We start from the raw sequence: 72,089 nt of genomic DNA, 5'->3' as shown, positions 1-72,089 counted from the left end.
TTGGCTTTTGTTTGCCTGGTTTTTTTGGAGACGTGGATGCTAATTGTGGGAGAAAAAGCAGTACCCTGCTCTCATTTTAGGAAATACAGCATTTCCCCTTTAAGTTGTTCAGGCCTCAGAAACTTTGTCTCTGTCTGGGACAGAGCAATAGGAAAGCCAGAAAGCATTAATGTAGGGTGTGTGTGTGCATGCTATTGCTGCTGTGAAGATAGGCCTTGTTTATGTAGCCAATGATAATGCTCAACAAAAGTACACTGACCTTGCCAGAGTCTGGGCCTACGCTGACAAAAGACAGACCAGCCTGAGTCGAGGCTGGCTGAGGAGATCCTGCTCCCAGGGATGATTTGTCTTTGTCCTTTCCTTTTTCATTTTGTTTTAAAAAGATTCAATGAGATTGAGTTAAGGATGTGGTGTCTATTTCAGCCTCAGCTTTGCAATTTCCTCATTTAGCCTGGATTATGTTACAGCCAACACCATGCTCGGGTGTTTTTCTATGTACAGTTTGGAGATAGAAGAGAGAAACAGGAAAGCCTCGCCTCCCCTCCGAGTTCCTTCATCGTGGACGCTGGGTTTGGAGTTGTGTGTTTGTGTGTGTTACATAAGAGGTGGTTTATGAGTTCATGTAAATGTAACGGGTAGAAGTAGGGTTGGATTTGGACATGACTGAAGTTAGGGACTCAGAAGTCCCCTGTCTTGGATCTAGCTCTGCTTTTTCTAAGTCTGACTTCATTCTCCGACTCCATATGGTAGCATGATGGTGGCATTACTCCCTTCCAATTTAATGTCTGGGTGCAAAGAGAATCTGTTTTCTCTTAGTAGCCCACCAGAGTGTCTCTTTGAGTCTGACTTAGGTTAATTGTCAGGTCTACACAATCCAATACTGTGACCAGGAGAATGAAATTCTCTGGCCAAGACTCAAGCCAACCTATTCCTAATGTTGGAATAGAAGTCATTCTGGTGTCCGTGGACTAATATTTGGGAGAATTTTTTTTCCTAAAATAATAATATGAATCCTATTATGAAAAGAAGATAGCATAGAGGCTTCCTATCCAAATAATAACCCAAAAATTATCCATTGAGAGTCTTACACATTAAAAAAAAAAAACAAAAAAAAAAAAACAAGGGATAAATTGCTCAACCAACTCCATAAAGTGGAAGTGTGTGTGAATTGTGTGTGTGTGTGTGTGTGTGTGTGTGTGTGTGTGTGTGTGTGTGAAGGACACTGGTCAAACTGCTTTTGGAATCAAATGTCAGCTCAAATCTTAATTCTAGCAGTTACTAGTTATTTGACTTTTTAACAAGTTATTTAAAATTTTGTATTGATTTAGATCTATGCCATAAAGTTTTAGGGCTGGGCTACACCATTATAATTTCTAAGCAAATAAATAATCACTTTATTAATGACCTCATTTTTTTTCTGGCCTTGTTTACTCTTGCCATAAATAAAAACATGTTTCATGACATTTAAATAATTGCTTAAAAAATTGACGTACCCTCAGCCAGTGTCTTGAGACTCGTCCAAACTTCTACTTCCCCAAATTTCCTGTGTTTTAGAAGGAGAAACTACTCTTCCTCATCAGGTACATCTTACCCACTTTTGCAGACCCTTCTTGGAAGAATAAATTTTGCTGAAGTGTACTCATAATGAGTGTGTATGTATGAAGGATGAGATGATTTGTCTGTTCAGTGAAAACATCTCTGCTGCATTAAGTTTATGCCCTGCCACAGGAATCTATTAGTCCACAAAACTTTCACCTTCCCAAATGTTTCAACAGCTGGGATGCAAAGTCTCATTCAGAGACAAATGTGTGCACCATATTTACAGTCTGAAATTCAATCTTCAAGCATCACTTGATTAGGATGAACATTACAGTGCATGGTAATTCTTTTCATTTAAGCAGCAGCCAACAAATTAATAGCACAAACTATCCTCCAACCCAATAGCATATTCAAAAGGTTTCAGTTAATATCATCTTAAACCAGTTAATATCTAAATATTTATGAAACTTTTTAGGTGCCTCAGCCATGTAGAGTATCCCAATATTTACAAGGCTGGCACACACACACAAAGTCACGTACATATTTTGTGACCTGTAGAAACACCTTTCTGATTCTGTTCTTATAAAAAGTACTTCATAGGAAAGTCTCTATTGCAAGAGCATCTCCTCTAAGAAATCATCTGTTAAGCAGTTTCATAGTGCTTGGTATGTATTAAAAGGTCAATAAAGTTGAGCTATATTAATATTATTATCATCATTATTTCTTTAATTATCAAATGGTGTCATTGGTCATGTTAATTTATTGAGTATTTTATTTTTCTAAACAGAGAAGTAGTGGGTCCCATCCACATTTTGATCAACCTCGCAGAATATCTCATTGACCCAAAAGAATTGAAAGTACTATAATTCTTGCAAATGAATCTGAAATGAACTATATATTTTGTGGATGTTTACAAGTTTCTTTTCTCTGAAAATTTGTGAACTCTAGGTAATCTTCCTTCTAGAGAAGGGTGGATCTTGCTAAATGGGCTTGGGCCCCTTCTCACCCTGCTCAGGACACTCTGGTCTTCATAGTGAACCCTCTTTGCCTTTTTTTATGGAAGCTGTAACACTGTTGGACCTGCCATATCATTTACTTTCCTGATTGTCCTTATTGTTCTTTCTTGGCCTCTCCCTTCCATGAAGGAAGCTTCAGGAAGTTAGAGGTTCTTGTCTCCTTGCATTGATGAATATACGCCAGGCATCCTGGGCACCATTTCTTTCTATCTGGAGTGATGGATTTTTCCTAATAAAATGATACAGCTTTGTAGTGTTTTTGGGATAAGAGAACTCTACACAAGTAAGAGAAGGATTGAAATGTTGACATTGAATAACCTACAGAAGCCTCCAGAGAATATTTTCTGTGCTGCATTTGGGAAAGGGCCACTGTTCTGACTTGGTACTTGGAGTGTTGGGACTATGGAATTAGAAGATTGACTGAAAAAATTCCCAAGATTCCAAATTCCCTGAGGTGTTTGTTGGGGGATGGGAACTATATACATGGAAGAAAAAAATGACATAATGACTTTAATCATCCAGGTTCGAACCTTTTTTTATTTTTTATATAATCTCCATCTCTTATATCTGAGCCTACACCAAATCTTCGATGCAGGCTTTCCTGTATTTTTCTTACATCAATTATGAAGTATCAGCAGAGTTAAATGTGACAAAAATTTCAAAATAATGATAGCTTTATCAAGATAATAGTTTACCTTTTCTGACAGAAAAATGATGCAAAGTTCAGAGGAATGGTATGATGGTCGCATGGGGTCACTGGGGAAGCAGGCATCTTCCAGCTCTGAAGTCTCTAATGCATCGTCCTTCTCCTCATGATCCGAGGTGGTGGTTGAGTATACGGCCCAATGTCCTCGCTCCAGGCTAGAAGTAGCCTGAAAGAACAAGGGAAGGAGGGGCAAAGACAGCCCCTGTGTAACACTTCTGTAATTTTAAGCCCTGAACTTTGTCTTGTGGTCATAACTATCTACAAAGTAGGTCTGTAAATCTAGCTTTCATTCTGGATGGCCATGTGGTCAGAAAATGTGTGGGTTTTTATTACTATGAGCAAAGGAAAGAATGGATATTAGGCAGGCCACCAACATTCTCGGGCCACACTACTCTTCTAGTACTAACTAGAGCCTGGAATATTACAATCATTAAGCACGGCAACTTTCTTCTCTACAAGTTTAGAATGCTAACTTAATTGTTTAAAATAGTTTTCCTTCCATTCCCCAGCTCAAATACTTTAGATAGCTTCCAATTAATAACTGGAAAAATTCCAACCCCATTATCCTGGCATTTCAGGAAGTTGCATGCTAGAAGGAATTGGGATGAGAAATCCCTGAAAACAAGAGTTACTACTTTTGATTTCTGTGTTGGCTGGATGTTTCCTGCCAGTAAGGCCTGCCTGGTCTTATTCATGTAGCTACAACCAAAGAAGGGATGGCTAGACTAGAGAGTCCCAGATGGCCTCATTCATATCTGGCAGTATCTGGTGGCAGTTGGCCATGGTGCCTCGGTTCTCTTCTTGTTCTCCAAGAGGCTAGTCCAGCTGCCTTTTCTATTGTGTTCTTAGGGAAGTGTTTCAAGTTGAAAAAACTGAACTCGCAAGGACTTGCTGGTCTCCTAGGCTTGGAAGTCAAATTATGTCACTTCTGCCACATTTTAGTCAGAAGGCCACAAGGCCAGTCCTGAATCAAGGGTTGGAGAATTAGCCTATACTTCATTTTTGGAGGAGAGGCAAAGGTATATTGAAAGGGGAAATGCTTTCACATTGGTTTAATGATCCCCTCAAAACTGACCTTAAGAGTTGCATGGTGGTGCATGCCTGTTTTCCAAGCTCCTCAAGAAGCTGAGCAGGAGGACTGAGAGTTCAGGGCCACCCTGGGCATCACAGAGAGACCCTCCAAAACAATGAATAAGAAACCTCTGGGCTGGGGATATAGCTCAGTTGGTAGAGTATGTGCCTCGAAAACACAAGGTCCTGGGTTCAATCCCCAGCACTGCAAAAAATCAAGTTTAAAAATAATTATTAAAGAAAGAAAGAAAGAAAGAAACCTCCAAACCAAACACAAAAACTCAGGTTGAAATTTAATCCCCACTATGAAGTGGGACCGGGAGGGACCTTTAAAGGGTGATTAGGCCATATAGTGCTCTGCCCTTGCTAATGGATTAATCCATTCATGGATCAACTATTTAATGAATTATCTCCAGGATGGGTCTGTTACAAAAGCCAGTTTAATGCAGTCTCTTGTATGTGCCCTTTTCATGTGATATCCTGTCCCACACAGGGACTCTGTAGAGCAAGAAGAACCTTATCAGATGTGGCCCTGACCTTGGACCTCTCAGCCTCCAGAACCATAAGCTGAATAAATCTTCACTCTTCACAAGTTACCCAGTCTGTGGTATTCAGTTATAGCTGCAGAAAATAGACTAAGGCCGCTTCCTAGGACAGAAGGAATTTGTGCCCATTTTTGCAATTCACTGTAGTAGTTTGTGGTCTTGAACAAACCACTTTCTACTGCTGGAATTTCAGTTTCCTTTTCTGGAAAACAGGGATAGTAACTGCTCTAAGGTACTTTGATAAATAAATATTATCAGACTATTAAGTGTCTACAGCAAAAAGATTTGGATGATATTAATTCTATCTCACTTTAAGGTTTTCCCAGATCGATCCTGCCACCGATCCCACTGTGTGTGAACTTTGTACTCCTGATAATCTTTTCATGGCTTTTGAATCCACCACTGGGATTCCCACTGTGTTTCTGTCATTTGCTTTACCTAAAATAGTTTTCCTTCACTTCTTAGTCTTAAAAAACCTTATCCATATTTTTAGGGTACCAAGTCCCACATCCATAATCAACACAGGAGTCATCTGATCATCCCAATTTGTCAGTTATCTATATTCTAGCAACACTTGTGATTTACACCACTCTTTAACTCCTTGATTATATATAGATTTGTGTGAGTTTTGCATTGTCCTGTGGAGTTACTTATAATAATAGTCTTTGCCTATCTCACAGCCTCTAACTTGCTATACTAGAAACTCTTAAAGGATGGAGAAAGTAGGGTAGATGGTCAAATACAGTCTTGAAAGTTTAATCACCCGAACCTAGTTTTAGTCTTTAACGTTTAATAGCTGTGTAAACATTATTCAGTCACTTAACTTTTTTGAACCTTAGTTTTAGAGTCATTAAAATGATAAAATTCTGAGCTTGCTTAGTGGAGTTGTTGTAAGGATCAGAAAAATTCTAGATAAGGTGCTTTAAGTATTATAAAGTATCACCTAAATATTTGGCCTTTTGTGATATGTTGAATGAATAATCATTGAACAAATGCTAAACACATATGCAATATAAGAAAAGAGATCTACTGAATTTATTTGTGCAAGAACATGGATGTTCTTTTAATTTATCCTAAAAAAGGAAACCAGAATAGTGTGGTTTTGGCAACAGCATCTTTTTGGGTTCAAGCTGAATGACTCTACCATATCCAGTTGAAATTCTAGTTTCCCATATAGTTTAGCAAGACAGAAGACCGGAGAGACCCAAAATTATTCTAAAAATTATTCTAAAATTATTGTTTTTGTCACAAAGTTTCTTTTAGAGAAACTGTTTTGTCTGAGCCTACATTTTGCTCAATTGTTTCACAAGTTGGATGTTAAGTATGGATACAATTGTGGGAGTGCTCTCTCTCTTTCTCTCTCTCTCTCTCAAAAAGAAAACTTTAAGAGGAAGGAAGATTTCTTATCCAAAATTAAGCTTTTAAAGGAAGGAATTTTTTAAAAAATTTATTTACTGTTTCTTTTGTTCTAAATAGTTATACATGACAGTAGATTGCACTTTGATATATCATACATAAATGGAGTATAATTTCTCATTCTTCTGGTTGTACATGATATAGAATCCCACATGTCACATAGTTATACATATACTTAGGGTAATAATGTCTGATTCATTCTGTCCTTCCTACCTCATATCCCCTCCCCTTTCTACACTCCCCTTTACCTAATCTAAAGTAACTCTCTTCTTCCCTAGCCACCCCCCCATTGTGAATTAGCATCTGCATATCAGAGGAAATATTTGGCCTTTGGTTTTGGGGGATTGACTTCTTTTGCTTAGCATGATATTCTCCAGCTCCATCCATTTACCTGCAAATGCCATAATTTCACTCTTCTTTAAGGCTGAGTGATATTCCATTGTGTATATATATCACATTTTCTTTATCTATTCATCTGTTGAAGGGCACCTAGGTTGGCTCCATGGTTGAGCTATTGTAAGTTGAGCTTAAAAAAAAATATATAACCCAATCAATAAATGGGCTAAGGAACTGAAGAGCTTGCAGAAGAAATACAGTAAATGTATGAAAAAATGCTCAACATCTCTAGCAATTAGAGAAATGCAAATCAAAACTACTCTAAGATTCCATCTCACTTCAGTCAGAATGGCAATTATCGAGAATATAGGCAACAGTAAATGTTGGTGAGGATGTGGGGAAAAAGGGACACTCATACATTGCTGGTGGGACTGCAAATTGGTGCAGCCATTATGGAAAGTAGTATGGAGATTCCTCAGAAAACCTGGAATGAAATCACCATTTGACCCAGCTCTCCCACTTCTAGGTTTATACCCAAAGGACTTAAAATCAGCATCCTGCAGTGACACAACCACATCGGTGTGTGAGCTCTCTGACATACAGCTCTAGAGGTCTTTCTTCCCAGCTCTAATTCATTAAATCGACTGGATTAGACTGAAGTTTAACTTGCAAAAATGGAACTTGTCTAGGCACCTTACAGAGCTGCACCTACAGACCTCAGTGGCCTGTTTTTATTAGTTTTAAATATTGCCAGGGATAGAGAGCTATGAGCTTTCAGTGTCTACCACTCTTATTTTAAGGAAGGTTGTCTTACTCTTGAACACCAAACTCACTGTAATGTGTGGCATTTTTTTTTTTTCTTTTTTCTTTTGGTATTGTTCTAGGTAGGGTTGGCTTACAGCTGGTTGGTGTCATTTTGATGATAATTCTTACATTTGGATTCAGCTAAGTTGTTCTTCTTTATTTCATTCCTGCTTTCTTAAAAATGATATCTGGAAAGAAAACCAGGACCTCTCTTAGACCTCTTGCTTCCAAAAGAGGTTCTGTTTTTCTTTCCAAACATCATTTTTATTATACTTTTCAAAGTTAAGAGAATTTAGGCCTCAAACTGAGCAGAAATCTCAAATAACCACTTGCCAGTGTACATAATGATATCACTTCTTGTGTTTCTTTTGTGATGCTGATTATAATAATCCTGGCATTATATATTTTATTGTTGATTGAAATTCTTGTCCTGGACTGTAGCATATTTCTGTCTCTAAATAATGGCTCTTTAATGTCTTCCTTATTTTAGAAACAACAATGTCCATTATTTGGTTTTTAGAATATATGAATAAGCACACAAGAAAAAAAAAAATAAATGAAACCGCACAGAGGTCCTCTATTCAGGGATAGCCCACGTTAGAATGGTCACGCATCATTCAGGGCCAAGCAGGTTGGCTTTGTTCTTCCTCTCTGGCAGGGGAACCTTCTGTTGACCGTGGTCCTTTCTCTCACCATCGGAGATGTTTTATGATCTGGGAGGCCACGGCTCTTGGAAGAGTGGACTGACAAGAATCAGAATGACTAAGAACAAGAAGATACTAAATCCTGTAAATATTGGAAACTTTGTTATCTCTACTGATAACATACTAAGGGATTTTATGAGTATAAAATGGGAATTTGTATGTGTGGTCATATAGCATGATTCTTAGCAACGTGTCTGGAATACAGGAAGAGCTGAACAAAGGTTAGCTGCTATCGTTCAATTGCTCTAGTATCATCATCATCATCCTTATTTTTGTTACCCTTCTCCTCATGGTTAAATTTGTCCTGTCTAGGCCTGGATCTAGATCTGGGACTATGTAATGGATCCCCATTCTCCCAGACTTCTTTATTTGAAAAAAGTGACAGACTTGTGCTTGTATAATTGCAATCGCCTGTAGATTTAAACAAAAACCCAAGAAAACAACCTTAAGTGTTCCTTATCTTCCCCAAGACACCTACCTCAGGCTCAGTTAATTAGAATATACCAAGGTGTTTTTTGTTTTGTTTTGTTTTTAACTGCACTTTGGTCATTCTTTCCCTCCTATAATAATGTATTACCTCACTCATTATCTTACTCATCTCCTCACCATTGAATATTTTCATAAACAGGAAGGAAGAGAGGCTATTTTTAATACTGTTAATAATAATAATAATGATAATAATACTATCTCATTTCCTTCCTTCCTTCCTTCCTTCCTTCCTTCCTTCCTTCCTTCCTTCCTTCCTTCCTTCCTTCCTTCCTTCCTTCCTTCCTTCTTTCCTTCCTTCCTTCCTTCCACAAATTGAACCCAGGGCATCACTCATGATAAACACACATTCTGCCACTTATTTACATTTCCAGCCCCAAGAAATTTCTTTAAGCATGTTGATTCTTACAGACATCTGAGACTTAACATAGATGGATAGAAATGTGGCATGGTCTACTCTCCTTCCTCCAATTCAATCACAGCATGGATTAGGAGATTTCATTAGTGGAGGAAGGGTCTTGACTCTCTAGGAAGCAGTTAAAAAACTAAAACAAAATCCATATCCTCTCCATCATCAACTCTTCCCTCTCTGGCTTCCACTCTCACTCTATTTCTTTGGTGTCTGTGTATGAAGATAAGGAGGCTCCTGACAAGGTGTTGGGGTTGGGAATGGTAGGATGTCACAGAGAATTAAATGCATCTGGTTCCCTTTTTATCTATTGTTCATTGTGTATAACGCACACATTTATTGTCCTTTTGGGTACCCACCAATTTATAGCAGAGAATATCTGGCCTTTATTTTGTAAATGAGAAAACTCCTGTGGAAGAGGATGGTTAAGTTGTTAAAGTTGCACAGCTACTGAGAAAAGACCACAAGTCAAAACCACCCTTGTCTCTACCCTACCCTAAGCAGTGCCCTCCCACCCACACACAGAAGCCCACTTCTCCAGAAAGCTAAGCCCAGATCTTACAGAAGGTCCTATCTCCTGGTTTTCCTAGTGTGGCTTGTTCATAGAAGTTGTTAAGAAAATGTGTGTGGAAATAGCTTTGAAGAAAGAATAGGGAAGAAATAGTTTAAAAGATATCTGTTGATGAAGAGTCCTGGGAATTGAGAAAACCAATACCACGGGTGGGGAAGTCCAAAGCAATTACATCTGCAAGTGTTAAAAATGTGTTGTGTGCTTTCTTTCTCTGCAGAAGGAGACGATTGTTTACATTATGGGAGATTGTTCCGGTCTGTACCAAAGAGCTTGTTAAGGGTGACAGACAGGTTTGTTGCATGAATGTGCACTCCAAATTAGATGAATGGTGAAATTATGAAGCAATCAAACAGCAAAGCTTTTAGAGGACTACAGTACATTGCCCTTTTTCGCTACTCCTAGGCCTGTTAGCATAAAAGAGGCTATAAAGATAAAGTGCACAATATTATTCAAGTCTCAGAGTTCAACAAACACGGGCAGCCAGCATTTTATGGCAAGTATAGTCAGGATTGCTTAAAGCCACTTGCCTGCCCCCACCCCATGCTGAGTTAGGCCCACTTCTTTTTCTTTTTACCAGAACATTAAGCAAAAAAGAAAAAAAAATTCTTTTTACCAGTCAGATAGAGGAGCTTGGGTCCTTCTGAATGTCCCTTCTTCACAGCCCTCAGGGGAGGGAAAGAGGTGGCAGAACAACTTCATCCTGACGTGGAGGAATGAGCGGCAGGGAAAGGTTTCCCAAGGCAATCAGATTGGCGAGGCTTGTTATCCTAAGAGAAGCTAGAGCATTGAATAAGGGAAGAGGTGGGGTAGTTTATGTTCAGGGTTAGTGGGTTCTCCAGGAAGGAGGAGGTTTTTCTTCCCTGGGGAGGGGGAGAAAACACATCGTCTCATTATCCTGAGAGCCCTGGGGGTGGGGGGTTACCCCTGAAGGGGAAGAGCTGAGACTGTTAGCACCAAAAGGAGACCTGAGGGGTTGTGGATCCAAAACTCTCATTTTAGACATGAGGTACTCAAGGTTCAGAGATGGTAAGTGACTTGCTTGAGGCTGCACGGCTACTTCAATTTCAGTTTTGTGTTGTTCTCATCACCCACATTTTGAATTTTGAAGGGGTGGGAGGATAACTGATGTGCACCCAGACACATCCAATCCTCAATGGCATGTAACTCAGGATTCCAATATATAAAATACAAAGCTGCAAAGCTGCTGTGCTAAATGGTGTGAGCTGGTGTGGGGGGGGGGGGGGATGGAAGGCAAGCAAGTACTAGAATTCCCACCCCTTACCCCAACCCCACTGCTCCCAGTCTCTACACTATGGATCCTAGAAGCTCCAGGAATCTGGACAAAATGTCAGCACCAGAATATTTGGTGTTTGAATTTTTTTTTCTTTTAGTGCCAATCCTCTAAAAGTTATTTTTTCCAAAATTCTTTCATCTTACCTTATTCAAAAACTTGTCATGAATGCCGCTATGCAAGGCTAGTGCCACACGTGAGGAGAGCAGCCTTTGATGACCAGAGCTTGTTCTGACCCTGCGGGCACAGACACTGAGGCCCAGGGAGAAAGCAGCAGCCAGGAAGAGGCAGCTGAATGCAGAACCTGTTTGCTGGGGAGCCCATGCTTGTCCCTTAACCCTGCCACTCAACTTCCTGAACAAAGGGGTAAGCTGCAGTGTTGCCAAGTGGCCACTCTCTGGCTTTGGACATTTTTTCTCCTAAAGGGAAATTAGGATGCTAGTTAGTGGAGATGGGTCTGAGGCTCTTCCTCGTGAATATTCTGTAGTTCTGTGTAGTTTCTGATTCAAGCTAACAATTCACTTAAAAGGAAGGGAGATTATTCTCTCCAAACTATGCATGGATGGCTTAGATGATGTGATTCTGGAGGCCATGGACCATTACTGGGAATTTATTTCTATTCTTTTTCTTTTTTTTTTGTCATGATTCTTCATTTTTTTGGCATGATTCTTATAATCCAAAACCACGCGAAGGATCTTTTGTTCTTTCATGATCTGTATCCCACTATCTCCCCCACCCCCATCCATCTTATAAATCAGGTCTGTGGTTGCTGGGGGTCTATTTTACAGGGCTTATTAGAAATAGAGTCAGACACCTCTCCATGGCGCCAAGTCTTGGTCGCACAGAAGGCCTGCCAATTTGCAGTAGCACATGGCATATTTAGCAATCAGTGTTCTCCCACTGCCCCATCTGGACAACAGGGGTGGGTGGTTCCTGACACCAGACTATCCCGGGACAAAGTAAAAATTTAGCCCATCATGCAGATGTTGGTCCATATAACAGCTAACTCCAAAATAGTTAGCAACATCTGTTATTTTATAAAGTCTCCTCCCCCCATCCCATTGTCTCTATTTTATAAATTTGCTTGTCAAATGTGCTTTGGAATTTGATAAGCCCCATGGAAGAGTGGGAGACTATCTCTGAGATGCTAGAGTTTTAGGCCTAGTTACCTCCCCACCTACTCTGGATGCAGGATAGGAACACTGATTACAGTTGAACTTAGCTGTTTGTTCTCATGAAACAGTGATTCGTATAAAACTGTGATTTCTCCTGCAAGGAAAAAAAAAAAAAAAAAAAATCCAAACCAAACCCAGCTGCTATTTTTAGGGAAATTTTTTAAATGAAAGGGCTATGAAAGTAAACCTACCCAGCCAGGAATACTATACGTGAGCTTTCCAAATCTGTCCACTAAAGTAGGAATTTGAAGGCTCCACCACAAATTGCTTTTCACTTCAACCAGGATGCTTATTATGATCCCCTGGCTCCACTCTGCTCTCCTATTACTTACACATGAATTTAGTTTCCCTGTATTTTAATTACATGTGTAGAGCAAGTTTTATGTTCTCTTCTCTGACTACTCATAAACTTCACAGAGATCACCAAAAAACCATATTGTTCTTAAAATAGCCTTTGCCTCCTATCCTTGTAGCGATACCAAATGACATTCTCTTGACCCAGCCCTGGCTTGTATTAAGTACATTTGGATGCTGGCGGGCATATTCCTCCAAACCTCAGCTTAGTTTGAGTTAAGCCTGTCCTGGGTCATGGAGCTCCATGTCTAAAACACACCATTAGAGACACATGATCAGCAATGGGCCAAAGCTGGATTTCAATGGTGTCCTTTGAACTCACCGCATTTCCAGTATTTGAGTCAAAACTCTCAGTGCTGGGGTGGTACTTGTTCTTCTTGTTAAGAAGATTAAAAAAAAAAAAAAAAAAAGGAAGGATTTTATATGCTTCCATCTCTAGGTACAATTCCTCCTCTGTTCTTTGCCATCGTTTTGTGGTCTGAGAGCCACAGGATATACCTTTTGCAATTATGTGAGAATTGTGATTTCAGCTGACTTGAAAGGCCTGTCACAATATTAAATGCCACACAAAAAGTTCATATTGAGAAACCATGTAAAGAGGATGCTCTAGTTTTACAGTGAGGCTGTACTATTACAATTACCCTTGTACCCCTTTTTACTTAAGAGTATTTGACTGCAACAGGAAGCAACATAAATCAGTCACTGGCCACATAATAACTGCTTGAGTCTTCCTTCTGCTCTCTTAAAAATACAGAAAAAGAATATCATCCCTCTTGCAGACTGTTGTTAAATCAGACACTAACCATAATATTTCAGGTGACACAGCCATAAAATATGAGTCCTGCATGCTTTCCTTCCTGAAATTTCACTAATTGTAACATAATTCACCAATATAATGTTTTTTTAAAAAATTCACATAAACAGACCAGCTCAAAATGCTGTTTGAATAAAGGAGTAATATCACATCCCTGTATTTTTTTAGAAAGCAAGTATTATTGACCCAGCTGAGTATCATGGGTGGGTAAGGGGCTGTTGTTCTGGATTCCAGGGTTCTGATGTGTTGCTCTAATTCTCTGTGGCTCTCTGGGGGATGATCATAATAGTTTATCCTGCAGTCAACCTGGAAGTCATGATGAAGTAATTTTAAACTGGTGGTGAATCTTGGAATTTTTTCTTATGTCAGTGTACAATGAAATAGAGAAAAACCCAATGGTTCTTTCCTCCTTTGGTGTTCTTAAGGTCAGATTACCAGTATGACTGGTTAGCAACTTCCTCTCCTTCACTCCCAAATCCACAACTTTGACAACTTGTTTGATTTTTGTATATGAGTTTGAAGTTTTCAAATTCCTGTGTCTTCTATGATAATTCTTACTGATGAAATGTCTTCGGGAAAAAGGAATTCAGAATGAAAACAGATGTTATAAAATTCATGTGTTTGACAATAATTTTTCTTTAAAATAACAATAAAATCCATAGCTCAAAGTCAGGGAGGCTCCTATCAGCGGTTCTGATGAAAAACACTTGTGCATTTCTCTGATGGAGCATCATGGCAGCAGAACTGTTGACGACACCCTACGAGGAGTTGAGTTACGGTCCTTAGTGAAGTCACCGGTTATCCAATTTTCTTTTCCTCTAACATTTGTTGAAAAGTCTCAGTTAAATGAGCATGAAGTCTTCCAGGTATGCATGTGCTGTATGAGAGATGCCCACTGTGCGGAGTAGCAGGCTAGAGACCAAATGTGTGGCAAAGCACAGGCTCCTACAGTGCCCTTGGCTGGAATTCTGGGTCAGGGCCTAGAGTTGTTCCAGAGCCACTTCCTCTTGTGGTCGCTTGGTTTCTACTTTTGGTTTCTAATTGTATCGGCCATGTTCCCACAAGAACACAGCTGTAAAGCAGCACTGGGAAGAAAGGAAATAAGCCTGTCAAGTCCCGCCCCTTCCTGTCAGAAGAATTGAATGACTACCTCATTTGTTAATCATAGATTTTTAACTTGGAAAGAAATTTATAGATCCTGTATCTAATTTCCTCTGAATGTCCTCTTTACTGCCCATCAACCCAAACATCTAAATCTTATATGGGAGAAAATGATTTGAAGAATCAAAATTACCTGCCTAAGTTAAAGTGAGTATAAAGTGAGTATGTATTTTCTTTTATCTTTTTAAATATTTTGTCATAAAGAAGACAGAGGGTCAGGCTCAGTTTGTATGAAAAAGACTGGGAGCTAGAAAATATAGTTCATGTAACTTTTCAGGGCCTTGCTTTCTTTATCTGTATAAGAAACAGCAAAAAAATATGTGAACTCTCTAGTTCTGAGATTCTGTGCTCTTTGGTAGGGACCTGAGAAAACTTCACTGGATTTGGAAAGGGGAGGGTGGGGGAAGGAAAAGAAAAAAGAAAAGAAAAAGTTAGAAAGCAAGAAGAGGAATGGCTGCATTGAAGGAAGAAATCTTAACAGATGGGAATGAAAAGAAACAGATAATTCCTGATTCAAGCTCTTTATAAAGACCCTATAGTTGGGAGAAGAGACTTGCTTCTTTTCTTCAGAAATAGTGGGGAAGTTATAGAGATATTTAAGGAAACAACTCAGGACATGGAAAAAATGAAACTGAATTATAAACTTGACCAATGGAGATTTAGAAAATATTTTATAGATGCTAAGTTGAAGTATAAATAGAACTCTGCTAAGGCAAATTTTTCTTTTGGTAGTTTTATAAATTTCTATTTTAAAAAATACTCAATGTGTAAGGCATATGGCTTAATTCAAATGTATTAGATGACTAGAGGGGCATATTTTGGAGTTACAATTTAAAAGATGATGAAGTATTTGAGTGATAGGAAAAGACTGCTAATGTTACTTATAAAATGTATAAAATGAGTTATATTTGCAGTATTTTTTCATCTGACCAGCAAATCACTAACTTGTCCTTGAAGGCACTTTTTAGGAAGTTATTTATAGATGGGACTGGAGAAGCAGTTTTTCTTCTAGGAAAATCATTTCTTCAGTGGCACCGTATCAACAAAACCATATAAATGAATATGATCCTGTTTCCCAGACTGGTGCTCCATAATGCTTTGAATATGCTGAACTATGATATATAAAGCTATACAAATGTTAAGAATAATAAGCAATTAAAAGTCATAACAGTTACTTTCTTAATCTCTGGTTAAATGGCAACATCAACACCATAGCAAAAACCTTTTAAACCCTGGTTAGCATAACCAGAGGAATGGTTTCAAATTTGTGTATACTCTTTTTGTTTTAAGTAAAGAAAAAAATGTATTAAAAGTGCAATGCACATAGATTGCACCTTATGCCTGAGGTTCTATACCCCAAAGCTGGCAAGGAGAAAACTGAGGAAATAATACATTGGTAGGTGCTGAAATGTGACTGATCTTCAAAGGGATTCTCTTGCATGTTAGGAGGCCAAGCTTTTGCTGAGATAGCTCTTCTAGTTGCTGAAAAACTCAGGAAACAGGAAGAAACACACGTACTCTCTATCTGGCTTCACAGCGTGACTTAGAACCATAAGCAGCTTGAGCTAGAAGGAATTCTCCCAGCCAACTCCTTCATTTTGGAGATAAGGCCTGGAGAGGTAAAGAAACTTTTCCAAAGCAATACAGTTAGTTAATGGAAGATCTGGGAGTAGAAGCCAGAACTAATGAAGCCTCAATACTGTGTTCATTTGGATTAACATGGGGGTAGGAATCCAAGAAAGAGGAAGCTTGGAGAAGGAATGAGAGCGGCCTGTGATTTGAGGGCCAATCTAAAACAGATGAAACTGAACTAACAAATTTATAACAAGTTTCAGTGCAGCTAAATTAGAAAGGGCTAAGTCATTAACCTTGCAAAGAGAAATTTATAAGTGTTGACTAAACTTGACCTTCAGCCAATCATGTCTTTCCATTTTCCAGCATCCTAAGAACATGCTCACAGATGCACGCACACATGCACACCCAGCACCACTTCAGACTTCTCTCTGTGAAAATGTGAGTTAGAGACACACTGCAGGAAGTATAGATGACAAAATGTCCTAATAAGTCCTGTGTTTTTTGAAAAGCAAAAATGACTTAGTGAAATTATTCATTGCATAAAAAACTTAAATGATTCATAAATAAGAGGGCATGCCTATAATTTACAACTCTGTCACAGGTTAACTGGCTCCTGTAGCTTGGAAATAACAATCATCCATTTTCTTAGAAGGCAGTCTGGAGAACTGCTTCCGGACACTCACAGAGCTTCTTCCTTCCTGAGCATAAGGAGGATTGTGCTTCTTTTCTCCTCTGAAGTTCTTGAACTCCTGGCTTACTTGGACAATGATGTGAAAAAGAGAGTGATATATGCCACTCTGGGTCACAGAAGAGCCAGTATATGAGTTTCAATATTTGCCGCTTTCTGCTGCATGAACCAGTGGTTGCTCCTAATGAATGTTGGTCAGAACCTAATGTCAAATTGAGATGACACAGAGCAGAGCTTCAGTTCCTGGGAAGGACACATATAGGGAGAGAGGAACAATGCTTTGTTGTTTTAAGCCACTAAGATTTGGGCATTATTTGCTTCTATAGCATACTTCAGCCAATCTTTACAGGTACAACATTCTTGGTAAACTCACACTTTTCAATAGCATCTTTTCTCTAAATGTCGAACCATGAATAGAAGTTTGCACATCTATTGAAAAACAGGGAGAGGCCAAGATGTTTATTGTCAAAGAAAACTTGCATAATCATAATTTCTTCTTCCATTTGGATAGTCCTGCAATTTTTAAAGGCCTTTTCTCAGAAATAGCTCTTCATCCTCATTATACATCTGTGTGGTAGATAGGTTAGGAGATATCCCCATTGTTTTTAGACAGGAAAACTACTAGGATTTAAACAACAAACCTATGACTGGGAAGGTAGCAAGAGAACCAAGAAGAAAAGCAACTGTATTACTCACAAGTGACAGTAAGGGACAACAGATGCCAGGATTCATGACAAGCTGGCTGAGGAAAGCTACCAGGGCAGAAGAAGTTTTACTGTGTGTGCTTCGTGTCACACCATAGCCGAGGGACACCAAAAACATTCTACCCTGGGTTTTTACACTAGAGTTGCTGGCTGAAGTGTTACAAGATATCCTGTTCAAGGAAGGATGGGAATGGCCTACCTGTTCCAAGCAGTTGCCCCATATCTCAGGAATATGTCCTGTACTTGTCTCCTGGATGCTCACCATAGTGATCAACATACAGAAGGACTCAATAAGTTGGGCTCTGATTTCACTTTTAGTGTGATCCATATCTTTGTTTCCCTATTCTGCTATATTCCCTTAACTTATATTCACTTAACTTCACTTATATTCACTATATTCATTTAACTTCTATCCCCCATTAAAGGTACTTGAAATTCCTCATAGAGTGGGTGGACTGATATCTCACAATTAATTAAACATGCCCTGATTAGTCACAATGTCTGAAGTTTATATAGGTGTATGAGTCATAGTAGTGGGTAGACAGTCTTTAATATGACCCCCCAATATGTCCCTGCTTCTTGGTTTTTCCAGTGTAATCCCTTTCTCCTGAGCGTTTGCTGGGTTTGTTAACTCAATTCTTATAAACAGGATTTGGCAGAAATGAAGGAACAACATTTTGGAGATTACTTACCAACTGACTGTAGCTTCCATGTTGGGCAGTCTCTGGCTCTTTTCTCTCAGACCACCAGTTGCTATGTCAGGAGGACATTCAGGCAGTCTACAGCAAGGTTTGCATATGCATAGCAAGAAACAGACCTGGCAACTACCACATGAGTGAGTTTGGATTCACCAGCTGTAGCTGAACCTTGGCATGACTGCCACACTGGTGATAGCTTACTTGACAACTTCAAGAGAGTCCCTGAATCAAAGGCACCCAGATAAATTGTGCTCACGTTGTCCATCCACAGAAACTGTAAGGCTATGAGCATTTATTGTTTTAAGCTAAGTTTTGGAATAATTTGTTGAATAGCAATTGATAACCACATAAAAGCAACCCAGTTTGAGAGTAGATTTTGGTGGGTAAGTACCTCAGACAGGGCAAGTTCTAGAAGAGAAGAAGCCCATAAAGGGGTGGAGGTGCACACAGAACAATGCTTCCTACCATTCCCTTTCCTCAAAGATTTTTATCCTAATATTTCAATGTATACATATATAAAAGTTATAACATTTTGAAATGTGAGGTCAATGAGAACTGAATTAGCCTAATTCAACTCTTGGACTTTACAAAATAGAAAACTAAAACCTTAATGTCTTAATATATTCTAAATGTCTTAATGTCTTAATATGTTATAAAACAGCCAATCATGGGCCTTGAAACTTAGGCTTTCCAACACCAAGTCCATTGCCCCTTGAGTTTTCCCATGTTTCTTCTTTCCTCACAGTGAAAGGAAGAAAGAATAAGTTTAAGATTAACCACCACAATTCCACAAGGATTCTTAAAAGCTCACCATGATTCTCATTTTAATAGATGTCATTAGCTGACTTTCAAAGACGTTTTCAGTTTTATATAGAATATACTGATTCATTTATTCAACATTTATTTATTGAGCAGCAACCATGTGCCAAGCACTGTGCAAGACCCTGGGGTTACTATGATGATTAGAACATTTGCTGGAGATACCAAAAGTTACAGTTCAAGGGTCTTGTTTGTTTTTATTACTGGTGTTTTCTTTTGTTACCAATACATGCATTTGTTCCCAAAGACAGAAATCATTTAAAGCCTCATGATTTGATCTTGATTTTGATTCAAATATTTAAAAAAAAAAATGAGACACTGACACATTTTGTGAGCCTTAGTATACTGGAAGTAAAAGAGCATGGGTTTCTGCAGTCAAAAATCATGGAAATAGTATTGGTTTGATGCACTTTTGTTCAATCACATTGGGTAAGGCACTTAATGTTGTGCCTCCCATTATTCATAAGTAAAAGATGGGGATCATAATGATACCACTCACCTGAGAGAAGTGCTTTGTGAACTAATAAGCAGTTTTCAGTTCTCCTATTCCCAAATTATAAGATCCCTGAAAGCAAAAAAGAGGTGGTGATCATTTTTGATCTGTCATAGTCTCTAGGCTGTGTGTACTACTGAGTAGGTAGCTAATAATTGTCTGTTGAAAAGTTATTGCTTAATAATAATGATAATCTCTGAATACCTGCCATGTGCTTATTAAGATCTTAAATACTTCTCTTGTATTTGCTTTTGATTCCACTATATGACTCCATAAGGTAAATACTATTTTTATTCCTATAATAAAGATGAGGAAACTGAGGCACACTGAAACATTGACTAATTGGCAGTTACATAAGCAGAGCTAAAATTAAACCCACACAATCTGGCTAGCTGCCAAGATTTACTGCCTTTCTATAAGAATTGTGTATTGATTTGCTGTTTCTCATTAGGAAAAGTATAGGCAGAAAGAAAACAGTTTCCTTTTGTTAAATTAATAGGTACCTCTTTTAAATGAATTTTTATCCAATAGTCAAAAACAAACAACCCCCCAAAATGAAACACAACAAAAACACTTCCAAAGATGTCAGATCAGTTAAAATCATATTGTGCTATCATCAGTTGAATCTTCTCTCCAGGTGGATGAGCCCTGGACAATGGCTCACTGGCGAAGCTTAGGACCTTTCATCTGGGAAACTCTCTGGAGGCATGCAGTCTGCAGGTTGTTACCTGTGTATGAAAATTATTCATGCAAACTGGTGGGTTTGGTTTGAATATTTGAACTGTGCCTGTCTATAGCCTGTCACAGTGAGTATATCATGACAGGAGATGACTTAAATGGAAACACTAGCACAGACTAATCTAATATGCAAATGGCAGAAAAATTTGGAAAAATCTAGAAGAGAAGAAAAAGAGAGGTGAAGAAGATATGTCCCGAATGCAACCTATGCTGGTTATCCACAGTCTTATTTAATCTCATCCTAGGGAGATGATAAAGCTAATCATATCTTATAGATAAGAAAGCTGAGTGAGGCTCAAGAAAGTCAAGCAATGCTACCACAAAGCACCCTTAGCAGGGACTCAAAACCAGCCTCTTATTTACCCAGAGCCTGTGGACTTTCCACTGTGCTGCTAGAATATTTTACCTCTACTAATGGTACACTTGACTTACTGTTCTCACCAAACTGCAGAGTGAATTATAAGTAGCCACCAAGAGCCAGTCAACTACTCAAAAATGGCCAGGCATGATGCGGGGAGAAGAGAGGAACTGAAAGAATCAGGGAAAAGGTGAATATAAATCACAGATGGAGTCAGAGAAAAGCCTTTAAGCTTTCAATAAAGTATAGAAAGAAGAAAACAGTTCTCCTGAGGTGTGAATTTTCCAGAGCATGGGTTTCTGATTCGAATAATCCTATTGAAAAGTGGAGGAAAGCTCCAGGAAGCCTCAGATACACTTTTTCCTTTGTCATTCTTTCTCAACTCCTTTGCTACTGGTCACTGACTTTGGATCATTCTGTTTTACCCTGAACCTTAAATTAGACTTTGACAGCCCCCCATGTTCTTTAAAAAATTGTCTGGTCAAGATAGAATTGCCTAAGATGTTTAGGTGAGTGGTCACTTAATGCTGAGCCACAGACTAGATGTGGCCTATGACGAAGCCATCAGCTCTCTGTTGTTGCATGGGAAAAACTGAAATAACCAAGTGAGCTTTATACAGCACTAAATGCCTTCAATGTTGACTGCTTTTTATTCTGAGAGTGTCATCTTCTGGCTTGTTTGATGGTTCAGTATTTCTTGTTTTATGAAATGACTGTGAGAGTAAATGACTCCCCTTAAATGTTTTAAAAAGAATTTAAATGGTGTGTGAAATCACCAGTTTGAGAGACATGCCTAATCCATTCAAAAGAGTCTGGTGATGGAAACTGATTAAGACTCAGAAACATGTCTCAGGGAGGGAGTTCTTGATATTTTTGATGGAAGAAGTTCATCCATTGTTTTAAAGATTAGACTATGTATGTGAAGACTCAACTGCAGCATCTGCTGTACTTTGGCACTTAAGCAATGATACATTTGTTTTCTCCCTGGTCTGCTTGTGGGACAGGTCTGTGCATCACATTAACCTTTTTGGTTCTGGCCTATTTAATGCCAGTAGTAATCCCTTGGTTCAGTTTTGATGGACAAATCTCCCCCACACTTTTATCAAGTTTCCCCGTGGGTGGTATCAACTTCTAAGTGAGAAAGACTGAATGCCAACTGGGATTCCCTAGAGTGTCCTATGACCCATTTCTATCCTCTTCTCCACAGTGGATACACAGAAATGCAGGGGCAAATGATAATATTCAGTTTTGGTCGTCAAATGTTCACTGCAGTATTATACTGTAATACTTTAGAGAGTCCTAAAATGAATAATATGTAAATTGGGCAATGTTAATTTTTCTCATAAAACGTATAGCAACTAATCCAAGTTTTGTCACCTTTTGATGTTGTAACTGGTTAGCAGTCTTTATTCTAGGACTTACTTCTGCTTTGAGTACTACCTTGATGGAGTCAACTATCTCTTCTACACCATATGTATACTGGTGCCCTACTACACCATATGTATACTGGTATGGGCCAAAGTGTATAAACCATGTGCCCTACTACACCACATGTATACTGGTATGGGCCAAAGTGTATAAACCATGATGTAGAATGTCTTACACATAGTAGTTGCTCCATGTATGTTCTTGAATGACAAGATGAATGGCCACTGCTCAACGAGCAGCAAATATATTCTATTGCGGAATGACTAGAGTAAGCCCAAATAGATACAATAGAAGAGTTCAGATTCATGCATTTGCTATTCATTCATAAATCCCCACCTCTATCTCTAACACCAGGAGGTAGATTTGCTTCTCCACATAGTTCTCTGGTGGGATGTTTATTTTTCTGCATATTTAATTTTCCCTTTGAAGAGTTACCTGATTCACATTTGGAGCCCATTTGCCTATGTCTGTGATTTTAGTGGAACAAGAAAGTGCACATGCATTTCCTTTTCCTTGAGCACCCTAAGAGCTGATCCTTCCCATTCCTGAGCCAGAACCCTCCCATCTGCTTTCTTTCCTGGGTACGGTTATGAGCATGAGTGTGAGCATCAGGGAGGAATGGTTTGTGGGGACTTGCAACTTTTCCCTTCCTCTGCCCCAAATGTGTGTACATGTACGTGCACGCACACATGCTGAATGAGCTTGATTCAAAGATCTTGGACCATGTAGGGACACACACACACAAAGACATGGCTTTTCAGAGAGTTTGGGGACTGTCGCAAGTTCAGCTTCACAGTTGCTCAGCAACCTGGGTCAGGAAAAAGGGATTTCTGTTTCTTATGCTGGATCCTGTGCTAGGTACTTTTAGGTATAGTATCTCACTCTTTCTCCTTAAAATTCTGAAGTAGTCCTTTGGCAGTGTAGAGGAGAAAGAAGCTGAAGAAGAGCCCTGTTGAATACAACACAATCAGCCCTTGTTGTCAAGCCTCTTTCTAGATCTTTTATGGAACTTCACAACTCTCTGAGACAGTAATAGGGTTCTCACTTTACAGATGTGGAAACTGAAGCTCAGATTCAGGATGCCCCAGTGAGAAGTGGAGGAGGCTGGATTCTGACCCATTTACTAGCTTGTACACTTTTATGATGTGTCACATTTGTTTACGTTGTTCATTTGCAAGGACATTGATTCTTGATGTGCTACTGTTTATTTTTCTTAATGTCATTAATATTCATTTTGTGATGTTTTATATATTCATGTGTTTTCCTCTAGCCTCCATTTAGACTGTTTTGCCATTAACAGTTTTTGTGGTTTGCAATATGTTTATATCTGATTTATTAAAGGCTCAACTTCAATAAAACTGAAAGTACTTTTTTCTACTTTCCAGTTCTCCAATGGTGTTGTGGTGGAACTCTCCTCTTCTCATGCGCAGCAGTCCCTTCAATGCCCCCTTCAACAGATCACATCGATTTAGTCACTTCTGTCATCAGGCAATCTCACCCCAACACTTGCGCCGGTTGGTTTTGTTTTTCAAATTCAGTCTCAAATTTGGAACTCTTCCTCTCCTCTTTTCCTACCACAGATGAGGCCTAGTGATGGCCACATGGATGAGGCTGTAGTGGGACAGTGGGGAATGGAGAAAATTCAGAGCAGCTCCTTGTATGTCCCCTGAAAGTGATCATACAACTTACTTTTCTGGGGATACTTCTGGTTTATGCCTATTGTCCTGGCAGGTCATCCTATCTGAGTTCCTCTTGTTCTCATGTTTGTCTGGCTTGTATACCACATTATAAAATCCTCTGGCCTCCTCTCTTCTCTCTTATTCCCATGTGTTGCCCAAGTGGGAGGGGAAAAGAAAAGAAGGCCACCTGTCCTTGGGTGAGGTTGGTTGATCATGCATCCACTGATGGCCTCTGTGTGGCAGAAACCTAACGTTCCTTCTTCTGTGGGTTGAGTCTGTGGTTCCTCAGAACTCTCTGTATGAACTTCCCACTCCATCCTTCCCTGACTTGGAAACTCTGTTTCAGCTTATTCTCCTTCATACTATGTCTGCTCTTGCTCCCAGCAACCACTGCCTAACAGCTTCCAAACGGACGCCCTCTCCCCTAGGCAGAAGCACTGTACAAACCCTTGGTAATAAAGAAGGGAGGAATTAACTGGGTTCAGCAATGCTGCACTCCCACAGAATTCAAAATCCTCTCACTTCTCAGTCTTCTTTTCATAGGTACTGGAGTAGGAGACAAGGGAGGTGGCTATCACAGGGCTGGCTCTGCCCTGATGCCTCTTGGTAAGTCTTAGGGAAGTGGCTGGTCCACAACCTCTGGAAACTAGAATGTGAGGAGATTTACTGTCTGTTTCTCAGACTGTATCTTAGGTAAACCCCAGGACAAGAAGATAAGTTTTTGGCATTGTATTACATATGGATAAAAAATACTGACTTCCATGGCAGCATCATCCATACAAATAGTATAAGCCATTCGATCATAGTTGTGTTAGTCAGATTCCTGTTGCTATGATAAAATGCCCAAGAAAAGAAACATTTAGGTGGAAAGATTTATTTTATCTCATATTTTTCAGAGGTTTCAGTCCACATTCAGCTGCTCCATTGCTTAAACCTAAGGTGAGGCAGAACGTTATGGCAAAGGACTGGGTTGAGGAACGTTGCTTAGCTCATGGCAGCCAGGAGAGAGGGGGGAGATATGCCCCAAAGATCCACTTCTTCCAATAGGTCCCACCTCCTACAGTTCTACTACCTCCCAATTCCTCATTCAGTTATGAATCCATCAATGTATTAATCATTTAAGAGCTCAGAACCCTCATGACCCCATCATTTCTCAAAAGCTCCACCTTGGTCCACAATACTGCATTAGGGACCAAGCCTTCACACAGGAGCATTTTGGGGAAATTTTATATCTAAAACATAACAATGAAGTTCAGTGTATTTGGTTTTGGTTTTGACTCACCTTTATACATTTATTTTCCTTCATTTAAAGATTTTAGTTACAATTTGGAAATAGGGTAACTTCTTCCTTCTTCATTATCTTATCAACTAAAAGATACTTTCTTTTCTTGATAAAGACATTTCAGCAATATCTCAACATTGACAACAATATTGCTCAAGAAAACAGGAAAAGTATATAGTAGATCAAACAACTTCTCCATATTTCTAAATACCATAAATCAACAAGGCCAGTTTTCCTTTTCCTATTACTCTAAAACTAAATTAAAAATTTCTCCAAGGGCTGGAGCCATGTGTTACTTGTCTTTGTATTTCTGGCAACTAACACAATGCCTGACACCTTGTAGTTATTAAAAAATGATTTGTTCAATGGCTGTATTTCTCTTTGCACCATGCTCAGTGCCTAGCATGATGTTGTGTATATGTTAAGAGAATAAATGCTTTTATTCTTACACTGTATAGTTCCTTTGCTTCATTTTTCAGGTTGCTTTATGTCAGAAAAGGCTCATTTAGAAAATGTGCCATTTAGTTTGTGCACATTTTCAAAACTGCTTTCTTTGCAATAATTGCCAGGACAAGTTATCACGGGAAGAGTCTTGAATAGGGCTCAGAAAATGATCTGCACACCTCAGGCCCTTTTAGAGATCCCTAGGATGCCTAGGTTTCTGCAAAGGCGGTCACCGGAACGCTTATGAACTTTTCTGCGCATGCTCTCTCCTTTGTTCGCTTGCTTTCTCTGCTCTGCTTTGCAACACTCCCAGGTAGGGGACAGCCTGGTCAGGAGTCACAGCAGGGCTTCAGCTCGGCTCATAAATGTGGAAATAACAAAATGTGTTCCCTGAAGCTTTGCAGCATTGTCAGGAAATGGTCTGCTTGCATGCTGCACTTCCACGGATCTGGAAATTCTGCCGAGTTTGGGTTGACTCCAGAAAAAAAGTTTAAAAGTGTTCAGGGAAGAGAGGCATTAAAGCGGGTCATTAGTTGGAGACACCAGTGCTCCTGCTGAGTCTGAGTCCTGGCTGGCCACTTGGCAGTGAGCGTTGCTGGAGCGTTGCTGGAGCCGTGTGTTGTGTACCATGACCATGTGAAGTTCCCGGATCTAAGGATCAGGGCTTTGCTGAAACTTTCCTTTCCAAATCTTAGAAATCTGAGCGGCATCCTTGGAAAGGGGTAGGGGTAGTTATCCTTTCCTGCAGGAAGAAAATAAGGCTCAGAGTAGTCTAAACTCAGAACTCCCAAAGACAAGTGCTGTACTTTAAACGATTAGTACCAGGCCTTGCCTAGTCCCTCCATAAATATGTCCAGAATAAATGAATGAGTAAAAGTGACTTCTATTCATATGACCCTAAACTCAGGACCTGAGCTCAACATAAGGCCCCTTTGGATGCCTTGAGTTATGCACGTGATCTCAGGGGATATGAATAATGGAATTCAGTGCCTGTTGTACTTAGTGGTGTTGCTGAAACAACATTTTTCCTCATGATTCTAAACTAAGGAATAAATTTTCTGCTTTGGGAAAAGATCTAAAATGAGTTTTCAAGTTATAAAATTGAGCTATCATACTAGGATGATAGAGTTTGGACTGAAGGAACATCAAGTTCAAAGCTACTTCCTCCTTGGTGGTTTTCTCTCTTCATTCCTGGACTACCAGAGCTGAGATCCAGAAGGCAGAAGTGTGAGGGCAGCAACTGGGGGCCAGGTGGCTTCTTGTTCCTCCTCTAATTTAGACATTAAAAAGACAGGGCGAAAAGCAATCTGGTCACTGGAAAAAGCAGAGGGGAGTGTGAGTGGTTGGTGGTAGTTGTGTCATGGTGGTATTTGTGTTAGGAATCTCCCCAGGAGACTGGAAAGAATTTAATCATTAATCAAGTAAAGAGAAGTAACTAGGGCTTTAGATTTGATTTCAATATATTTGATTTTTTTCTCCATGATGCAATGGGGAAAGATTTGGGGGGTCCTCTTTTTCCTAGAGCTCTAAGCAGCTTCCATAATGCGGGTCTCTTGACTCTCATTATGCTTATTTTCCTATCTATCCTGTCTCAGCCACTAACACACTTTGTGACCTTAGGCAAATTACTTAACCTCCCTGAACTTCAGCTTCCTTAACTGCAGAGTGGGGATAATAACAGTACTTAAGTTGCAGATTTGCATGAGGTCTCTATGAATTAATACTTATAAAACTCTAAAAATAAAGCATTTGTGTTATGATTATCATTTTGCTTAAGCACCTCCAATCATACAATTTAACACAGAGCCAAAATAGATATTTTAAAAAACTGACCAAGTCCTGACTGGAGACTGGAAAATGGAATAGTTGAACTCTAAGCCTTTCTTACAAACCATAGGCTCCTGTGAAAATTATGATTTCCATCTTTGTTACTTGCAAAACTGCTTTTGAATTGTTCTGTGCTCTAATTCCCCAGGTTCTTTTTAGAGCACAGTGTATTAGTTCTCCATATGAATTTGAACGGAATTTGAGCATGTTGGTTAATGTTTTTGAAATCTCAAAATGAAAAGCTATAAATGTCTTTTCAAGTGCACACCTCTGTGTGCCTCTTCTGTTTTGAGCTCCAGTTATGAAATTGAAGCTGGGATTAAACTGTAAAATGTCAGCGAATGGTTTAGAGTTTTCTGGAGCAAATTCTTGCACTGTAAGCACTTCGTTACTTGTCTTCAAATTATAGAAAGGGGGGAGGTAGTTGAGGGAACTGGCTCTGATCACCTAGGCAAAGCAATTTTCCATGAACACTGCTCTCCCAAGGCACAACAGGAACTTATTGAAAACCTGGCGGGTTGGAGAAAAACAATAGCTAGCTCAACAAAGAGTGTCAAGAGAAGATAGGGAAAGAATGAAGAGGGCCCCAAATTCCCCTAAGAATACTGAACTCAGCCCTCTGTAAGGTAAGGTAAAGTTTCCGTAAAGTCATGCTTGGGAGAGCCTGCAACTCTTGGTGAGGAAGTTCACGCACATGTGTGGGAGTGCACACATACACATGTGCACACACACATCTGGCACTGGAATTGCAGATAACCTAACCCGACACTGACCTTGGCATCACTACAGAAGTAATATTTTTACCGGGATGAACTGCGTTCAACAATTTCTCCAATGCATTTGTCGTGCCTCGACTTTAGAGGCGCCGGTTTTCCTCCTTTTAACCCATTTTAATGCACACAGCTTTCTGATTTGATCAAGAAAAAGAGAATATTATTACTTTTGAATGCCAGAGTTACTCATGCATTTATATAATATAAAATCAATCAAATATCATCTGTATCAACGTGCTATATTTAGCGGATAGGTAGACCTATTCTTCGTGGATTCCATTGAATTACCAGAATTGGGAAATCACAGAATTATCTATAGAAACAGAAAATAATAGTGAAGTCACTATATTGCTTTGGACAGGTATAAATTTTTTTTCTGTCAAATGTATAGATTATTGAATAAAATAGGGATTAAAGTGCATCTGGTATTGCTATTTCATCCTTACTTTTATTAGAATTCTTTTTGAAGACCTCTAAGTTATTTTCTATTTGCTTATAGGATTGTAATAAATGAGGTGATAATTTTTTTGAGGTCTACTCTACTAGGCACTACTTAGTGACTGGCAACAATACTAATTAGGGTAGTACTTCTCAAACTGTGTGGGTGTATCAGCATCCCCTGGGAACTTGTTGGAAATCCAAGATCTCACGCCTCATCTCAGATCTGTGAATAAGAAACTGCAGAGGGGATATAGCCATCTTCATTTTAATAAGCTGTCACGGTGATGCCAATGTGTGCCTAAGTTTGAGAACTATTGAGTTAGTGGTGGGTAATACCAATTCTATTGTCTTAGGGTAAGGTGACTTTGGTATAACAAAGAGATTTAAAAAGATACTATCTTATTTAAGTCTTGCTGCAATTAATGAGGAGGGATCATCCATTTGATAACTGAGCATACTGAGACCTAAGAAGATGACATTCGCACAACTAGGACTCCTTTCCAAGTCATTCTGTCTTTGAAGACTATTTTCCCCCCATTGGTCTATAGGATCAATAACAAATCTCTCTATACAGACAAATTTGTTTTGTAAGGAATTTTAGGCCTGGAGAGAACCAGGATCTTCAGTCTAGAGAAACTGTTTCCTTCATTAATTTGTCATATGAACTCAGTCAATGACTTGGAATTTTGCTTTTCTTTCAATTGAGTAGGAGAAGAATAGAGTGGTTCAGCACAGATCTGGAGAGAATAAAAGGAGATGGTTCCCAGGGAACGTGGAGCTCTAGATGGTGTCATTCAGCTGTGTTTGAATAATTATGTAACGACTTTATGTAAAAATGAAATGTCTTCAATGAGGCCAACTTGGAATCTACAAGGGAAACTGTAAACTATCTAAACCCTTAACTGAAGTAAAAATAAGACTATTGTGATGTAAACCATGCCTTTCCATACAGTATATTTTGCCAAGGAGCAATAGAACTCTCTGGAAAGCATACATCATTGAACAATTCTTACAATGGTAAAAGAAGGGACTGGGGGTTATAAATTTCAGATGTACAAGGACAAAGTTATTACTATTTTTGGTCCAGGAATTCCAATAGTAAAGGTGTTTTATAACAAGTCTGTAACTATGAAACCTTAACATCACTGACTGAATCCAGCATTCCTTAAGTGGATTTTTCCTAAAAATAATATCCTTCATCTTCAAACATAGCCAGAACTATCATTAATACAGACCTAGTCATATATTTTTAGACTACTTCTTAACCTTTGTTACTTATCTATTTTTAATTAATGCCTTAACCTTTTACTACTTAAAAAACCTGAAACTCTTCAAACTAGATGCTTAGCTGTATGTGCAAGGGTTTTATTCTACCTCAATGTTAGTTTCTCAAAGAGACTTATTTTAGACAATATGGCTATCTTTTAAATCAACTGGATTAAAGTCAATTAGACTAGATGAAAACTTGCCTAAATATATTCATGACCAGAATCTGTATTGTATGATGCCACATGCCACGCATCTGTTTTAAGTCTTACTGCTATATAGAGGATACCTTTTTGAGGTTTTAGAAGCATAGAAAATAAAAATGGAGGTTCAGATATTTTGAGATTCTCTGATGGAAGCAGTTTGACTTTTAGGATATTCAAAGAGAAGGTCCTTCCAGAAGGCATAGATAAGGGAAACGTTAAAGGATAGAAATTGCAAACCCAGATGCCTCCTAGAAAGATAAATAGACTATGTGGGCTGAGTGAAAGTTAATGGGGTATGGTGGGAACTGTGGCAAAGCTGAAGGAACTCAGATCCCAACCAAGGGAACTCAGCATCATAGCCTCAGTGTGTGGGTCCTGTGGAATTCCAACTTAGTGTTGCCAGATTCTTCTTTTGAAAGAAACTAGAAATGTAAGTAGCTATGTAAAATCTCCTAATTCACAAATGTTAATGCAAAGTTACTTTTTTTTTTTTAATGACAGCATAATCTCTAACCATCAAACCATTAAAAGCTCATTTATGGACTGAGTTTGGCTTATGTACCGCCAATTTGATTTGAACCCTCTGAGAAAGCAAGGTGGTATGTGTGTGTGTAGGTAAGACTGAATAACAATGATAATAGAGTTATATTTCCTGAGTTAATTAAATATATCTCTGCATACCTTTAAGTAATTGGAAGCAACTATAACATGGCCTCGAGTACCATCATTATTTTAGGATGAATGCTCATCAAAATTCCAACTCAATGCTCTCATGAAAACATCTATGTTCTTGTGGAGTCATGAAAGAACAAATTAGGCCATTCTTCATTATTTTGGCTGACTAATTATGCTTACATCACTAGCTAATGTCTTACCGCAAATGACCTCTCAAAAGTGTCACTGAAGTTTCATATATTTTAATTGGTTTCAGGTTCTGTTGTAACATAAACAACTGTAGGTATAATCAGAACTTCATATGTACAATGGAATTGTCCAGTAGGCATCTTTAGGGTATGACTTCACCATAAAAAGTGAAAGTGGAGACAAAAATGCCCTTTTAATTTTCACTCTGCTAAGGAGACCAATATATTTCAGTCGTGGCAATGTTGTGCTACTTGAGGTTGATGTGGTTTTTTTGCTCATAAAAATAAAAACCATCTCACATCACCTTTCTTTGATTGTCTCATAAATGTAAATCAAATAGGGGAAAAGCTATAAACAAACACAAATACCCACTTAGATGGGCTAAGAATAATGGACTAGAATTATTCCTTAAGGTACTTAAGTACAGAAGTTTGCATAATAGACATACCTCTTTTTAGTCAATAGATGGATTCCTGAAAAAGTTACTTGTAAATCAATTTTGTAAAATAAATCATATTTTAAATGCATTAGAGGACTTTGTTATTTAAAGGAATGCTAGTATGACTCTTTTAGGAAAGCAAAAGAAAAAAATCATTTTCAAAAATGATATCTCAATTGTAGTAGACCTTAACTCCAAGTTTACAGTGCATTTGTCTCAATCGTGGTACTCATCTTGATTATTTCTCTAGCACACTACACCTGAAGACCTCAAAAGCCTTTGAGTAATGTGTTTGGAGTGTTTCTCTTAGATTTCACTGAAGTTTACAAATCTGCAATGACTTGAATCAAATACAGAAATGCTTAATAAGTTTGCAAACCAAATGAGTTTATAAGCAGAGGAGGTGCTGTGTCTGAGCCAAGGTTCACTTGTAATACAGAGTTACATAGGAAAAGAAAGACCTTTTGATGCATGGCCTATAACAAAGGAGAGATTTCCAAGACAATACCATACAGATTTATTCAATATAAATCTTAAGTGACATAGGTGCCTTCATCAGGGAATGAAGACCCAAAAAATCAGGGAAACCTGCTTACTTCTATGCTAAATTTGATGAAGTGGATAGTCATGACTGGATAAAAAAAGGTGTCATCTGCTGGTAGTAAATCAGGAGGAATTTAGCAAGGTTCAGACTCTTCTTTGTGTCCCTGTGTCTTCCAAGAAAAGGGCATTTTTTATCTCCTGATATAGAGTAGGCTCCTCTCAGGAAGATCTTATGAAGAACTTCAGGAGAAGGTCTGAGATTTCTTGCTAAGTTTCATGAACTACTTCCGGGAGCAGGTCAAAGAGAACTTCCTGCCTCCACAGTTTTCCCCAATGCCAAGGTGCCATATTTGGGGTAGGGTGTCCTAAACTCCACCAGCCCCTTGAGTTCTAAGAAGATGGTCATTCAACGTACCTGGCTATGTAAAAAATAAAAGGTCAGACAGGATCATTCTGACCTCCACATCTAGGCCTCTGCTCTCGTCCACTTGATCTTTTTTTTTTTTTTTTTTTTTTTTTTGCCTTTCTGAGGTCACTTGTCTCTTGTATCTTGTTCTGAATTCCCACTTGGTCATTTCCCTCAGTACTATAGGCTATCTTCTTTAGGTGAATGGCTGACTCACAACTTCGTAATTCACAGCAGTGATTTTTAGACACAAAGATTGTTCTTCCTAATTCTCTAAGAGAGAGAATCTGCTTGACAACCTTGGATCTGATGCCCATGAAGCATGTAGGGTAGTGTGTCACTCAGAAAATATGAAGGGTGCTGTGAACCTACTGCTGAAGGTAGATGAGGGACTGTTTTTAAAGAAGAGGATGAGCTGCAGCTTCATTCTCAAAATAGGAGTTAATTTCAGACTAAAGTCCAACATAATTACAATAAATTATTTTATCTCCAGGCATTATTCTAGGAAGGCATTGCTAGGAAGTATCCACTAAAAAACAGAGCATGACTGCATGATGGGGAATCCTGCAAGATGGGAGAAAAATAACCTTGATTTCTACTACTTTGCCATACAAGGTGAAGCATCATTAAAGGAAACAAATTGAGAATAGGCCAAGAGGAAAGAGTTTAGGGCAATACCGGAATTGGGTTGCAGACATAAATTAATTGTATTTTCACTATGAGGAACCAAGGGAATGACCTTCTCCTCCATGTACCACATGTACCAGGGGATCATGGTTCAAGGGGGAATTGTAGTGTCAAAAGAATGAAAATCCAAGGGCAAGGGGAGGCACAAGGCAGAAGTGGAAGGCTTTTGGAAGCTTTATGAGGATCTTGAGTTTTCTATCACCCCTGGGTATCACTAGAAAAGGAACCAATCACTGGTTGAGGGTAAGGAAAGATTTCTTTATAGTATTTAACAACTGAACAACTGAACTTAACAACCAAGTTGTGGCAATTCATCTTTTTAAAACCAGGAGACATTCTCCTTTTTTCTGAATCAGTGGAAGCCACAGAGGCTAAGGTTGAATCATGAGCACTTCACAAATCCCATCCCTTCTGTCCACCCATCTACCTGTCCACCCTATGAGAGTTGGCATTAAATGTCTCTTCACAAATGGAGTCATAAGTCTCAATTCTCAGATTTTGGAGGCAAAAACCTCATAAATGTCTCTCAGAGTTCTCCTTTGGTTGAATGCACTTTTTTTAGTAATGTCCCAAAGTTCCTAACAAAACACATTTAATTTTTACAGCAAATAAAGACCAGTGAACTCTAAGAAAATTAAGTAGTTCTCATTATACTCCATCAGGATTTCCTCCTGGACTGTTTGAGCTTGAATAGTCTCTGAACTCAGGTCACATGAAGACATTATCGTCACCTCATTGTTCAAAGCACCTGGCTATGGAACCTGGAGTGTGCACAATTGCTGAATGACAAACCCTGTAAGCATTGGCCTGTCTTGCCTAATTATACAGCTGTCACTATGCAGTGGGCAATTTTTCTTTCCAATGTCTCCTCCCCTCTGCGGGGTTTCAAACCACACAGTAAAGAGAAGAATCCACAGACCTCTGCATGAGGGCTTTTAATGCAACCACAGTGCAATCAAAGTATCGGGCTGCAGGAGTGGCAGAGACCGTTTCTAGAGTGTAGTTGACCCATGTGTTGCACTTCATCTCGGTGAGGCTGCTGCTCCTCAGGGCCACATGTGAAAATGGTGCCCACCCAGGCTCCATCTGTAGCTTGTTCTGAGGTCTCCATTCCTAGCTTTGCCCCCTGACTCTTTTAAGTTGGCAGAAAGAACACTGTGACCCTCTACGATGCATCATAGAGCTGGGCTGGGGTGGCGCTGTTCACATACAGAGCTCCATCCCTGAATCCTTGAGTAGGATGATGGGAAAGCCAGATGGTATGAGGAGAGTGCAAGGCAGTGTGAACCCTAGGAGGGAGTGATTTTTTAGCAGTAGAATTAACGTTGGCTGTGAGAATTCATCTTTGGGAAGCATGGTAAACCTCTTACAATGCTAGCTGCCTAACTGAAGTTAGCAGCAATCACCCCATGATGGGGCAGAGCCTTAAATAAGTCATTAACAGATATGCCATGAAGGTCAAGTTTATCAGAACCTATTCCTCTGGTCAAAAATGATCAGAAGTAATAAACTGACATGAGCTTTTCTGGTACCTTCTCCATTTCCACTGCATTATATAATGTACTCATTATAATCCATACATAAAACAGATTCCTGGCTGGCTCTTGGCATTCACCTGAGAGATGTGGTGGTAGAAGGTAAGGCTGGTGATAGTATCGGCTTCCTGGCAATGGTTTTAAAATACTCCACAAGATCCTGGATAGCATTATCCATGTATTCTATTTTCTACTATTTTGTCATTATTCATTACCACATTCTGCATACAAGAAAAGCTCCTTGAGCACTTGATGTTGAATGCAAGGCAATGTGTTTTATTAAAGTTATGATGTCAACAGAAATACTGTCCACCTATCCACTTTATATAAATTTATGAGTTTCTCTTTTGTACTAGGATTATTGTTCAGGCCTGGGAGCTATTAACTTGTAAGAAATTATTCCAATATTGGAAAATGAGTTAGCAATTATAACATATATAAGAATGTGTAGATGCTATGAAGAGATGGAGAATAAAAAGTTAAACATTTTTGTGGAAGCAACCCATTTTTTATGCTTTCTCTTTCTGTTTGTCTTTATATTAATTTTATTCTGTAGTTTAATCTCATGCTACATCAAAGTTTGTTAATTCCAGAAGTGTGACATACATTCTTCTCCCCTTTTCTCTTATTAAATAAAAACAAACAAACAAAAAAACCCTTCTGTAGAATCTTTTAGTTGGTAAGAACCACTATTTTTCATTTCATCTCCAAGGAATTTGGGTGATTACAATGTTCTCAGTTTCTTTTGTAGCTTAATGAAGTCACATTATTAAGACTTGCTCAATGAGATGTCAGTGAAATTGAGTGTGTCCTTAGACAGTGTCCTTTAAAGAAAATACATACACTGTTTCTCGCTCCCATCTTCTGCCTGGAACACAGATTTGATGGGTGGAGTCCTGGCAGTCATTTTGGATCAGGAGCACAAGTACCACTTTCTAGGGATGGCAGAGCAATTATATGAAAAACGCCACCTATCAGCTCTGGACACTTAACTCTTGACTTCTTCACATGAGAGACAAGTAACTTTCATCCCATTTAAGTAACCTTATTTTAAATTTCTGTAACACAAAACTGAATCTAATTCTAGCTGGTATTTACGGTGACTGTTTTATGTAGACAATGATATTTCAATATCCTTCGATGAAAAAGACCTAGAAAACTTAAAAGCTCATGAAAAAAATGTCTATCAGAACTGATAACTGGAAAATAGAGCATTTCAATTGTCAGAAACCCTGAAGAATTCCTATGGGATTCAATGGCAGTCAAAACAAAAGATTCCCAGAGGTTAATTCTGTCTGCAGGGAATTTTGTGAGAAGCTGTGGAGAGACTTTGAGACCTTACGAACAACTTTAGGGCTTGGAGAGAAACAGACTGAGGACAGAGAAGGGCTTAGGATGATGGAGAGAGTGGTGTTTGGAGCTCTTTCCCTCAACTGTCAGCAGGAGTGAGATGAGAGTTTGGGGTGGCTGGATGGCCCCAGCCACGCCCCCAGAGGCACTGCAACAGTGGCTCTGGAAAAGTCATTTCCTGAGGTTGAAATTCTCTTAATGGATGTAGCAGGGAGCTGCCTGGAGAAATGTGAGCTGCAGCCCCACGGATGTGGCCAGTCATGCCAAAAGCCAGCTCTGCAGTGGTGGCAGCCACCAAGGAGCGGCTTTCTGAGGGAGCGCCCTTCTGCCCTGATGTGGTGGGGTGCTGCTCACCACAGCCGGGCCTGGGCTTCAGGGCATCGGAAGCAGAAGGACAGCAAAGGTGGTAGAGGGGTCTTTCTTTGGACAACCAGGGAGATCATTTCTGCTCCTGGAAAAGCTGCCCCCACCACGGGTCTAACCCTGGATAGTAACTGCTCCAGAAATTAAATAATTCCCTTATGCTGAACTCCCAGACTGCCATTCCACCAGGATTTCCAGATGCCATCTCTTCCCATGGCCTTCAGGCTGGTCACTGGTATTGCCCACCACCTTGAGATCCAAACCACAAGCCACGAAGAACCTCCCAGCCTATTTCACAAGGACTTACTGGTGCTGGATAGATGTTTCAGGGAAAAAAGGATTCCTGTCAATAATTCTGAATCATAAAGAAACGAGCATGCAGTTTAAATAAGCTGAAGAACAACATATTGTGCTTTAAATTTTTACTTTTTATCAAAGTAATAGACTTAGTTCTAGTTTTAAAAGTCAACCAAAAGACTTTACGATGCCCATTTCTTTTTCTTCATTCCTGATTTTCTTTCCTTCGAGACTTGCAACTCTTAAGGCTACTTTTATATCTAACTAGTACATCATTCTGCTATTTTTTGGGGTGGGTTAGATATTTACCTTGGAGGACATAGGTTCCTTTTCTATGTTTTGCATTGTGTTTGCATGTCCCCCAAACGTTGAACTTCTTGCCTCCAGTGGCATGGTATTGTGAGGTGAGGCTTGGCAGGTGATTAGGTCTTGGGACTAGAGCCCTCGGGCATGGGGTTGGTATCTTTATGGAAGAGACATGGGCACTGTCTCTCCTCTTCACCATGTGAGGACACAAGAAGAGGGTTGCCTGTATGCTGAAACAGAGCACTCACCAGACACATCCCTGCTGGCACCTTAACCTTGGACATCCCAGCCCCCAGAGCTATGAGGAACAAATGTGCATTAAGCCACCCATTCATTTCTTACAGTGGCCTGATCTAAGACACTGCATATCGATACTTTTCTAATAATCAGTATTTACATTATTATGGTTACATAAAAGTAATGCTCACTGTTGAACCATGTTTCTATCATTTCTAGTTTTCCTCTGGGCCTTCTACATAGTTGTTAACCTGAACTGTTCTTTTATATTTTCTAGGATTCCCTTAGTCTCTAACTCTGATTTTTAGTCTTCTTTCTTGATTTATTCCTTTTCTTTAATGGAGCACATGTAGAAATGCTTCTTCTAAAAAGGAGCATGGTAGGATGATGTTTTGAGACCTACCTGCAAATATTCACCTGGACATTCCTAATTCTACTTTGACATTTCGTTTAGAATTTGGTTGGAATCAAGATTCTGATTGGAAACCATTTCTGACAGAATGTAGGCCTTGCTTCTTAAGCATTTAGCTCCCAGTTTTTCTGTCAATTGTTCTTCTTGAAGATATTCCTTGTTGTGGGTTTATTCATTATGCTGGGCATTTGGGCCTTTGTGATCCAGTAACCCATTTCTTTTTGATGTGACAAATTTTATTATATTAATCTTTGACAATTTCTTGTTCTTCATTATCTTAAAAGTGTCCTTTTTCTGGAATTCCTATGGTCTCCTGAAACCCTTCTCTGGTTTTATTAACTTTTCTTCTCCAATTTTCCATCCTTTCTTGAGTGCTTGGTTTATTTTATGGAGATTTCTGGAGATTTCATTTTTTTAAATAATGTTTTTATTTAATTGTTCCCTGAAAGTTACTTTTAAAAATAGCATCACATTATTTCATGATGCAAAAATCTTCTCTGATTACTTTGAGACTCTTTATGCTATTTTTTAGAAAACAGTTCAATCTTTTCTGCCTGCGGCATTGTCCTTGTTTCCTCCAAGGCTATCCGACTTGTTTATTTTGGCCAGTCTTTCCTTTTAGAAGCTTTTCTCAAGTGTGTGGTGGGCCTTGGCTGTATGTCCCTATTTAAAATCAAGTCTAGCACTCCCACGTTGGGGAGGACAGCCTGTCAACCGGTGGCCTGAGGGACATGATCAGAAGGTCTTTTTGGGGGGCCATTTTCCAGAGAGGAAGCTCCAGTCTCTGCTGTGGGTAATGGGGTGGTGGTGGTCTATTAGCTCAATATGCATCCTTTGCCTGGATTCCCAGCTCACTTTCAGACTATCTCACCTTCACCTGCAGTTCCACAATTCTGCATTTTCACTAATTTTCTCTGCAGGGGACCATTTCCTTGAGGAGCATCTTCTAGTTTAGGGTAAAGTTCTTACCTGGATGTATTGGTGTCAACAGAAATGATTTAAAAGATTGTTAACCATTTCTTCTGTTTTTAGCCTTACCTAGCAACTCTCCTTTCAGAAATGCTCTAGGTGATCCACTTACAATTTTCTAAGCTTATATGATGCAAATTATCCTGCTGGTTCATTTTGTTCTTTTTCTTCCATTTTAAGGTTCAGTTTTTTGAGTACATGTACACAGCTAGGATCCCACTGCTCATAGACAAAAGCATATTTAAAAAATATTATTGAAGGAAACAGAAATATAGTTTCTACACTATTTTGTGGTCTTATGCATATTGGAAAAATATGGGTTCTATAAAATAAAACTTGTAACATGAGATGATGATACAATAAACAGATTTGAAATTGAAAACTGGTTGGAGAAGCAGGCAGATTTTGAAATGAGTTTAGCTCAAAAAGAACTTTTCAAAGTAAATGTTTAAGAACAGAGTATAAAATGCAATAGGAGTAGAAATAATACCATAATAAATCAAATCAATCATATAGAATATAGCCTGATAAAAATTCTCTCCTAGAACACAGAGGTAAATGGCAAAGGAATAAGAACAATCATTGCTGAGATAAGTCACGCGGAGGAGATATTCCTGAGATCCTGCTTAGAGAGGATGAGCGTTAGGAGGGAGTATGGGGGGAAAAAAGAGAAGAGAAGCAGTGTTTGGAAAAATTAAATGACCCATGGCCAAGCTATGAGAAAAGAGTTCTGGCTTTGCAAACTGGATGAACTCAACATATCCAAGAAAACATTAATGTCATAGCTCAGTGAATAGTCAGTCATATGCTGATGAATACCTGTATTTAATAGTTAAGGTTCAAGGAGAAAAAACAATCTTACATGCATCTAGGTGGAAAAGACTGGTCATCCACAAAAAAACAAAACAAAACAACAAAACATTCAGCTTCAGACTTCTCACCGTAAGAAGCAATACCAAAAGGCTCTGGAGAGATTGCTCCAAAGTCTTAAAAGGTTTAAGAGATTATAACCAAAGATTTCTATTCTATGCCTAAGTTTTATTCACTGCCAATAGAATATGTAATTTCTACTGTATGCAATAGAAATACTTTATTGGAAATAGAAGGATCGCAATGCCTAAAATACATATAAACTTTCTTTAAGAAATACACATGGAGATTTTCTGATAACTTTCAGATGAATCATACACACACTCTCAAGAACAGGGAAGTAATTAAATAAGGAAAGATGAGGGCTACCATTGTAAAAACAGAAATCTTAATAATTGTAAATTAAGGAAACCAGAAATGTTAATAATTCTTGAAAACGATGATTATTTGAAAGGAAAGACTAGACCTCAAATTCTGAACTACATCACAAAAACTGGGAGAAGAAAGAAGAAAAAGTTGTAATTTTAGTTAAGTCGTAAGAGATCTGTTTCTATCCAAAGTTAATTAGAGGGAAATAAAGTTTTAAGACAATCTTGAAAAGTGTAATGATAATTGAGAGTTAATTTCTTATAAATAACTAGAGAGGACAAAGGGAGTGATATAACTTGGATAAACAGGTAGGAATAAAATAAAATATCAAGGAAGGATTAACTACACAGAAAACAATGACAAAGGAAGACTACAGGGAAATGGGAGCTTTTAGGAACTTTTTCTTTTAGCAAACTTGTTCAGTTCACATTAGTATAAATGGGCTAAACAAAGATATCAGGCAGCATTAAAACTGCATAAGGTTGGGGGCGGCTCAGTGGTAGAGTACTTGCCTCACACCACCACAACACAAAACAACAAAAAATCCAGCATAGTACTTACTTTTTGGCATATTTAAGAAATTAAAAAAGGAAAACGAAAAAAAGTTTGTGCAAAATTATCTTGGGTGAGTTTAGACATGAGAGCAGAATTTATGTCAAGTAATTAATAATAAGACTAAGGCGAGGTAAGTACTTGAAATTTCAATCCAAAAGACTTTTACAATAGGTTCTGAATATATCATGAAACAGACAATGCAGAAATTCGGGGAAAATGGTGAGGTTCAATAACCCTTAGAACGTTTACAAGGATCTCCTCTGATCTGACACATGGAACAGGATAAATAAATAAGTAAATATCCGAGTAATATATTTGACCGGTGTTGGTGTATATTTAACTTTACACTTTGTGAGCAGGGAGATGGCAGAGCCCTAGAGGTCCCCTCTTGCAAAGTAGGTTTGCAATCTCAGAAAGTTGACATGACCAGTGGCTAGGCATACAGCTCAGTTGGTAGGGTGTTTGCCTCATAAGCCTAAGGCCCTGGGTTCAATCCCCAGTCCAGAGGAAAAAAAAAGAAAGGTTGATCTGACCAGAGCAGATATTTCAACAGCCATCTTCACCACATTTGGAATTTTACCTTGTCTTAACTTTTATCTTTCACTCTCTCAGTTCACCTTTGAAGCCTATCTAATGATGGGTAGATTGACCTGTAAATCCAAGAAGTGAGTCTGGGAAAAAAAAAGAAAAAGAAAATAGACAAATCTAGGGAATATGATAGAAATAAAAGTAGAAAATAAAGTGACTTGCATAAATTTACTTCTTTTTAAATTAAAAACAAGGAAAATTATATCTATACCCAGAGATTTACACAAAAGAAGCTATGTTAGACTACCAGTTATAAGTTGTAAAGTTGAAATAATATGTTCCAAAATGCTATTGTATAGTATTGTTTTTTCTATTTATTTAGTCAAATGATATACTGGCATTAAGAAATATATTGTAGAGTAATATGTGGTACTAGATGGAAAATCTTCACAGTTTGTTTTAAAGTGGAAAAAGACTACAGATGAAATGCAGGATATCATTTTACATTTGTAAAAAATGTAAACATATGTATAAAATGTATGAAAAAATACCAAAATATTGGAGATATCCTTTTCTGAGTATAGTGATTAGATCCATTTAAGCATTTCTTTATGCTCAGTTTTTATTTATTTGTTTATTTATTTATTTTTTGGTTGTAGATAAATGTAATACCTTTATTTTATTTATTTATTTTTACGTGGCGCTGAGGATTAAACCCAGTACCTCACATGTGTTCGGCAAGCGCTCTACCACTGAGCTACACCCCCAGCCCTGTTCTGTCTTTAAATTATAAAGACACACAGAAATTTTTTTAATTTTTGAAAATTTTGTCAGGACTGTCTTCTGAAGCTCCCTGACCCACTCTCCTTTCCCTGAGTTTGTCCAGGAAGCTCATGAACCTGCGTCTGAGGCTCATGGCGTCCCCTGGCAGGTTAACAGCTGATGGAGTCAGAGATGCACACCTGCTCCAAGCTGGGCTCCTTAGAGTTGCTCTCTGAGAATTTAAATGTCAGTTCAGAAGTACCAGTTGACTATGAGAATGAGAGTCATACAAACCTGAGGAGCTAGGGACCATTGCTTGAGTGTGGCCCTTCAGAAGTCATTTGCACTGCTGAGCAAGCAGGGACTTGTTTTGCAGAGATGATTATCAGTCATAATAATAGTGGATGCCATTCAGTGGGTGCCATTCTGTGAGAGGCATTCTGTGAGAATTAACTCATTGACAGGTACTCCAACCTTGAAGGTAGCTACTATCATTAGGTTCATTTCACAAGTGAGAAAACCCAGACTCAGAGATTAGAAGAATTGGAGAGCAGAGCAGAGGGCAGAGGGAGGAGGGTCCACGTGATCTGAGCAACAGGGATGACACTGCAGGCTCCCTGAGCCCTCAGGGCTTTGCAGGTTCTAGTGGTAGTAGCATGTGAGGCCCTTTTGTATTTCCTGCCATCTATTTCCAAGAGATTACTATGACTCCTTAAGTGTCGCTCCTTGTCCTTCACGAGCTTGAGTGGATAACAGCTACTTACGGTCTAACAACCCGTGGCCAAGAGGGAGTGTGTTCTGGGGGTGACTACACATAAAGCATCTTGGATATATTTGAATTCTTTTCATGTTGTTGTTGAATTTAGTCCAAGAGAGGGGATAAAATATTGCTGGAATTTATCATAAACAATCCTGTACAATAAGTGGCATCTATTCTCCTAACTCACAAACAATTTTATAAAGTCTTAAAAATATGCCCATTCGGACAAGGTACTCTTTATAAAACGGCCCTTGAGAGATTTAGAAAATCTCTAAGCACTCTCTCTGCTCCTCACAAAATGCATATTTATGTAGATGTTCATAATCTCTGAGAGAGTTCACACAGCTACCAACTTCTGTAACTCCAGGTTATTGCTCGAAAAGGTACATTTCCCCTTAACTTCCATCATCTCTCAGTTTTGAGTTAGCTTCTTCAAACTGGAGTGTGGAGTGTTTTAATATGCCACCTCCTGGTCCAACTTGGTCCATCTCTGGGTGGAAGGCAGTTGGAAAGAGCAAGAAGAGCATTACTGGAGAAGAGGCTCAGACTCTAGGGCTTCAGAAAAGACTATGACAAGCAGTAAAGTACTTAATGTAAGGTGTTAACACTGGATAGTAAACTTCCTTCATTAACACTCCAACCTTAATGTCTTCTCAGAGCTTTTAGGATATTTTGGGATGCAAAACTTTTGCATTCTTTTTAATGGAAGATTTTCTTTCCGGAGGTCAATTGTGTTTCAGTGTAGTGTTTGACAAGTTACTGGAAAGCTAGAGAGAATTGTGTGGGAATAAGAGGATGTCCTTTTTCTTCCATGTTTCTTATTTTGATGTAGTAATGGCTATGTAAAACAGATGGATGGGTGTTCTTACATTGAGGGCTCAGAGAAAATTCAGTGGCCAAAAATCCAGATGAAAAGAGAAGACAGCAGTTAATCATCTGGATGTTTTGTCTACATGAGGAAAAATGCAGAGGTTTCCAAATATTTGAGAAAATATTTGGGAACATCCAGATGTTTGGCTTCATGCAGCTCAAACATCCAGATGTTTGACCAAATATCTCCCTCACCCAACCGGATGTTTCAGCCTCATGTAGACCCAGGCATGGATATAGTAATTACAAATTTTTAACTAGTGTCATGGAAAATTATTGGGTGGGGGTGGTTCATGGCACACCAAAGTGTGAATGAAGGTTAGAGATGATCGTAAACATATAAACACTAATACTGGGAAAAAGAAAGATGGGGTTATACTACTGACCAATTAAGTAGAGTCGTCACTAATATAAATTGTCATCAGTAATCTCTTGTGGAGGGTCTAATAATTAGGAATAATAAACATGAGCTGGTGGCCATTAATGATCACAAGGAAGCCAGTAGCACTTGCAGTGTTTACAAAACTTGAAAGATGTGGAAAGGGACATCCTCTGCTTTGAAAGGAGTTGAAAATTCTAAACTTCATGGAAAGAGGTTGAATGAGAGTTCAATTTCCTCCTCTTATTTTATTAGGCTCCATCTAATGCGACCTTGCAGTGTCTCTGATTACAATGTTCTTAAACTTGTGGGAATCAGCCTAATAAAAATACTGCAAAAAAAATCCAGCTCATCCCTCAGCTGCAGGCCGGCTGTTAGATTACCATGGTGCAGGAGTCAGGATTGACCTCCAAAAAGCAGACTCCATTTCCTACACATTGGTAAGCTGAACCTGAATGGAGGCGTTAAATGAGAAGACAATGTTTGGATTCTGATTAACATTCTAAAATCTGATTTTTAGCCAACTTGTTGTTGGCAAAAAACGGCAATGCCATAAATAAAATAGCCACAGATGGACCTGGCTATCTGTTATGAACAACCATCAAGAAAATGCTTTTATTTTAATTGATGATACTTAACAAAAGCAGGATTCAGCCAGAACTGTATTTCTGGACCTGTTATAATATTTTTTTTTTAACCAATTCACTACTACATTCCAGGGGTGTCAGGACACCCTACAGAAGTGCCTGGTACAATGTCCACATCTGATGTGTTTGGTTTTACACGCCAGGGCCTGAGGTTGTTCAAGAAATTCATCTCCTCTTTACTTGAAAAAGCATAGCTTGTTGGAAAATAGTCTAGATGTGGCCTGGGAGTCTTCTTTAAAGTCTACAATCTTCAGAGAACCTGGATTGGCTTGTATTTAGAAATAATGCAACCTGTGATTATTTGTAGAATGAGAATATTGCAAATTAGTGCTGATTTTCCAAGGAACTTATTTGGAGAATACAGAAAGAAGGAGACCTGACACTCTAAAGGCACATTTACTATTTTTAATTGCTTTCCAAAGAATTAAACTCTGGTTTAATTTGAGAAAGGTTCTTAACAAGTTTTCGTATCAGTGCAAGAGTTACCCAAGTATGGTCTAATTAAAAACCATAATTTTATTTCATCTTATGTTTTTAGGTACCAACGATGAACCCAGCATTGTTTTGGTTTTAAAAGAAACAGAAAACATGACTTCAGGTCTGAAAGTGTATTCATGTGGGGTGGAGAAGGAAATATAATTACAAATTGTGTGGAACCTGGGAGGAGTGAACCATGATTTCTTCCTGTGGTAAGAACAATCCTTTTCACCTTTACATGCCACCTAACTGGAAGGAATTTCCTGCAGTGGCAAGTTCAGAAATGATAGAAGAAGTGAAAATGTTTAGGTCAGTAGAGAGACTCTGGGTATCATTGGGAATGCATGTTCTAGTGGATAAGCGCATGCTAGAGACAGTGGCTTGGGTGTGTATCCTGGCTCTCTCTTCTAGCTGTCTGACCTCCTGCAAGATACATAGCTTCTCCATGTCTCAGTTTCTTCATCTGCAAAATGGGAATGATAATAGTACATACAGTGCAGTTTTGTAGCCATGATTGAATCAGAAGATCTGTTAAGTTCTTAAGTCAGTTTCTATTACAGAAGTCACATTAAATTCCAAAGTCCATGAGCCAAAGTACACTGAAATCCAAAGGTGCATGGAGATGTAAGAGTAAGAGCTGAAGAAGCCACATAAGATGCTGTGATCAGAAATAAAAGGAGACATGTTTTGACACTCAATGACATTCTGAAAAATTGGGTGCCAGCAAGATGTACACATGTGTCTGCAGAAAATGTGGTGAGGAGGTGGGGGGTTGGGAAGGGAGATCATTCTCACAGCTTTCAATTAGGGGTCTGTGGGCGGGAAAGAAAACTAGAATTCACAGGGAAGGAACTGGCTGATATTATTATTATTTTTTTGATGCAGCATTCCAGAAAACATAATCAATGGCAACCGTCCAGTTCCTATTTAGTAACCAAAGAACTAGCTGCAGCTGTTTTTTATGCCTGGTGGTGCCAGTTTGATAGTGTATAATCATATTTGCATAAAGATAAAAAGGAAGGTGTTATAGAACACAGTTAAGCCTATGGTTTCACCATGAATTAAAGGTAATTTCAGACTAATTAGGTATAATTTGTTAAGGAATTCTTCCCAGCAATGATGACTCTGATTTTGTAATTACAGGACAATGCTTACTGTGGCTTTCAAGGCAGGAGAAAGCACACCCGAGGGGGTCGTGTCCCACACTAGGCAGATCTAATGGTGCCACAAAAGACAGGTGTTTTGTCAGATTTCAGCCACACACTTTCACACCTGCAAAACATTAACTACAGCAGCAATGTTAATGAAGACCAGGTGCCTGTTCTCCAACCTAAACGAGGAACTGGTATGAGGTTTGCTGTTTGCTACCTGATGTCTACCCTGGTGTCTCCAAATGTGGTCCTTCTAGTTCAAAGGGAAGCTGAGTGGGACAAGTAGGTTTCTGAGTGGTTGCCTTGGTCCTTTAGAGTGCGGGGATGGAGATATTGAAGCATTGACCTTCGCATTATGGTAGTGATCTCTTTACCCAGTCATTTGATTCACTGTCAGTTCTCACCCTAAAATACTGGAAGAAACTCTTCCAGGACTAAGTATCCCCTGGCTTTCTGTGTGCCACCCCTTTTGTGCAGAGTTTGGTCTGTGAGAGCTCTGAAAATAGCTGATCTGCACAATCTACAAAATGGATTTCTGGAAAGTGCTGTGTTATCAGCTGCTACCAGGGAAAGTTTGATTGTAGCTACTTGAGTCTTTTCAAACTTGAAGTTTTGCCATTCCATCCGGAAATGAGTAATGGAGGCCTTGAGCAATCTTTTTTTCATTTTAATAAAACACAAGGTTTTCATTGTGTGGGCCTCTATCGTTTTAAGGCTCTCTGTTATGAAATACAAAATCTCTTTTCCCTCCCTTAAAATAAAAATCTCAGCGGCAAAGCTTTTCTCTCCTTTTTACCTCCTTTCCTTTGTTTCACCACTTTGAGCTGCAATTGTCTGCCCTCTGCAATTTCTAGCAGCTAAGTGAAAAGTTAATATTGTCTTTAAAAAAATCACACACTCGAATTGAAAGTGGGGGGAAAATTAGCAGGTCTAGGTTCTCAACAGCAGGAGGATAATTGTCAGACTCATTACCATGAGACTTCTGGCCCTAACAAAACAGTCTTCTTACCCTGGGAGATAGAAGGATGGACAAATATAAAAATGTTTGGTAATGTATTTAAACTCCAGGTCCTAATTAAGTTAGAAAATAATGGAATCACAGGCTTTTAGAGTATCAGATGTGAATCTGGGAATAGAAGGAACTTTCAAATTGAGTTCTTTAACTCCATTTCTGGAAGTAAAAGCATTGGCAGCCCAAACTATACTCTCTGAAACTGAGTCCTTTGCTCTTGAGGTGACTTGCTAGTAAAATAGATCCAGATCATTCATTCTGAGTCATTTTGCAGTGTATTCCAAGGTTTGTTTGCAATGAGCTTGAGAGAGTTAAGAGGCATCTCAAAAGTACCAATATGGCTGCAGATATCTCTACAGAGGTAGGACTGTGGCTTTCCCTCTCCACATTCCCCCTTCCACTAGTAAAACAGTTTTAATTTTCAATTTATTAGATTGATTTGGTGGCTACTTAATATTCAACATGGAGAATGGTTGTAGCTGCCAAAGAAGACTTTGAAAATCCTATCTTACGACAGAAAATCGTTGCGTCTCTACCAAGTTACTCAAGTATTTGAGTAAATCCAAAGACAAGGTTCTGTGGACAATGTTGGCCATGTGTGCAGATTCTCCTATAGGCCACTTCTGTGCAAAGGTTTGAGGCCTTCCGGCAAAGTGGAAATCAAATCATGTTTTCGGTGTTTCTAGCAAGCCTAGTATCTAAAGCAAATAAATCACCTTTCAGTTAATGCTACTAACTATTTGTATGATAGGTACTTAGCAAAGACCTCAAGTTGGGATCAATAGTTCCCCAGTCTTAGCCCTTAGCAAAAACCAGTTGAGGTGGTGCTTGAGGGATTGTCTCAGACCTCATTAGTCAATGTGTAGTGTATCAATGAGCAGCAGTGACATAACCTAGGAGCTTTTTAGAAATGCTTATGCTCAGGTCCAGCAGAACTAATGAATCAAAATCTACATTAAAAAAAAAAGTTTCTTTGTTGCTGAATAAATCCATTAGTTCATTGCCTATTAAATTTTGAGAAGCATTGCAATTAATGCAGTCCTTAATTGGGATCCTTTGGGTCCACATATCTGCTTCATATGTGTCAACTCATTGCAATTGAATGCAACATTGATTATGTGTGCTGATAAGGGTGTTGGTCTATGTGTTTGTGTTTGCACCCATAGATCCATTTTGTTACTGTTATTGTTGGTGGTGGTGGTGGTGAAGAGGGTCCTTAAATTTTTCAGCTTTTCAAATTGTTGCAAATTATAAAACAGGACTACTTTAAATTGACCAGGCCTGACTCTGGGTAATATGATTGGTGAGAACTCCAGACATGATAATGCCATAATAAAATTATAGTTGAGCTGCATTTTCTCAACTTCTGTTGAATGTAGGTGAGACTAACTTTTTTTTTTTTTTTGCATCTTTTGAAAATAGCTGTTCAAGTTTGTCCACAGTGGTGTCTAACATCACTTGTTAGAGTTTTAGGGAACTTAAGAAAGTTCCAGATAGACTAATACATCTTTTTGTCAGACCATTAGTGCTGTATAATTTATTGTCTCCCTTCCTCCCACTACTACTAGAACTACTTCTTCTTCCTTCTTGTCCTTCTCTTCCTTCTCCCTTTCCCCTTACCTACCTTCACTTTCTTCTTTCCCTATATTGTGGGTTTTGGGTAAACTCAGCACCAAGTATGGCACTCCATTAGAACATTCTCTAAAGGTAAAATTTCTGGGAGAGCTATGCAAGATAGTTAATATTGCAGAGAATAACAATTAAATTGTGCTGGATAGAAGGATCATCAAGGATGGAAAATCAGAAGAAGAGGGTTTAACCCGGAAAACTGAGAGTTAAACTACACACCTAGTGAAAGTTGGGTTGTCTACATCCTTCTTGATGCTCTCTCTCCCTTATCAAATACAGGCCTGGCCATAGTTGCTTGGTAAAATATCTTTTTCTCAGCAGACAAATTGATTAACAAATGCTTACTAAATGCAAACTATGTGAAAATGTGGAATTGGAATGAAGAAAACAGTTAAAAATCATTAGTCTGTCTGAGTTGGAATTCAAGCTCTACCATCCAAGGCTACTTGTTCTTTGGCAAATTTCGTATCCTCCCTCTGTCTAGGTGTTTTACAAATACAAAATAAGGGTAATCAAAACACAGAACTCAAAAGGCTGTAATGAGGGTTAAATTAGTTAATGCATGTAAGTTAGTGAGAACTCACTAATACTAACTATTACTAGGTGTCTGACGCTTTTCTAGGGTCCTAACTTAGTAGGATTTTAAAAAAATCTTATAGGGGAAAACAAATATTCAATAATTAGTTGCACATTTATCATAAATTGGGATACATCCTATGGATAGAGAAGTATAAGGTGCCTTTAGGGAGACTTTGACAGGGTTGGGAGGTCAAAAAGTTGCCCCTGAGGAAGTGAGCTTAGGTGAAGGAAAAGGGAGAATTGCAAAGAGACCCAGGTTGCAGGGTTGGACTCCAGCAAGTGAAACCAGAGGGGTGAGATGCAACTGATGAAGTAGACAGGGTCCCTGGTTGCGCAGTGCCTGGTAAAGGGTTTCGGCCTTTATTTTAAGACCTTCGAGGTGTATGAAAAGGGTTTAATCAATGGAATGGCATGAGCAGGTATATTTTTTGATGTATCACTGTAGTGTGCATGTGGAGGAATTGGAAGTGAAATAAGAGCAAATGTGGAGACACCAGTTAGGAAGCTTTATGCCGGATGTTTGCAGTTTACAGATAAAGAGAAGCGGATGAATTAGAGGAATATTTAGTAAGTGAAGTCAGGAGGGCTTGGTGTGTGAGGGAATGCTGATTGAATTGTATGTGCCTTTCCCTCCAGATAAAAAAATTTTTTTGATAAAAAATTCAAAAGTGACTTTACTTTCTAGATTTTTCCTTTAAGCTCTAGACACAGACCCGCTGACTCACAGGCTTCTCTTTGCTTCGTATGTGACCTTTCAGGTACTCCTATAGATCCAAATATAACTCCCATTGTATATATCTTTTCCTTTTAAGACTGTTCCTATTATTTTAGAAAGAAATTCATTTATAGTGTATAAGACAAAGGCTCCATTCTTCCCTGTTGACAGGTTTAAAAGAACTTTGGAGGTTTTTTGTGGTATCTGGGGTTGGGCTGAAGAAATTCTTACCTTTGCATTCCTTAGTGAGAAGGAATACAGCAAGCAATATATTCTAAAGGCATAATGTACAAACTTCCCATTTTTTTTTTTCTGTCCCTTCAACACTAAGCAGGTGATAATGGAGAATAACTAACACTCTGTGTGTGAATCTTTGCTGTCTTTTTTCCCTTGGGGATACAAACTGTGAAGAAAGAGCCCAGGTATCCAGAATCCCTTATTTTTTAGTTTCTGTAGAGATTTGGGCATATTTAATCCTAATCCAGGTCTTTCTCCTCCTTATTTCATTCTAGAAAAATTGTAATGTTTTCCAAAAGAAAAATATTATGGTTACAGTTATAAAAGGGAACATAAACTTACCCAGTATAAGAAGTAATGGAATGGTAATCACAGACGGCTGTTAGAAAGGCTGCCACCTACTAGGAGCCTGTGTTGTCTTCTCAGTACCATTATTCCCAGTTTCCCTGGTTTCCCTTTTCCCTGATGCTACAGAAGCACCCACCTCTTGTCTTTGCAGGATTCTCCTGGCTCAGTTTTCTCCTGTACCCTAAAATCCCATGTCTCTTGTATTTCTACCTAGAATTGTTCTTAAATCCTGTTTCCTAGTTTTTCTTCTCTCATCATTTTCTTCTATCCCACGCCCCAATCCCTTTGGCCTTTCTCCTTGAGGTGATGGCCATGAAATAAGAGAAAGGAATACACTCATAAGTGTGAATGGCTTTTTTCTTCTACATAGGGATCCTCTGGGAACACAGTGGAGAAACCTCTGGATGTGCGAGACAGATAATCCAGAACCTGGAGAAGTACAGGGAGGCAAAAGGCAAAACCCTTTTTCAGACTTCATTAGGTGATGTCTTTTTGGTGATACCAACTGGTGAGTATACAGGGATTCTTATGGCTTAATAATCCATTGTGCTCCCCACCACCCATTAAATAAATAGATGAGGGCCTTGGGATCCTGGCCCTCTCCCAGACCAAGTCTACACACCCCTGGTGTCTGAGAAGAATTCTGCCATGTCTCCAGCAACACTTAATTGCTTTTAATTACCCCTCCACTGAAGCTGAACCATCCTTCACTCAGGTCACACCACAGAGCATGGCTCATAAGTTTTACGAGCCACCTTGTGTATCCTATCCATGTGTGCAGCCACCTTTTCCAGTCATGGGCAATCCATCAGCCAGCGCTCCCTGCCCCTGACAGGCAGGGCCTGGATTCTCCCAGTGGAGACAGACAGGCTGTTCTTGGTATCAGTGTGCTGAGTATCATTGAACCAGGAAGCTTGGAGCTAGGTAGAGATTTGATTTTCAAATCTCAAGATTGAACATAAATTGAACTTTGAAATGGTTTTTCCTTTTTTTTTTTTTTATTGTTCTACTTATTAAAGTCATCCAAGTTGATCCAATTAAAGAGACTTGGAATTCCCTAAGACTAATTCTTCTTCTGCTAAGCTTTGAGTTCTTAAGTTTGAATCTCTACTGAGATCTGGGTACCAGATATGAATTCTCCTTTGAACTCAATAAGTATTTGCAGAATAAAGGAAAAGTCCAAATATATAGGCAGGTTGCATGGTAAGAGTCCTTATGAGTGGATTAGGGAGAAACTGATAAGATCCAAAATGTATTTTCTACTGGCCCTGCTCAGCATCTGAAATGTCCTCATTCATTCATTTCCTAGTCTCAGATTCAAACTTGGAAAAGGGAAGGAAGAGTTTTTAATGCAAGAAATCCAATCAATGACTTAATTGTGAGAATTTTGACTCTCTCCTCTAGATCAACCGAGAAGATAGTTAGGAATATGCATATTTTATCTGGGAGGGATGCTAGATAAAGACAGAACTGATGGATATACCTTATCACAAATAAATTGATTATATTAGTTGTTTACCTCAAGTAGTCCCAGAAAACAGCAGAAGTTCAGACATCATAGATGTTAAGAAGATGGTTGTTATAGGTTGCTGAATGAATGCTTTTAAAATTATCCTAACTTAGCATTTACTTTAAATGTTTCTATTTACAACAATGATTTTCAACAAATGATGTTTGTTGCTTCCATTAAAAATACATGTACAATTTGAGTAATGCTTGGTAACTTAAGGGTTTTAGATTTCAGATAGTTTTGGATTTTGAAATATTTTCATATACGTAATGAGATATCATAGGATGTGTCCCAGGTCTAAACATGAATTTCACTTATGTTGCATGTGCACATTATACACATAGCCCCAAATTATTTTATATGGTATTTTAAATAATTTTGTATACAAAAGTTTCACGGTATGAAATTTTGCACCTGTGGCATCAGGTTGGGCTCTAAAAATGTCTCAGAATTTTAGATTTCAGATTAAGGCTGTTCGACTTACATTTAAAATAGCAGAAACAAGCATTAAAAAGAAAAAAATTAAGTAAATAGTGAGGCCAATAGTAACTGGAACAGTCAAGTCCTGAAGTATGGTACATATAAATGATTGGCTTTGGGCAGTCATTGCAATGGAAGGTAGAGATTTGAATAAGGGCTGCAGAGAGATGTTAGTGGTAGCATACCCCATGGAGCAGGGAGGATGGGAATGCAGAACAGTGAAGAGGTACCTACACCTGCCAACAGAGGGGTGTCTCAGGGAGTCATCCAGAGGCTGAGGTCTGCAAACTTGTTTGCCTCATGTGTTGCCTAAAGCACTGCTTTCAGTTGAGCATGGTGGGGCAGCTGGTGGGATGAGAGAGGTCTTTACTTTACCAGATACCCAGCTCCCCAGAGAATGTCTGCACCAGCCTGGGAGGCATAGAACCCCAGGATTTGCCCAGCTGACCATTTCCCTACCTTCTCCTCCACTTCACCGTCCTTTCTTCTTTCTCATTTCCACCAGAGGTGGAGAGATTCCCCAAGGTGCTTCATTTATCATTGCCCATGCTCAGAGTGAAGTTTGGAAAAGGAAGGGAAAAGTTTTGAGTACTTCAGATAAAATGATTTTGACACCAAAATGGCTTTATGCTCAGCAGTGAATGTACTATCCAGTAGAAATAAGGCTGATTCTAACTTGCCCCTTTGTCCTTCCAAATGTCATGGAAAGAGGGAGGGGACTTGGAGGAGAGCCTAGTTGGTTTTGGCAGAGGCACCCAAGAGCCACAGATCACCTGCTGTGCAAGCCATTGGAGTGGCCTCTGTCTTTGAGTCCACGCGCATCTGTGGAAGTGTGTGAGTGAGTATGTGGGTGAGGGTGTGGGTGTATGTTTGTGCAAAGGATGAAAAAGAATCTTGGCTTGAATAAAGAAAGGAATGCAGCAGGGATCAGGTAGACAGCCAACCCAGAGGGAATGGGGGGAGGAAAGACCGTGGAGACTTCTTCCAAATCAGTCAATGCAAATTGCAGCAGGAGGCTGACCTTTTACTGTAACCGGTGTCAGTTGCAACTTGTAACCTCATGCCATTAATTATAACCCAGTGTACCTCTGGCGGGCTCTCCTATTGGCCTGGGTCTTCCTCTTCCTCCCTCCCCACTACTTCCCTCCTCAGTCTGCACCCCCTGAAGGCTCATGTTGCAGGCTGCACTCAGAGATGAAATGCTTTTAAAATTAATGGGCTTTGCAAGGCCAAAGTCAATTCTATGCATTTGACATTTTTGCAAAGGAAATTTTCTTGTGATGGAGACTGAGATGGTCTGAGGAGGCTATTTTTTTTTTTTTTTAATTTAGCTAAAACTTAGACGAACAGAGTCCATAACCAAAAATAAATAAATAAATAAATAAATAAATAAATAAAGCATTCATTAACAGAAACTGGAATGTAATAAAGCATCCCCACTCGCCTTTTGGAAAAGAGTTTGCAAGCATTTTTTTGGAAGACTGGGAACGTGGAAAAAAATAATTTAAAAATAGAGCTGAAAGGAAATATAATCCAGAGAATTCTGTGCAAAGGACAAGAAAGAAACTTAAATAATAGGTCTGAGAAGAATTTTAAAATTGGAGTCCTTCTTTTTGTTCCACTTTATGCGAGAGTTTATTAGGAAATCATTATTCATTTTGTGTGAGATCTTGGGTTTTTAGCTCAGTGGAAAAAATGAGAAACTACAGACATTTATACAAAAAGTGTGGACTTCATGTGACACGTGTAGTCACTCAGGGTCTTGTGCTTGGTTTAAAGCTCTGTAGTTATCATCCTGCAGCCTTCAGTAGTTTGAAACAAAGGGTCCCATATTTTCATCTTGTATATTACAGAGCCCCTCTGGTGTAGGGGCATTGAGAAGTCAGGAACATAAATAGCAAGTAGAGCCAACACAAAATTTCAAAGAGGTTGATGCCTCATGGGCCAATATTATTTCTGGAAATAGTTAAAATTTAGAATAAAATGATATTATGCCAAAACTTGCTTGCCTTCCCTTTAAAATTCAGAATTGCTCACTTATCTCAGCTGTTTTTGTTCGATGAATTAAAAACTCACCCACAGTGCATCAGATTTCCCATAGTATGCTTTCTATACCTTGTCCAAAGCCTTTTCATATTTTCCTACTTTAGTTCATCAGTTCATTCATTACACAAACACTTAATATGATCATATGATCAGCATACTATTTTAAAATTGAACAGAAAGAGCAAATCTTCAAATACAGCCATGCTGTGTTTCTCTATGGGGAATGATACAGTTAAAAAATACAAAAACAAAAGCATTACACCAGTTCGAAAGAAAAAAAAAAAATGCTTTGGAATACAGCAAAGCATTTTAGGAGAACAGAGAAAAGAAAAATATTTCCAACTGGCAAGAGGGAAGCTAATAAGATCTTTTTTTAAACAATTTTTTTTTTTTTTTTTTTTAGTTGTGGATGGACACAGTACTTTTATTTGACTCATTTATCTTTATGTGGTGCTGAGGATGGAACCCAGTGCCTCTCACATGCTAGACAAGTGCTCTACCACTGAGCCACAACACCAGCCCCAGTTAATAAGATCTTTAGGTATGTATTTATTTATAATTTCAACTTAGAGATAAGAGATCAGTGGATGTTCTAGGGACAAGGAAATGACTTAAAGACAGAGATGGGGGAATAAAGGTCACTTTCAGGTAACGATGACTAGAGCACAGTAATTAGCCAGTGAGGCTGACAGGAGGGAGGGAGGAAGATGATATTGGAAAGAAGGTTGAGGCCAGATTAGGGGGTGGGCAGTTTGTTTAGTGGCAAGTGCTAATGGGACCAGTGATAAGCAAATAGGAGAAATATTTGTGTGTGTCTACTCGCTTTGTAGAGAAAAAAATCAACAGGTAGCTGACATCATGAGCCAAGAGAGACTGAGAAAATGTGAATTTCCAATACAAACAGAGCTATGGTGATTTGGTGATTTCCCTAATAGAAAGGATCAGTCTTTCTCCTCCAGTCTTACTGAGTGGCAGAGAAGGAAGAAGAACTTCATCATTTTCATGTGCTATTAACATTGAGGTTCAATTTAGGACTTTTCCAAAGGTGAACGAACTTTGAGAAACGTTCTTCAACATCTCCAGTATTGGTCAGCAATTTTTCTGTGTCTTGAACTTTATGGAAAAAGAATGCATTATTAAGAATAAAATCCTCCTCTCCCCTCTGACTTTCAAAAAATAGATGGATGTAGCATTGAAGCTATTAAAAAATGAGCAATTATATTAGGATATATTTTACGATGTTGCCCTATCTCCATCCTGGATCTTCAGTGCCAGGTGGTGTTACTTGGTTAGAGTAGACGTATCGTCAGAATAAGATTTGGTTTTTGTTTTTGGACATTATTTGGCTTACCTTTAGTTTTATGTAAATAATTCACAGGGTACACTTGGACGATGAACTTTCAAGTTGTAAAAATGCTCCTTTCAAAGTTTAGACATAGAATTTATTATTTCCCTAGGATTACTTGGGAAAGAATTAGAAGAGTTCTGTTTTTCTTATGAAACATATTCCAGGAGATGAATTAGTTTTCCATGCTACGAGTTCAAGTAAAAAGTGAGATGCAATATCAGTGATGATGTGACCGTTCATTTGGGGATGTCCCACTTGACCAGCTCAGATAATTTCCTGTGTTGTGTCTTGGGTCAAAAAGCTATTGAAAGGATATGATTTCAAAAATTTAATATCTCCTATGAGAATGTCAACTGTCCACAGTGTCTTCAGCATGCCTATGGATTGATTTGAATTTCATCCAGATTCACACACTTGATCTTGATACTTTTAATTGTTTTGCTTTAGTAAGTGGTTTCTAGTACCTAAACTTATGATTTTTACTTGATCGAATATGTTAATAAACATGTAGCTATTAAACTAAATCATCTGGGTAGTTAAATTTTTAAAAACTTCTTGGTAACTTATTTGGTAAATAATCATCAATTGTTTACATTCTGTCCCTTGCCTTTTCATTTTCTTTACATATTAACATATATTCGTCTATTTTATGAACTATTTGAGATCAAGTTGGAGGCATTTCCGTCTATTATCTCTAAATACAATCATTTATATTTCATAAGACCAGAATATTCTCTTACACAACCATAGTCCCATTACAAAATCAGGAAATTTAACATTGATACAAGGCTATTATTTAATTCATTATCCAAATTTATATGTTCTCAATTGTCTCAACCATATTCTTTGTAACATATTTTTTTTTTCCTGGCCCAGGAGCCAACCTAGGGACATACTATAGATTTATGTCTCTGTAGTCTCCTTTAATTTGAAATGGTTGCTCAGCCTTTCTTTGTTTCTCTTAACCTGTCATTTTTTAAGACTTCAGATCAGTTGTTTTGTAGACTGACTCTAAATCTGAGTTTCTCTGATTTTTTTTTTTTTTTAATTATGGTTAGGTTCAGGCTATGTGTCATATCACAGAAGTGATGAGTGATTTTTTGTCCTTCTCAGATCCTCCTGTCAGATTGTCCTAGTGTTGTTGGTGTTAATATCCATCACTGACCTAGGTGTTATCTTCCCACTTTCTCTATCCCTAAGTTACCATTTTACCCTTTATAATTAACAAAGAATTTACAGAGAGGTGTTTTGAAACCATATAAATGCCCTACTCCTCATCAAACTTTCCCCACCCACTGGTGATGGATGGTAAAGGACTCCATCATTCCGCATCTTATTGTTGAGTGGCATTTTTATTATAAGGAAGAAGTTTTTCCTTCTCCTCCCTTATTTATTTACTTATGTATTTTTGAAATATAGAAAAGATGAAATTTATTAAGTAAATGCTCCATTGCTTAACAGTCTTTTAATCCCTATAATTAGGAAATATTTTGTGCCTAATAATATTGACTCCTTTAAATGCAAGATCATAAGGATTTTAATGTTTTAAATCATACCAATAATTATTATTCAAATTATTTTTAGCACTGTGAAATCAGTATTGTATTTATTCAGATCCTACTGTATGCCCATTGCTCCCTCAAAACTAATATTCAGGTCAGCATTATTGCACCAACCTCTAGTCTATCTTATTCTCTCATTTTTGTACCTTTCTGGTACACATACAGTAACAGTGATATTTACAAAATCTAAAATTGATCTTCAAATACCTGGTGGCCATACTTTATGCCATCCAGATAAATGGAATATTCTCAACTTATCATACACAGCTCTTTATGATCTTTCCCTGGTGCCTTAACCAATCCTATTTCTTCACATGCATCACCTAAATTCCAGCTATATTAGCTATATATGATTTTCTTAATGCAAATTTATTTTTAACCATTGTCCTCTGTATGTATCCTTTTTTATTAGAGCATTGTAGTTATACATAGCAATTGGGTTCATTTTGACAAAATCACACATGCATGGAATTTAATTCCAATCCTGATTTCTCACCACTTTTCTTCCCCTCCTCCCTCTCCCTATTTTTCCTCTTCTACTGATCTTCCTTTTACTTGTTTATTTATTTATCTATTTATTTATCTATTTTTACAGACGGCATTTTGATTTATTGTACACAAATGGGATACATCTTTTTGTTTCTATGGTTGCGCACAATGTAGATTCATACCATTTGTGTAATCATACATGTACATACATGATGTCTATCTCATTCCACCATTTTTCATACCCCCCTCTCACTTCCCTCTATGTAATCTAAAGTTCCTCCATTCTTCTCTCACCCCCCTCCCCCCTCCCTCATTATATATCATCATCCACTTATCAGTGAAAACATTTGGCCTTTGGTTGTTCAGGATTGGTTTATTTCACTTAGCATGATATTCTCCAACTACATCCATTTATCTGCAAATGCCATAATATTATTCTTTTTTATGGCTGAATAATATTCCATTGTGTATATTCATCTATTGAAGCACATCTAGGTTGGTTCCACAATCTAGCTACTGTGAATTGAGCTGCTAATAAACATTGATGTGGCTGTGCTACTATAGTATGCTGATTTTAAGTCCTTTGGGTATAAACCGAGGGGTGGGATAACTGGGTCAAAAGGTGGGTCCATTCCAAGTTTTCTGAGGATTCTCCACACTACTTTCCAGAGTGGCTGCACCAATTTGCAACTAGCAATGTAAAAGTGTATCTTTTCCCCACATCCATGCCAACATCTATTATTGTTTGTGTTCTTGATAATAGCCATTCTAATTGGGGTAAGATGAAATCTTAGAGTTGTTTTAATTTGCATTTCTCTAATTACTAGAGATGTTGAACACTTTTTCATATATTTATTAATTGCCTATATATCTTCTGTATTTATTTTTAATTAATTATATATATGACTTTCAATAAAATTTTCATTTTTAAAATGGCAATTTTATGAGGTTGGAGTGTAGCTTAGAGGTATAGCACTTACCTAAAATGGCAATTTTATGTGGTTTGACCTCCTACTTAAAACTTGTGCTTTTAGATTGGGATATCATGTGTATATCTTCATATCCAATTATATTTGTAGTGATTTTAAAAATTCATTAAAAAATTTAAAATTATGGTGCTTTCTCCCTCACTTGGTAACTATGTCAGTCTCAGTCAACCATTTTTTTTTTTTTTTAGCAGAATGGAAATGTCTTCCCAGCCCCCTTATCCACAATAACACATTTTACTCAGCTTATATTGAAACAGGTGCAAAGTGGACCTTCAGTTTAATATAATCTATACTGAAGGCAGTGTGAGTTGTGGATATATGAGTGTTTTTACTGCACATTCAAATATTTAGTTTTCATAAAACTCTTATTTCTTTTAGTCAGCTTTTTCATTGCTGTGACCAAAAGACCTGACAAGAACAATTCTAGAGGAGAAAAAGTTTATTTGGGGTTCATAGTTTCAGAGGTCTCAGTTCATATTCAACTCCCTTGCTCTGTGCTGGAGGTGAGGCAGAAGAACATCAGTGGAAGGGAGTGGTAGAAGCAAGCTTCTCAGGACATGGTAATCAGGAAGCAGAGAGAGCTCTGCTCAGCAGGGACAGAATATAAACTCCAAAAGCACTACCCAATGACCCACCGAGTCTAATCATTCCCTACTTGCCTATAGTTACTACCCCGTTAATCCATTCAAGTGGATTAATGCATTGACTAAATTAAAGCTCTCAGAATCCAATTATTTCACATTTAAAGTTTCATGCATTGTCTAACACAGGCGGTGTTGGGGGACAACCTATATCTAAACCATAACACCTATATTGCTTTTAGAACTCGTAGTTCATAGTCAAGACTTTAGGTAGGATAGAAATAATTCAGACTCATCTGGTAAATTCAGAATAAAACCTTTTCCTTTGGTCAATTTTCCTGCAAATTTATGGACATAAATTTATTATTTATAGCAATAAAATAAAATATTATACATAATTGTTCAGAAAGATTGGCCCCAGACTGAATGAATTTCTTTTAAAAATGCCATTTTTACCTTTTTCTTCATATGTGTAATCTAAATTATATAAATTTTTACAAGTATGTAAATCACTTTTTGAAGATTCTGCATGTGGTCCTTTGAGATCAAGGAGATGTTGTCAGACTCACATCTTTTTAATGGTGAGGTTTATGTATTTAAGTTAAGAAAACATCTACTTCATGATTTTTATAAACATTAAATTAGATATTTATAAAGTATATACCTTAGAGTTCAATACTAAGCACATCAAATGCAAGCAACTTATTATTATCACTCTTACTATAGGAATTGCTACAGATTTCAATTTCTTAAAAAATGTAAAATAATTTCCATAGTAATATAAAAAGGAACTGCTGTTAATAACCGTTGCATGGAGTGGCTGAAAGAACATGGAGCTGCGGTGTGAGATTGTGTGTGTCTATTGGTCCCAGCAGGTTTTAATTCCAGTTCCCATACTTATTAACTAAGAGGGAGGTGAGTTTCATGATGTCTTAGATAATACATCTTTTAAAGTCGGGGCATGAATAATGCTATTGCTTTCCTCTGAGAGGATGTGGAATGGCTTTGCCAGTAAAGGTTAACAGACAAGGGAGCCTGTGGTGAATATCTTAAGGGGAGGAACAAAGCTCAAAGAGTGGGGAGTCGGAAAGTCAGCAGAGGCGAGGAGAGGTGAGCAGGGCATCTACGTGGATGGCAGGAGGTGGTCCTGACTGACTGCTTGTGGACACTTTACCCACAAACTGAAATGCTTTGCAACTCTTAAAATTTTCAGTAGTGGGCTCTCTCCAAAGAGACTGGCCAAACTTAGCCAGTCCAAGGATCTCTGAGTTTCAGTTTCTTCAACTGTTCAGCAAAGAGTGTATCTATTTACAGGTGTCAGGACTACATGCCTTGTACCTCTTGGGTACCCAGAAACACGCCTCTCAAAAAGTCAGTAACCTTCATTCATTTCTGACTCACTGCATTTCCTGCCACAGCTGATGTCTTAGCTCTTCAAACAGATGCACGCTTGGGTTTGCTTTTTGCTCCAGTCGTTGCTTGCCCAGGCTGAAGGCAGTTGGCACGGAAGCAGTGACTCATGTCTACAGAAGGACCTGGGCATGACAGTGGCACTGAGCAGGAACCTGGGTGAGCAGCATGTGAGATTTGGTAGTGGTTTGGCAGCCACCCACAGAAGAGGGAGGCTTGATTGTTGGAAAGGTCCTTGGCAGATTAAAAGATTCTTTCTAAGCTTGTTTGCAACAATAGAATGAAAAGGGAAGGAAGTAGAAAGGGAGGGAGCTGTATCACAGAGGAAAAGTCTTAGGACTGTGGGAAGAAAGTATTGAAGGCAATGAAGAATAGAAGTGAGGGAGGGGAGAGGAGATGAAACCTCTGAGAAGAAAGCTTTAGTGCTGGAAATAAATACATCCTGTCAAATGCTCTGACCATTCCTTGGTTGAATTCTAGTTAAAAGCAGGTGTTCTAGAGTTAGGAGACATTATATTTAAAGATACAAGACTCAAGTGTCAGCATGCTGAAAGGATCCAGATATCATCCATCAAATTAGATTTTTATGTTGACCTTTTATATGACATGGAAATGTATTTAACCAAGAAACAAATTTCATATCTGATCTTGTCACATTTCCTATCAAATCCAAAATTTAAAAAGTTGCCCGTAGTGTAAACAATATTGCCTGATTTGTAAGACTTTTTGCTGTATATATATTTTTTTCTTTTTTTTTTTAATTAGAGAGCGAGATGTATTGGGAAAAGGTATGTTTGACTTGTGAGGCAGAAGGTCTAGGTTTGAGTCCTTGACAATTAATAATCAGCTGCAAAATTGTGAGTGTTCTCTCCTTTGTACAATCAGGGTGATGACTACGATGTTGCACACTGTTTTAGAAAAGATATTGAATATTTCTATCAAGGCAAGGATTCACAGACAAATGCGAATAATACCTAAATCAGGTGCCAGCAGCTAGAGTGCTCTGCTCTCTTTGAAGTTTCCTGGGCAACTTGAGATTTTTATATCTGTTTTTTAAATAGTCATTCTTGAGATAGTTTTATTTTCTTTTTCAAATGAAGTTACATCAACAAGTAATGGGCCTCTTCGAGTATCTGCAAGTGCATTGTTGAGAGGCTAGAGGTCTCACACAATCGCACTCGCATGCCCTTTCTCCATAGTCTGGCTAAATGTGTTGAGGAAATTTGGAAATTTAATTAGAATGAATGATAAAATGGTGCCCTGGTTTGTTCTGAAGATGTGGAGTTTTTTTGAAGCAGATAATTTTTTATTGTGTATTTACAATAAAAATATTACGAAAATATCAAAATCAAAATCCCAAATATTAATGATTTTATTATGTTTTCCTAATTGATTTTTTAAAAGAACATAAGTTATCAATGAATACAGAAAAGCAATTCCTAAAATCATCTGTGTTTAGACATTAGCATCATAGAATATACTCATTATGATATTCTTTATAGTATTGTGATACATTTAGAAGTTTTATACTTCATAATACTTTGCATTAAACATATCTAACATAATATTTTTAAATAACTAAATAAATGTTGCAACTACAATCTCCTTTTGTTTTTCAACATGACTCTTTTCTCCCAATATTAATCTTTCTTCCTTTAGAGCAATTATTAACTAATTTTGGATAATCTGGAATGAACTAGCTAGAAGATTCAAAGACTTGGGTTCTGATTGTACTCTACATCTTTAAGCAAGTCATTTAAAGGCTTCAACTCTCAGCTTTCTTATCTCTAAAATGGTGTGATGAAGCAAAATGATTTTTCTGATTCCTTCTCTTTAGGCATCTGTGATTTTATTAGTCTTCAGCTATGGATGAACTGGGCCAAGTTTCATGCTCAAAAGCGCAATTTAATCAGTATGAAAAGCAATCTGGATAATTTATCTCAACATTTCCTTTATTATTAATAGTATGGTGGAACTTTTTTCCATTCTGATTTAGCTGGAAAATTCCTTGAATTTTGTCCAAGACTATTTTGCAGTAGAATTTCAAATTTCAACTTCTACATTATCTCATTGCCAATCCATTCCATTTGTTGCTAATCCTAGTCAGAGGGCCTCTATCTTTATGAAGCAAACAAGACTTCTGAATCCATGAACTCATTGAATTGGCAAGAATGATAAAATGAACATGACCATCCCACCATAAGGGGTTGCTAGGTTCTGGGACCTGTGTTTATTGCACCTTAAATGTGTGCCAGTTGGTGAGAACTCATGTCGAGGGTGCTATGACTGCTTCTAAACCAGTTGTTTCTTTTCCTTCATCTCCATTTAAAACCGCGGGGGAATTGGAACATCAAATTTATTTCCCAGCAGTTGTTGGCATGGGGCAACATTGACAAAGAGCTTCTACTCAACTTTCCCATATGAGAGGAATAAAAATGAAAAACAAGAAAACTGTTATTACTTTGAATAATTTTTACTGTGATAAAATATAATAGCCTAACATTTAGAATTTTAATCATTTTTAGCTATACAGTTCTGTGTCACTACATATATCCACAGTATTGTGCAATTATCACCATCTGGAACTTTTCATCTTCCATCTGAAACCCTATATCCCATTAAACTATGATTCCAACGGCCCATGCCAACCCCTGGAAAACACCATTCTACTTTTTTTCTCTATTAATCTGCTATTTCTAGATACCTCATATAAATGGGATCATACAATATTTATCTTTTTGAGATTGACTTCTCTTACTTAGCTTACTATCTCCAAGGTTCATAACTAAGTAGCATGTATCAGAATTTCATTTTTTAAAAAAGGCTGGAAAATGTTACATTATGTGGGTATTACACCTTTTGTTTCTGTCTATGGATGTTTGGATATTTTCTGCCTTTGGGCTATTATAGGGAATGCTCTATGAACATTTGCGTATGAATCTTTGTCCAAATCCTTGCTTTCAATTTTTTGCATATATACTCAGCAACAGAATTGTTGAATCACATAGTTGTTGTGTGTTTGAATTTTAGAAGAGCTACCATACTGTTTTCTACAAAGACTGCAACATTTTATGCATCTGTATTAATCTGTATCAAATATATCATACTGATAAAGTTGTATTGAGGTAAAACTTTTCTCCTGAATCATCTAAGCACAGATGTAATGGTAATAACTCACTGGACTTGTCTTTGCATGGAAACGGCAGTGGATGACAACCTCAGAGAGAACCTGGGTCGTCAAGATCAGATTTCTAGAAGTTTTGGGGAAAGTTGCTATAGTATAAGAATAGTTTTAAAATGAGTGAGGCAGTTAAGCTGATGAGGGTTATCAGTTTAAATTAATGTTTAAATTCCAACAAGCTGGCAATAAAGAGCTTTGCCCATGGATTGTGTCTTTAATTCTTGCTTATTTGGGGGAAGCATGAAATCCTATTCAATGACTGTATCGAATTAGCAATAGCAGGGGCAAGAGGAGAAAGGAAATGCTTATCTAACTAAAAATTTCAAACCAGAGTGAAATCCATTATTGAAAATATTGACAGCTTAATTTAAAAGTCTGTAAGTGATTATAATAAAGCTAGCACTTTTCAATTTAAATTCAGTCTTCTCAAAATATAGTTACTGATGTTTGTTCAAAGAAACTAAGAGGAATCAGAAACCAAGAAAGAATGACTGGTATCTCTAATAATTCTAGCTTCAAAATACTATCTAGATTTGTTCTTAGAATAAAGAGTATTTTGAAGAAAAAGATTTGCAGGGCAATTGCCTGATGCTACCAATAAAAAAGGTAAATCCAACATGTTTACATAATGACTGTGTCAATACCAAAACTAATTTTATTCTGTACCGTGGTCATCTAAAATTAGATCTTCAGAGCAATCTTCGTATGTAAGTTTTTCTATAATGAAAGAAGAATGACAATATTCTACAAGTAGTTTTCTCATGAGAATAACATCAGTTAATATATTTAAATTTTTATTTTTGATGTTCTAATAAAAAGATGCTAAAAATACAACTAAACAATTAGTCAAACTTGTAACCTATTTGGCTATGGAAAAAAATTGTCAGTCTTCTAAATCATAATCTCAGGTATTTTCTTGTTTTATTCTTATTTTAATTTTTCTACTTTCCTGTTATTATTTTCTGCACTACTGTTTTTACCAGGACTAACTACCTCTAGCCCAAGAGATTCAGCCTATGTTAGTTTTGCTAATAACAAAGTGTATCACACACAAATTTGGTCTGATCCCATTTGCCTATACATTGTTAATACTTATGTAATGATAGATATGTTGAAATTTCTCTTGGCTCTCCCAATATTAATTACCCCTGATGATATTTTGAATTCCTCTGTTGATACTATGGATGATAGTGTGAGCTCAGTTTATTTAATATAAATAAATGTTTCAGTTTTATGTTTTGCACAATTCATGTAGTCAGGTTTGATTAGTGTGACTGTGTTGAAATTCATTTTTAGTTTAGGGTCACCAATTTGGAACATGTTTGGTTGACTTTGTTGATATCAACAATAAAGCAATCAATCTCTACTTATGTTCACATAGCAATAGATAATTTCATGCTTGGGAGGGCAGGACCATGGTCTATATAGTTAACTCTATTAAATATTAAAGGGGGGTTGGAATTAGAGCAAGAGAGAATTATTCATATGATATTCTTTCTCCAAAATACTCAGAAGATCAACAAACAGAAATGTGAGCTTGTCACTTAAGGTATTTGGTTCATGGTTGATGTCATTATCATTTAATATATAGTATTTCAGACTTAGGGCTGAAGTGGTCTTTTCTTTCTGTATATAGCCAAACTAACAAGACATTTTAAACTTTTCTTTTATGGACTTTTCTAATGTAATAACTCGGGTGATGCTGACAGTGATTGTGACTTTTCAAAATTATAGACTTCTGAAAACAAAAAATAAATCTCCTCCAATGTGCTTTCTAAAGTTCTGCAAAACTCTCAGTGTGGAGAGGCAATTCAAAGACTGAACCTGTTTTTTTCTCTTTACTTTTATTCGATATTACTTTTCTTGGCAATCTCTTATCTTTACTTGGCTAGCATTCCTGAACTTTCTTAACTATAAAATCTGAATCTCTAAACTGCTTATTCATTGCACAGGATTTTTTCGTTTCAAAAAAATTTTTTTTTGTTAAATTTTACCCTGAACCTATTTTACCTTCTCTGACTTGAAAGCAATACATTCTTCCTATTGTATAATTTTCTCTGGGTTCATTCCCTCAGAGTCCCTTATGCCTTATTCTGTCACCTTTTTACATTTCCTCTGGTATCAGAGTTCACTATATTCAGACTCCCTAAAAATGAGAAGGTAGGAGAGAATATACTGTTTCTCTCTCATAAAGTTCCTCAAGACCCTATTGAGGCTTGTATTACTAAGAGCAGTTTTAGATTCTTTGGGGAACTTGCTTGACCTCAAATCATTTCTTATGCTCTTCTTCAAGCAGAAATCCACACAAGAGCACACAGAGGAGCAGCTTGCATGTTTACTGCAGTAAGACGGGGAGGTATTTTTAATTCAGGGATGATGGGTGTTGTCAAGCAGTGTCTGTTTGTCTTTCTTTCTTTCTTTCTTTCTTTCTTTCTTTCTTTCTTTCTTTCTTTCTTTCTTTCTTTCTTTCTTTCTTTGTCTTTTCTTTTGTATTTTCCCTCACTCCAATATCCTTGGTACCAAATATGAACATTAGGCTATAATGTAATAAATACATATCATCTCTCTTATTTGAAGAAGGAGCTCTCCATATCTTTGAAAGAAAAGGAAAGTAATATACAGTGTTCGATGTCAAAACAGGACATCATTTCATCACTGCTATGAAGTTGAACATAGACTCATTCATCTCTTCAATAAAAATACATGAGCTTCCAGCGTGTGTCAGCCTTTACTGCAGCCTTGTGATGAAATGATATTTAAGACATTGTTCTTGTTTTAAGAATCTCCTTGAATGAATGAATGGGAGAGCTAGGCATGCACATATAAATACAATGAAATGCAATGGACCAATAATAATAATTATTATAAAAGGGCAGATAGCTTTTCATGGAATCATATATTTCTGAAAGGTTCCAGAGTATTCTCTTCTCACAGGTTCATCTAGGAATTGCCCAGTTTGAGGAAGATGATTTATGATCTGTTAAATCCATTATTTCAAGGCTCAGTAAAAACCAGACAGATTTGGGGGTTTGGGCATTAGGCCTGTGGTATTGGGTGCTTTTTAGACAGAGGATGTCCTCATTCCTGCTCATGCCTGTGACCATCACAGTCATCAGCCTCATGTTGACACTGGCTGAAGTTCTAGGACTGTGGCCCTTAGGTTAGCCCAACTTGGTTAGCCTTATTTTCAGGGTTTGAGATGATCACCAAGGTGATGATCTGTAATTTTAGAGGTTGTTGTGGCCTCTGGAAGTACCCACTTTCCTCCCAAGGGGAAGACTCTAGCTCTTCCTTTCCCACCTCCATTTCCCAAGGGTGCTCACTTTTCCACAGCACCTGCCATCCTCCTTCTCCCTGTCCCACTTCCACCCTGAGCAAGAACTTCTCATTGAGAGTCCTCTCAAGGTGGGCTGAGATTTTATAGCTGTGTGGACATATGGGTTGAGTTAACTTTTTGTGTTTCAGATAAAAGCAGCACCCCAGTGAACATTATCTCTCTCCAATCTCTTTTAGGGGCTCTTCCAAGTTGAACCATCTCAGTGCATGGAGGCAGAATGGTCACTGTGAACTCCTTCCTCTAAGTGACTGACTTTTGACTGAATGCATTCACCTCACTGGGCTGGGCCATAAGAATGGACAAATTTGCTCTGAGTTTTAACTAGTAAGATGACAACTCCTTATGAAAACACTACCCCCACCTTGAGTCCCGATGGTCAGCTCTCCTCCCTGTCTAACAAAGCCCTGTGCTAAGATGTGAGTAACGAAGGAACAGCACTTAAATTTCAGAGAAAATTAAATGAATGCAATATTTGACCACTTGTTTTGGTCAGTAGAGATAAGCTTTGACTCACAAGTATATTTCTTCTCGCTGTTAGGAATTATAAGTCTAGACTGTTTGGGAGAGTTGGTGATCTCATATTCAAGTTGAATTATTTCTATTCATATCCTTCCACACTGACCCAAAGGATATACATTCTGAGGTAAACAAAGGCTGTTGACTCAGGGGAAGCAAAGAAATTTCAAAATATAAGTAGATGTTCAAAATTATACTGAGTTTGAGATTTCCTGTGGTTCAACAGAATCCTCCTATTAGGATACCTTTATTGCAGGGTTTCTCCTGGGTTTTTCCCAGCTACATTTAATCCCAATCTTATAATCACAGGTCCACGTTTCTCTGTAACAAGATTGCCTTTTTTTTTTCCTGTTAGTAGAATCCCTCACTTAGGAAACTTTCCTCCCTTTTCAGTGGGATTGATCTCAGTCCAGGATTCAACTCCATCATCCTAATGAGTATATGCAACTAAACCATAGAAAGCAGCTGCTATTGATATGTTTTGACCTATTTAAATGGCAGTTCTGGATGTTCAAAATTAATATCTCCTGAACTCTGATCTAATCTGTCCAGAATAATGCTCCAGATGTTGCATAGAGCAATTTAATGTGACTACTAGTACTCCAGATCCTCTCAGAGGGCTCAGGTGAGTGTGACCTTTCCAAGTATGCATTTTTTCAAGGTACTTCCATCAGTGTGAGCTGCAGATATGCCTAATTGATCAAGTCCAATCAATAGCCATAGGTGCACCTATGCAAACATGGTTGTGCACACACACACACACACACACAGAGCAAATGCCAATTCAGTTAGCAATAAGAAGTAAGAGAAACATTTTTCTAAATGTTTTATAATAAGAAAGGCAGATTCTTTCACAAATAGGCAAATCCCTACTGTCTTTATGCAGAACTGGGCTAGTTTATTTTATTCATCTCTTTGCCTTTCTATATATTTTCTTAGGTATGCAATCACCAAAGATTGGATATTGATTTTTCTGAGGGGACTCTTTATTGTCTTAGACAAGACCCATCTACCACTCCTGTCCCCATTTGGTAGAAAGGATAAAAAGAGCATGATATTGCCTTTGTTAATTCAGAACAAGTATCTGCTTTGGGTCATTGCAGTTTGACAAATAATTTGCCCAGTGCTTCTTTGGGAAAAAATTAGTGTGCTATGCATTTGTCCTACCCACTTATTTCATCTATTCCCTTCTGTATAATGAGGAATTAGGTTGATATTTTGCCTTTTTGTCACTAATGATAACATTTGGTCACATGAAGATTGCCATTCAACTACTGGGGTAAAGGCAAAACCCTAAGTCACAATCTTGTCTCGAGAGTAGTATGAGAAAATTTCAGATTTATCTGGAAAGCACCATTTGATAGGTCACTGTGTTGTTCTTTTTCACACCTTTCCATGTAATAGAGCAGCATAATAAGGGAGGAGACTGGTCTTGGAGCCATAATGCTCCCTTTGGGTCCTGATCCCCACTGTACGGATGAGGAAACTGGAGCACAGAGGGTGTAGCAACTTACATAGACTCACACAGCTAGAAGTGAAGGAGGCAGGATTTGCATCCTACCTGTCAAGCTTTGGAATTTGCCACTATATTTTGCATGACTGTGCAATGCATACTACGTGGCATGAAGAATATCACCTCCAGACACAAACTCCAGTGTGACCGCTAACACGGAGGAAGTGAACAGAACAGCTCACCCTCCAGTTTTCCTTCCTCAGCTATTCCCTTGACTACAGACCTGGATCTTTTTGTTTTGTATCAGTTTGAAAAGATGACATGCTTCTTAAAGCAGGGCCAAGTCAAAGTAGAAACTATTGACAAGAGCTGTGGCAACTTAAGTGACATCCTCTTTCAACACTGCCCCAAACTACTTTTGAAGCACAGATTTCAAATGCTTCAAATGTCCCCGACCAGCAGCACTGGGCAGTCTAACTCCCTGGGGGTCTTTTTGCTGCTGCCTTTCTTTTGGGTCACTGTTCCAGTCATACTAGACAAAGGTGCCAAAAATGTGCAATGGAGAAAAGATAGCCTCTTCAACAATGGTGCTGGGAAAACTGGAAAACCATATGCAACAGAATGAAATTAAACCCCTACTCTCACCCTGCACAAAACTCAAATCAAAATGGATCAAGGACCTTGGAATCAGACCAGAGACCCTGCAGATTATAGAAGAAAAATTAGGTCCAAACCTTCAACTTGTTGGTTTAGGATCAGACTTCCTTAACAGGACTCCCATAGCACAAGAAATAAAAGCTAGAATCAACCACTGGGATAGATTCAAACTAAAAAGCTTTCTCTCAGCAAAGGAAACTATCAGTAATGTGAAGAGAGAGCCTACAGAGTGGGAGAATATCTTTGCCACTCATACTTCAGATAGAGCACTAATTTCCAGAATCTATAAAGAACTCAAAAAACTCTATACCAAGAATACAAATAATCCAATTAACAAATGGGCTAAGAAAATGAACAGACACTTCACAGAAGAAGATGTATAAGCAATCAACAGATATATGAAAAAATGTTCAACATCTCTAGTAATAAGAGAAATGCAAATCAAAACTACACTAAGATTTCATCTCACCCCAATTAGAATGGGGATTATCAAGAATACAAGCAACAATAGGTGTTGGAGAGGATGTGGGGAAAAAGGTACACTCATACATTGCTGGTGGGGTTGTAAATTAGTGCAGCCACTCTGGAAAGCAGTATGAAGATTCCTCAGAAAGCTTGGAATGGAACCACCATTTGACCCAGCTATCCCACTCCTTGGCCTATACCCAAAGGACTTAAAATCAGCATACTACAGAGATACAGCCACGTCAATGTTCATAGCTGCTCAATTCACCATAGTCAGATTGTGGAACCAACCTAGATGCCCTTCAGTTGACGAATGGATAAAGAAACTGTGGCATATATATATATATATATATATATATATATATATATATATATAATGGAATATTACTCCACCATGAAGAATGATAAAATTATGGCATTTGCAGGCAAATGGATGAAATTGGAGTATATCATGCTAAGTGAGATAAGCCAATCTCAAAAAACTAAAGGATGAATGATCTCACTGATAAGCGGATGAGGACATATAATGGGGGGTAGGAGGGGTTAGAGTTAGGGTTAGGGTTAGGTTTAGGGTTAAGGATAAGGAGGGTGGTAAGAATGGAGGAAGGAAGAATTGTATAGAGGGAAAGGAGGGGTGGGAGGGGTGGGGGGAAGGGAAAAAATAACAGAATGAATCAAACAACATTACCCTATGTAAAATGGTGTGCCTTGACTCCATGTACAAATAGAGAAACAATATGTATCCCATTTGTTTAAATAAAAAAAAAAATCCCATCATGGATTAATTCAATGATAGGGTTAAGACTTTTACAACCCAATCATTTCTCCTCTGAACCTTCCTGCATTGTTTTATATGTGAGTTTTTGGGGGACACCTCCAAACCATAACGGCCACTTTTTATTGGAAACTTGCCCTCTGACTCATTCTCTCCAATTCTGAAGATTTCCCTATGTTCCTTTTTACACCACCTCATGGTGGCATAATTAGCTCCAAAGTTGGGTACTCATATTCTGGTGATGGCCCTTCTATGCTGCCTTTCCTGAGCAACTCAAATGAAGCAGAAAGAAGCCTTCTGGAAATAGCATTGGAAAGGACACAAGCTCTGGAGATGGGGCTATGGTCAGAAGTTCTCTACCACTTCCTAGTTCTGAGGACAGAGTCAAATCCTTTAACCTCTGTGACTTTCAATTTGCTTATCTTCAAAAAGGGGGTGATGATAAGAGTAGCTCACTCTGACTGAGCACTATTTTGGCAGGAGGCAGGCACTGGGTTATGCTCCTAGATTACCCATGTGTTCACCACAACATTCTATGCTGTAGATCTAATAAACTTCATAGGTCAGGAACCTGAGACTTGAGGAGGATAAACAAATTAACTAAGGTCTCATAGCCAGTAAATGTTGGAGCTAGAATTTAAACCTAGGTCTGTCTCTCTGTCTAGGGAGTTTTTGTTTTTATCTTTCACTAAATACCAATTGCACTCTTTGTGTTATATGCACCAGTAGTGTCTTAGGATATGTGTGGAATTTAAGTGAAATAATGTATCTAGCAAAGATTCAAGTGTACTTTCTTAAGAAATATTAGTTGCCTTTCCTCTGCTCCCTTTCCCAAAGTTTCTCCAGTGATGGGAAACTGGCAGGAAAGATAGGGCAGCTATTTTTGGCTGGGTGAGCAGGGCTGCAGAAGGGGAGAACTGGGAGCTCTTCTGCATCTCAAATCAAACCAGGCTGGCAGCTTTCAGCTATGTCTATACATAGGTCTGGCTGGCCTTGGTGGGTATGTCTTTATTTAGAATCCCATGTCCCTTTTTGAACCTTGTAACTTGAGAAAGAGTGAACAAGTGAGGGAAAAATGAAGAAGATTAATGGATTAAAACATATTTGCAAAAAATTCCTATAGGAATTGGGATTACTTAGCCTGGTGAAGAGAAGATGGGAGATATAATTCTTTGAC

At 38.2% G+C, this 72,089-nt stretch overlaps 1 protein-coding gene and 1 long non-coding RNA gene across 3 annotated transcripts in view; one reads left to right on the top strand and one right to left on the bottom strand.

Annotated features, from left to right (window-relative positions):
* LOC306645821 (uncharacterized protein) overlaps positions 1 to 6,811 on the bottom strand; it is a 14,182-nt gene extending 7,371 nt beyond the window's left edge. The window contains exons 1-2 of one of the 2 annotated variants that reach the window (XR_013759735.1): positions 6,685 to 6,811; positions 3,251 to 3,427 (exon numbers count right to left, since the gene is read on the bottom strand). Coding sequence is in view for 1 of the 2 variants with exons in the window: in XM_079113954.1 (XP_078970080.1) it covers positions 3,251 to 3,427; positions 4,337 to 4,360 (201 nt within the window). In the remaining variant the exon portion in view is untranslated. Of the gene's footprint in view, positions 1 to 3,250; positions 3,428 to 4,336; positions 4,495 to 6,684 lie in introns of those variants that run through there. The other variant, XM_079113954.1, reaches the window with a different exon arrangement.
* Positions 6,812 to 52,884: 46,073 nt separating this feature from the next.
* LOC306645398 lies at positions 52,885 to 68,038 on the top strand. The gene is made up of 3 exons (XR_013759639.1): positions 52,885 to 52,941; positions 67,223 to 67,290; positions 67,956 to 68,038. It is a non-coding gene; the product is annotated as an uncharacterized lncRNA (long non-coding RNA).
* Positions 68,039 to 72,089: the final 4,051 nt, after the last annotated feature.

This window comes from Sciurus vulgaris (assembly GCF_902686455.1).
Source record: "Sciurus vulgaris genome assembly, chromosome: 15".
NCBI classification, from domain to species: domain Eukaryota; kingdom Metazoa; phylum Chordata; class Mammalia; order Rodentia; family Sciuridae; genus Sciurus; species Sciurus vulgaris.
The sequence above is the reverse complement of the archived record's forward strand: the minus strand, read 5'-3'. Positions and strand labels throughout refer to the sequence as shown.